The following is a 62,806-nucleotide window of genomic DNA, read 5'->3' on the forward strand; positions in this document are numbered from 1 at the left end:
ACCAGTTCAATTCATCTTCTTCGGGTCCCCTCTTGGGGTCTGGCCTGCCTTGCCATGGGCCAAGGTGCCAAGGGCCTAGGGTGCCTTGGAGCCACCCTGCAGCTGGGTCCTTGGGCAGTGGCGACATCTTGATCTGTGGGCCTTGAGCCTGAAATGAACCTTCGGCTTTACAACCCCCTGTTGAATTGGACCCCTTGGCTCCTCGATGCCTGGTCCAGCCGTACGGCCTCCCTGTCACGGTCTCTGTTGACTGTCCTCCTGCATGCACTTTTTTTGGGGGGGAGGGTTCCTCATCCTGGTCCCTTTCCCTGGAGCCCCTTGCAGAAGCAAGCTGGGCTACCCCAAACAGCTGGGATCTGGCTAGACCAGAACAGCAACTCCTCAGTTTTCCAGGCTTCTCTAACGGGCCTTGGCCCATCGGGGCTTGGGTCCTGGAGTGCCCACAAACAGCTCAGAGTTTCTGACTTCGCTGTCAGTGCTCTCTCGGGGAGCACCCACCTGCACCAGGGTGTGGAAGGTTGTCAAGCAGGGCCACTCCTCCTAAGGCAGGGTCAGCTTTGAGTAAAGGCTAGGGTGATTTTCCCAAAGAGGCAAGGCCCAGGCCTGGGTTCAGGGCCGCTGACTCTACTTTCCCCCTTTGGCCAAAAGGATTGCAAGAGGGTCCTGTGTGAGTGGCCTTTCCCAAATTCCCCAGCAATTTCCCCAGCAATTTCCCCCACATCACCTCCTGTTATCCTCACAACAACCCTGTGAGGTAGGTCTTAGCAGCTCTACTTTAAAGGGGAAACTGGGGCCCAGAGAGGTCAAGTAGGAGGCTTCTCCCAGGGTCACACAGCAAATGAACCGGACAGTGCTGGGCAGTACTGCCCTCAGGCCCAGCAGCAGGGAGCGAGCCCGCCCTCAGGCCCCCACAGCTTTGCACTCTCCTCCCACTGCCCCTTCCAAGCCACCACCTTTTCCTTTTTTCCAATTCCTCTTCTTCTACGCTTTCTCTCAGCTGTTTTCCTTCCCCTGCTGCTATGTATTTTTTATACTTGCGGATGAGTGGTCTACAGCTTCATTCGACAGTCCTGTTTCAGAACAGGCCGGGGACAAGGGAGCTGGCACGGGGATCCGAAAGGACCCTCTGGGACCCTAACTGGCTTTTCTGGCCCCCGCCCTTTGCCCTTTCAGGAAGAGCACCTGTGGTTCAAAGGTCAGCTTGACTACCTCCCTGTGTGCGAGAGAGAGAGAGAGAGAGAGAGAGAGAGAGAGAGAGAGAGAGAGCAGGGTGGGCTCAGCAGGGAGAACCCTGCTCAGAGATAAGGACCCTCTTCCTGTCCAGAGGATGGTTCTTTGAGGTGTGTGTGTGGGGGGGGGTCCAATCCCAGGAACTTCCCTGCTGTGTGTGTGGCAGGTGAGTGGGGTGAGGTAGCTTGTATGTCAATGCAAAATTAGCCAAAATTAAGAGTGAACCAGACAGCTCCCAGGATTGTTCAAAGGCTTGTGCTAGCTTCTTTTGAACTCTCCAGGGGCTAACCTTGAGCCATGCACAGCTGCAGTTATTTGGAGCAGAGGTGGTAAAGGTCAGGGCCTCTGTTTGCCCGCTGAGGGGCCCCAGCAATACTTTCAGTTGTCACATGTGTTGGGGAAATTTGCAGAAGTTAATTTTTCCAAGTTGGTGGAGGGCCACTCACTCTTTCCGTTGCAAATTCTGTCACACACGTCCTGTGGGAGGAGCTGCGGGGGGTTTTGGGTGTGGCTAGGGCAGGGGAGGGGGAGGGAGATAAAACTGGGTGGGTCCTTAATGGGTTGAGTGGGATTATTTATGTGCTTTGAAGTCACTCGTGGGTCTACTTAATTACAGCTATCTTAGCTCATAAATGGCTTCCAGGGAAATTTTTTGCCAAAGGAAAGATGGAATTATCTTTCTAATCACTCTGTAGGAAATATTACAATATCGTTGTCACATAAAGGTGATCAGCAGTCAAAAGATATGGGAGTAGGGAATATTTTCAAGGTGAAGCTGTGTCTGGCAGTTAATAAAAATGTCAGGATGTTCTTGACTTTGTGATATTTGTATTTGTTTCTAAAATTCGTAATTGCTTTACATAAACAAGAATCACTTAGCATTTTGAGTGTGCCAACCGGTTATCTGTTCAGCCTCCTGTTCCAACCACCTCTTCACTTATGACTCAATGTCCCCCAGTGTTTATTGGCCAACTATTCAGGAGGCCCCAAACTTCCTGCGTGGCTCTGTTCCCATGTCATGCCATCTGCTGCTCTCTGGAACGGAACAGCCCACTTAACGCATTTAAACTGGAACGTGACCGAAAAGCTTCCTTATCCTAAGCTTACTGATTCCTCCAGATCATCAGCCCTAAGTCACACGTAAGGAAATTGAGGCCAAGGCCAATGCTAAGGCTAAAGGGGGTCAAGACGGCCAGCTGCGGTGCTTTGTCCCAGGGCCATTCCAACTGGTGACAAAATAACTGTCTCTAACAGATTCCCAGCCAGCAGGGCTCCCTCCCCCACAGCAGGGACATCCTTCAGGAGCCAGAAATGCCTTGGTTTCTATGGTTTCATTCACAGGCCATCTTAGCTCTACGTAACCAGGGAAGCTGAAATGACTTGCCCAAGATCACTCAGCTAGTAAGTGACAGATCCAGGTTTCAAATCCAGATCTCTGGACTCAGCAGGGCCAGGGAGAATGAGGGCAAACAGATTGGCAGCCGATGAAGCTGAGCTGGCCCTCCTGGCAAATGGGACAGCAGGCCACAGCCTGAACAGGTTGTTTCCAGCCCCTTCTTTCCTCAGTGGCTCCCCAGCCATGTGGCTGGAACTTTCTGGTACCACATCCTGGCATTTGAGGGCCCCCCACCCTTTAACGGCACTTTCGGTGTCTCACTAGGTCTCTATAACAATCTAGGAGGGGGCAGAGCTGTGATTATTTTACAGATGACAAAGGAGCCTCCGAAAACTTTGGGAGCTCAATAACCTCCCCATCTGGATGTTCCCTAGTGTAATCAGCAGTAATGGGACACAAGCACAGGGGCCATTCACTTAATATCCTAGCAGATTCCGTAGGGAAATGCCCACCATCATCCTCCCTGAGGGAGGAGGGCTGAGACCCCAGGGCACCCTGGCAAAGGATGAACAAAGCATGAGCAAATGAAGGGCGGAGGGGGAGGCCACGCCCAAGAAGTGGGTCCCATGTGAAGTCTCCCTGTTGACAAGAATTACGCCAGAGGAGTCTTCTCCTGAGCTCCTCGTCTTGGTCCACTTGGTCCACCACACTCAGAATCCCTGAAATGGGAAGGGGTATTCATGACACAGATTTCTCAGTGTCTAGTTGTCACCAGGCTTGGTCCCCATGGCGTTCTCGCCCTCACCTCCCATTGGCATCCCTTCTTTGCATTGCCACTGTCCATCTGACCCTTCCTCTTCCTCACACGGGAAAGGAAGTCTCCCAAAGGTAAAGGTAAGTCTCAGGGTGGGTAAGAAGGAGATTTAGGCACCAGAAAGAGCTGTGGTCAGACTTCCAACTACACGTGAGAGCAACCTGTGAGGTCTCTTCCTGTTCCAGAACTAGGCTCTTGATTCAGGTCAAAAGAGCTTTTTAAAAATTTTCTCCTATATGCCCCTCCCCCCCTTCCCCTGACCCTACCCCTTCCAAAAATCAGTAGGGAGTCTTTCAGGGTTTGTTCAATGACTGGGTTTATGAGGCTGGGGAATGATGCCATAGGCTCATCTTTGCCGGGAGACCTCCCCAGCTCAGTCTCTTCCATCGCCCCCTTTCCCCCTCCACTTTTTTATTGAGTCCACCCCTCCTCAAGCTTTCCTGTCCTCCCTTCTCTTTCCTTCTTTCTGGGACCCTGCGCAGTTCTCTCCACGCCACACTCGCTCGACCTGAGGTTCTGGCCTCCAGCTGAAGGCCTGGCGGGGATACTTTCCCTCGCCCGGTGGGCACAGCGGGAGTCTCCTACCCCGGCCTTCTGCCCAGGGTCTGAAACAGTCTGGGGCCCCCAGACCCTTCCCTTCCTGCCTCAGAGGCCCCAGCACTAGGCATGTTCCTCAGTCTCGGGTGCTTTTCCCGCCCCTTCCCTCCAGTCTCGGGGGCCGCCGGGCAATAACCGAGACACTCGGCGCCCTAAGAAGGCGCTGGGCACAGTGGCAGTGTCCGATCACTCAAGCCTAACTGCCCCTGCGCCCCTGGCCGCCCGTTGCTAGCGGCGCCTGTTGCCACGGCAACCCGCCCACTACCGCCCCCACCCGCCCCCCCCACCTCCCAGCAGGCTCCGCGCACCAAGCAGGGCGCAGGACGCGGGCGGGCGTGGTGAGGCGGTCGCGTCGCTCCCAGTATGCTCCGCGCGGGGCGGGACCAGCGTGGTCAGCTTCCCAAGCCTCCTCGGTGGTCGGGTGCCTTGGCCACGCCAGCCCAGCGGGCAAAGTGGTGGCTAACACGGTGCTACGCTGGGGGGCCGGGAGTGAGGCAGGCGTCCAGAGAGGAAGCTTATCTGACTTAATTTTTATTTTTACAGTGACCTTCTTGTTAGCATCCTGATTTAAATTTGTTATGAAAGAATAATGTACAAGGGACGCCTGGGTGGCTCAGTAGGTTAAGCGTCTGCCTCCAGTTGCGGTCACGATCCTGGGATCCTGGGATCGAGTCCCTGCATTTGAACTCCTTGCTCAGAGGGGAGCCTGCTTCTCTTTCTGCCTGCCAGTCCCCCTGCTTGTGCTCTCTCTCTCAAACAAAATCTTTTTTTTTAAAGATTTTATTTATTTATTCATGAGAGACAGAGAGAGAGAGAGAGAGAGAGAGGCAGAGGGAGAAGCAGGCTCCCAAGGAGCACGGAGCCCGATGCGGGACTCGATCCCAGGACCCTGGGATCATGACCTGAGCCGAAGGCAGACGCTTAACCATCTGAGCCACCCAGGCGCCCTCTCTCAAACAAAATCTTAAAAAATTTTTTTTAAATCTTTTAAAAAAATATATGATTTTATTTGAGGGGGGGAGCCAACGAGCACGGGGGAGGGGGGCAGAGGGAGAGGGAGAAGCAGACTCCGCACTGAGCAGGGAGCCCCACTCGGGGCTAGATACCAGGAACCAAAGGTAGGCGCTTAACCTACGGAGCCACCCAGGCACCCCAACAGGTGTTTTTATTAAAGTACAGTGGGCGACAGGGTCCAAAGGCAGAAAGAGCTGTACTGGGATTGTGTTCTAAATTCTGTTTCTTTGGGGCACCTGGGCGGCTCGGTCGTTAGGCATCTGCCTTCAGCTCAGGTCATGATCCCAGGCTCCTGGGATCGAGCCCCGCGTCAGGCTCCAGCCCCGCGTCAGGCTCCCTGCTCCGCGGGGAGCCTGCTTCTCCCTCTGCCTGCTGCTCTGCCTGCTTGTGCTCGCTCTGTCAAATGAATAACAGAGAGAGACATAGCGAGAGAGAGAACACAAGCAGGGGGAGTGGGATTGGGAGAGGGAGAAGCAGGCTTCCCCGCGGAGCAGGGAGCCCGGTGTGAGGCTCTATCCCAGGACCCTGGGATCACGACCTGAGCGGAAGGCAGACGCTTAACAACTGAGCCACCCAGGCGCCCCATGAATAAATAAAATCTTTTAAAAAAATACTCTCTCTTTTTAAAAATATTTATTTCTTTGACAGAGAGCACAAGCAGAGTGAGAATCAGGCTCCCCGCTGAGTAAGGAGCTGGATGTGGGACTGGATCCCAGAACCCCAGAATCTGGACCCTAAGCCCAAGGCAGACGCCCAACCGACTGAGCCACTCAGGCGCCCCTGGGATTGTGTTCTAAAAAAAAGATTCACGGCAGCGGTACTTTCGATTTGGAAAGGGAAAAACACTTTATTGATATAAAAATCTGATAGAAACAGAAAGGGAAATCTGCACATAGATGAGGGTAATATCAGTAAATGAGAACGGGACAAAGTTACATCAAATCGTGTACCTAACAACATCCAACCTCATTAGCTGGGGAAGCCCCAGTGGAAACAGCTGGGCAGGAGGTCCAACCGAGAGACCTGGGCAGAGGGACCATCCCCATAAAGGCCCTACTTAGAGGGCAAATGACGGTGTTTGAAGTTAAACATTTGTTCCCCTACGTGTTTGGAGCGAACTGCATTTCTATGTTATCATGTTTTTACTTTTTCAAGGAGACTGGGCTATGGGAACCTGCCTCCCCTTCCGGGTTCCATTCCCAGGGGCCAGACCAGCTTGGAGCAGGAGGGGATATGAAGGAAGATTTATAGCTCTCGGTGTCCAGAACAGAAGGGTCAGTTCTGACCTGGAGGCCAGCTAATATATTTCAAATAACCAGGCTCCCGAGGTCATTCACGCAGCACAGGTCTCACAAACAACATTCCTTAGCCTGCCTGTGCCCATGCAGTTCCGGGTGGTCAGTTATGCAGGATACATCACAGTAACCTCCATCCATATAGTACAGATTTTGAGGAGCAATTGATTACTTTTGAGTTGGGGGGTGGATAGAAATAGAGGAAGTTTCCAAAAGTATTTTTTGTACTTAGATTTTATTTTTAAGCAATCTCTACACCAACAGTGGGGCTCGAACTCACAACCCCAAGATCAAGAGTCGTGTAATCTCGGACTGAGCTGGCCAGGTGTCCCCAGAAGGATTTTCATATCAGAGAGGATTAACAGGATCCTGGAGGTCTGGCTATTGTCGAGCTAAGGTTGCTTTTTGCCTCTAATGAAGCATTAACATTAAGGCAGCTGTGAATTCTTGGAGGAATGTCACACTCTGCCTGTCTCAGGTATCTATCAAAGGGCTGCAAGTTGTAAGGAAATTCAATTTTATCTACATTTCTTTTGCCTTGGTTCTCTCCAAAAACCACTCTGACTTTCCTTTTTCTTGAAAGCTACAGGTGGGAGAGTCTGCGTCATGTGAATGGAGGTCTCAGATCTTGGATTCCCCACGGAAGATTTACCGCAAGATTTACATGAGGATTGCGCTGGAATAAAGTCAGCCAGAAGGAAAGGAGCAAGCACAAAGCAGTTTATTAAGGACAGTACACTCTCAAGATGGACAGTGGGCGGGAAGTTGTTGACAATCATCTGAGGGATTCCTCTTACCAGTCGGAAGGGGGAGTTTTTGGCCCTAAAAGGTTCTTGCCCTAACAGTCATGGCCATCTTCCCCGATGGGGTGTGTGTGTGTGAACCGCAATGTAAATATAAAGAAGCTATAGCTTACCCTGGGGCAGAGGTTGAATCAGAGACTGCATATTCTGCACCTGTGGCTCTCGGTCCGTCAGTCCCCAGGTGTCGGAAGCCACGTCAGGATGTTGTGCTCTCAGGCTTCTTCCTTTTTTTTTTTTTTTTAAGATTTTATTTATTTGACAGAGATAGCAAGAGGAGGAACACAGGCAGGGGGAGTGGGAGAGGGAGAGGGAGAAGCAGGCTCCCCGCTGGGCTGGAACCCGACATGGGGCTCCATCCCAGGACCCTGGGATCATGACCTGAGCTGAAGGCAGATGCTTAAGGACTGAGCCACCCAGGCGCCCTGCCCTCAGGCTTCTAATGTGTCACTATTTATCACCGTCCTTGTCTCCAGTTCCTGTGTAACTACCTCCATCAAAAGCAGGAGATGGGGGCATGGGGGTGGCTCAGTCGGTTATGCATCTGCCTTTGGGCTCAGGTCACGATCCCGGGGTCCTGGGATTGAGCCCTGCATTGGGTTCCCTGCTCAGCGGGAAGTCTTACTTCTCCCTCCAGCTCATGCTCACTCTATCTCAAAACAAACAAACAAACAAAAAACAACAAACAAAAAACAAAGAAAAACAAAACAGGAGATGAAATTCCATGCAGAAGATATCCTCCCTGGAGCAGAAGGGAAATAACATTCTTATGGAGAAGTTCAGACCAAGAAAATTCTGTATTAGGCCTTGTTAAAATAGTTAGGAACTCTGTATAAATAGACCTTGTTAAAACAGTTATCTTCCTTAAGCCTCCCCACGTAGTTTACTTTCCCACAATTGTTTCACTGTGCTCAAACTAATATAAAAGCATGTAGATTTTGCCATTTCTTTGGGTCTGAAGGCTTCCATGTCACATGAAACTTGTATTAAATACATTTGTATGCTTTTCTCCTGTTGACCTTATGTCATTTACTTTTCTCCTGAAAAAACTCTAAGAGGGTAGAGGTAAAATTCTGCCTCTCCTACATGGTATTAAAAAAAAAACAACAAAAAACTCCAGAAACGTGAGGGTGGGGGAATGCCGATAGAGCATTTGACTGGATCTTGGGCTCACCCATGTTGGGTGTAGAGATTACTTGAAAATAAAATCTTAAAACACACACACACACAAACCCACAGGCCCCATTTAGAACGACTTCCCAAACTGGGGGCTTAACACATATTCTAATGGCAATGTCAACCCCCCCCCCCCAGAAATGTAGCCTTAAATTGGTCAGTTAGTAATCGAGTATAATCTTTCAATCATTATCAGTGACTTGGCCACCTGGGTCCTCTCTACCCTCCAAAGGAAGATGAGGTAATCTGCATAAGACAACTTGCTTTTCCCCCTAGAAAGCGGCCTCGTCTGGAACAAGACTTTTCTTTTGCTGAGAACTTTTCTTGCCCCTACTGTCCTTGTATAAAAACCTTCCATTTTGTACAACCCCTTGGAGCACCTGTCTACTTCCTCAGATGGGATGTTGCCCATTCATGAGTTGTTGAATAAAGCCAATTAGAGCTCCAAATTTCCTTGGTGGAATTTTCTTAGGTAACGGTGGTTTGGGTTCCCTTTCGGCACTTTGCCGAACAGCTGGTCTGAGCTGCTTCCTGCCGGAGTCCAGCTCCAGCAGGGGAAGGGTCCTTGAAGGAAAGGACGGCGTTGGCGAGCGAGGAGACACGGACACAGGATCAGGTTGTAAGCATCTCCTCCTGATAGCCTCGGAGGGACTTTATTTATTCATTAGAATATCTCCTTGGTTTTGCATTCTTTCATAACATGTGATTTTGTTTTTTACATTTGATCGCAACCATTTTGGATTTAAAAACAAAGGTGCTAAACAGAGCGGGACAGTGCGGGACAAAGCGTGACCTATCTGCTATTGTGTGCTAAAGCGAAAAAGTTATATTTTTACTCTTGCTCAAAGGTTTATCTAAAGTTTATTCTTTCTCCAAAGGCAGCTTACAATGTGTGCACCCTATCTTATCAAAGTACTTAGTCCATTTCTATGTTTTCGTCCCTTGTCCTTGCTCCATAGACACCACGGAGGATTACTCCTCTTAATCTTTACCCAGAGGCTGACAGATGCCCGCACCCTTTTCCCCTTTAATCTTACACCATTTGTTCATGTCCTCATTATCGACTCCATTATAAGGAATGGGAGGAGTAGGGGTAAGGAAGTTAATCCTACTCCAGGGCTTGCCTCGAGGGGCATACCAAAGGTGGCCTCCTATTTTGTATGCAACATAGGGAGGTCCCTGTACTGTGGGAATGACATGAGATTTCCCTTTCCTAGAATCCAGATGTTTCAGAGGTGCCTGAGGAATCTCATTAATAGGAATTTTTACTGGGCCTGGATCCAACAGCTCCCTTACACATTGGAGGACATTGGGTATTTTTACTTCTTGGTCCATCGTCAGCCTTTTTGGAGTCGGTTTCATTATGATTGCTTGCATAGGCATAACTAAATTTATAAATCATTTTATCATGAAACCCCAGAAAAAAATCCCATGATTATAAAGATTGCCGCAAATAAAATGAAAGGAAGTAGCAGGAGCCAGCTGTGGAGTCTCCTGATTTTCAGGATTGCCCCCCATACTTGGACTTTGTCAAACAGCCTGAGTAGCTTGGCTCGCCCCAGCTTCCCACACAGGTGTGGGCGCGCGATCTTTTGCGTAAGTGAAAAGTTTGTTTGCCACCCGCAACGGGCACAAAGCACTGTGTCACGCGGTCAATTGCAGAAAAGCTGTATCGCAAAGCGGCCTAGCAAGGAGACAGGAGGCTGGCTCAAAAAATCTGTTTCCCTCACCTGACCTTAGAACGTGATTTTAAAGGTTGGGATCACAGACATATTGATGAAAAGGGCGGGGAAATTTATGACTATGCGTGAGGAAGGATGGAGCATGCGCATTGAGCAAACCTACATCTGTTCACTCCGGAGTGGAGATTTAACATTGAAATTAGGCAAAATGAGGCCCCTGATGTTAGGTTGTCACCTTTCGACAAGGGAGGGGGCTATGTACATGCTTTGAGAGCCCGTATAAACTAGATGAATGCAGGGTTTCAGGGAGGAAAAATTCATCTTCTACCCTGAAGGTCTTCCAGCTGGGGGTAAGAATTCAATTTACATGAGATAGGTTAACAGGAGAAAAAAAACCAAACAGGTTTTATTGTAAGTTCATGGAGGTCCATTAATGAAACCGAGACCCAAGGAAATGACCAAGGCAGGAAAGTTTTATACATTTTAGACAAAGAGACAATACATTTGTGAAACAGGATAAAGAAAATAGGTGTTTGGAATCTTTAACGAGTAAAGAATTCTAAGCAGAATTTAGGGTGACAGATCAGTAACAAAGTAACAAGGTTTGTCCCTATCTCTGGTGATAAAGATGTCTTTTCTTTGTAAAGGGAGGGCACCTTTCACATGGAAGATTTATTTCCCGCTTTCAGCGGAACAGAGGAGAGTCTGAGAGTCCTTCTTGCATAGATTGTCTCTTAAGTAACTTTTATTGAAAATCAATAAGACAAAATGGCACAATTTGGAGCAGCCTGCCCTTGGCCCCTACAGTACCCCTTCTGAAACTTCCCTGGGAGTTTTGCGTATTAAAAGCTGAATTGGTAGATTGTTCCCTCTTACTGAATTGGTCTCAGTTCTGACAATAGGTCCGTTTCATTAACTTCACTTCAGGAGGCGGTGAAGCAGGTCTGTGGTTGAAGTTAGGCCTATTGTTTAAACAATCAGGGCATCAAGAAGAGGCCCATCAATGGAATAAAAGAAAAATGGTGGCTAATAACTGGATCAAATCATAATCCAGTTTGTGAGTTTTTAGGCCGGACACTCAAGATTTCCAGATGTCTGGCTCGAAGCATTTTCAGAGTGAGAGCAGGTCGCGACGATCTGACGGAGACTTTCCCGGTTTGTATGTGGAGTGTCTCTGTTGATCTTCTAAGAGCTCACAAAGCAATAGGCATGAGGACTGTCTATGCATGAGCCGTTGTGGTGATTTCCCTGAAGTTTACATCAGGTTGGTCATCTTTAGTTTGCAGGGCTTCTGGAAAAAGGGCAGTTTCACTTCTTAAATCAATCCAACTCAGAAGGTGGAAGAAAAACTTAAAAAATGTTAGTTTGGAGACTAACATTTGTGTAGCGTCTTTGGAGGAAACCAGGATCTAACTCAGTATATAATGAGCGGTATCAGAATTTAATATTTACATAGGTGTTTTACTGAAACAGATTTTCTCTCTATCACCCTCCTTTTTGCCAAAGATAAGACTAATTTGCTTGCAAGATAAGTCTAGTTTAAAAAGACCAATAACTTGGCTTGATTATTGACATAAATGCAGCAAGAATAGTAGTTGACCATATAGGATCTTTTAAATCTGCTTTACTGGAATTTTTCATAAGGAATCTCTAGATTGAACTTTTAATAGCCTCTCAAGGCCAGGAGCCAAGCCAAATACTTGCCATCATACTTCGCCTGCAGTACCTATAGATTTGGGTTAATTCCTCTCTTCTCGAGGTCCCCAACATATTCTGAGGTTCCTGCACCTGCCGGGAAGTGACCTTCTTTACTCCCTGGTGAGGCTGCTGGGAACTCTCTAAGAAGGTACCAGGCTGGTATTTCCAAGGGGCTTTATTGGCTCCGTAAAGTCAACCTTAGTTCCCTAAAGCTGTCTGGTCATATCTGAGACTATGCGTGTCTCTCTCAAACATGACATTCCAGCAAAGCCTTGGTAAAAAAAAACCCAGTGTTTCTTTCCAATGATGTCTTGTTATAAAGAAAACACATTCTTACTGCACTTATGCAAATAACTATAATTGCCATAAAAGAAAGAATACTCACTGAGAATTTCTGAGTTCTGGAGGGTTTCAGGTAGGGAGAAAAAGATAAATGTTTATATTTGTTTACAAAGGAATATTTTATCAAATTGCTGTAAGCCACAGCTTAAGAGAAAAAAGTTTTAAGTCAGGAAAAACAAAACTTAAAAAAAAAATCAGCAATGTTTTCAACAAAAATGTGATAAAATTGTAATTATCTTCCTCAGTTTATTCAGTCTTATATTAGTAATTCTTCTGCTTGAATCCAGTTTTCTGACTAGTCCCGAAAATTCTTCAGTTTAATGATCTTAAGGTTATAAGAAACCTGTACTCAGAGTTCTTCCCATGAGTCTCAACGGAAGCACATTTGCAGAAAGCTTTTAAAAAAGCATCGGAGTAAAACTATAATTGTCTGTAAATGATAAGACTTAATGGCCATGGTCAAAGATCTGATTAGAGTCCATTACAATGCAATTGATAAGAAAATCTGCTTATTTCTGTGACATACAACAGTTCAAGATAATAACATGTTAGGACATAACAGATCCCCAGGAGGGTTTTTTTTTTTTTAATATTTTATTTATTTATTTGACAGAGAGAGACACACAGCGAAGAGAGGGAACACAAGCAGGGGGAGTGGGAGAGGGAGAAGCAGGCTTCTCGTGAAGCAGGGAGCCCGATGTGGGGCTCGATCCCAGGACCCTGAGATCATGCCCTGAGCCGAAGGCAGGCGCCCAACGACTGAGCCACCCAGGCGCCCCTCCCCAGGAGTTTTATAAATTTTTAGAACACTTCTTTTAATAACATATCTATGCAACCATAATCTAAGAAGGTTTAGTTTCACTTATTTGACAATACTTCCCATGGAACTTAACAAGTAAGCCAAATTAGTTTCATTTTTACAAAATTCTTTTTTTTTTGTAAAGATTTTATTTTTAAGTAATCTCTACACGCAATGTGGGACTCGAATTTACAACTCCTAGATAAAGAGTTGCAGGCTCTACCGACTGAGCCAGGTAGGCGCCCCTTCACAAAATTCTTGAAATGTTCCCAGGGCCTTCTGGAACATTTCATTTAGACTGTGGTCAAAAGACTTTATTTTACAGTTTGACTTTGGGAAGTATGTCAAAAAATATCAATAGGTTTGAACATTTCATTGATCAAAATCAATATATCAAAAGGTTGAAACGTCATTGGATTACAGATCATTAGGAGACAATATTTATCTATTTAACCAAAGTGATAATAAATTAGATTTCAAAGGAAATTACAGATGATACCTAGTTGTGAGCAAAACTTAAACTCTTAATATTAAGACTCAGTTTTTTTGAATAATCAAAAATCTGATAAAGAGAAAACAGAATCTTTGTTTATAAAAAGGTATTTATAAAGGTGTTTATAAAGGTAATCTTTAATGTAATCTTCAACAGAAAACTGTTTACAAAAAGCAAACCAATAATCTAATAAAACATTTCCCTTTTAACAGAAAAACCAAATTCTAATTTTGCATCAGCAATACTTTTGATATTAAAATACACTTATTTTAACCTTAGCCACTATTGACCACACATAAAATTCCCTTCCAAAGGTGTTTTTTTTTTAAGATTTTATTTTATTTTATTTTTATTTTATTTTAAAGATTTTATTCATTTGACAGAGAGAGACAGAGCGAGAGAGGGAACACAAGCAGGGGGAGTGGGAGAGGGAGAAGCAGGCTTCCCGCCGAGCAGGGAGCCAGATGCGGGGCTCGATCCTAGGACCCTGGGATCACGACCCGAGCCGAAGGCAGACGCCCAATGACTGAGCCACCCAGGTGCCCCCCTCTTTTTTTAATAAACCTTTTACAACTCTTTTTTTTTCACATTCAGATTTTGTCCTGTTTTCCCTTTTTAAAAATAATTAGCCTCACTTTAGGAAAAAAAATTTTCTCTCAACAAAAATATTTTTTCATTTCTTAGATTTTTTTTAACCAAAAACACGTATCTTACTTTCCTTGCATACAATTATTTCCCTTATTTTTCCAGTAGTTTTAATGATATTTATTAGAATTCTTTACTCATGGAAACCTTGATTTCTAGTGAAACTTAATTAGTATGCAATTGTGAACTGTTACATTAGGATTCTTTTTTTCTTAAAGATTTTATTCATTTCACAGAGAGAGACACAGTGAGAGAGGGAACACAAGCAGGGGGAGTGGGAGAGGGAGAAGCAGGCTTCCCGCTGAGCAGGGAGCCCGATGCGGGGCTCGATCCCAGGACCCTGGGACCATGACTGGAGCCGAAGGCAGACACTTAACGACTGAGCCGCCCAGGCGCCCCTACATTAGAATTCTTTAGGCTGACAAATTTATGAATACATTTCACTATTCAGAAGCATGTGTTTGTTTTTTTTTTTCATAGTATAAGCTTCTAATAAAGCACGAAATAGGTTTTGTTAACAGACCCAAATTTATCTTTAAGTTTAAAGATAAATTTGTGGAGTTAAGACAAAAGTAGATAAACCTATCTTTTAGTGCTTAATGTTCATAATTTTATCTTATTTGGAAATGATCCCAGATATTAAATGAATTTAACTTAACTCATCATTTAACTTAGTACAACTTTGAAGTTTCAAGGTTACCAAAGATTTTGGAAGCTATTTAAAAGTTTACCTATAGGGGCGCCTGGGTGGCTCAGTCAGTTAAGCGTCTGCCTTCGGCTCAGGTCCTGAGGCCAGGGTCCTGGGATCAAGCCCCACATCGGGCTCCTGGCTCAGCAGGGAGTCTGCCCCTCCACCCCGCTTGTGCTCTCTCGCTCGCTCGCTCTCTCTCTCAAATAAAATCTTAAAAAAAAAAATGTTTCCCTATAACCCCCCCTTTCTTTTTTTTTTTTAAAGATTTTATTTATTTGAGAGGGAGAGAATGAGAGATAGAGAGCACGAGAGGGAAGAGGGTCAGAGGGAGAAGCAGACTCCCTGCTGAGCAGGGAGCCCGATGCGGGACTCGATCCCGGGACTCCAGGATCATGACCTGAGCTGAAGGCAGTCGCTCAACCAACTGAGCCACCCAGGTGCCCCCGCCTTTCTTTTTAAGTAGGCCCCACACCCAACATGGTGCTTGAACTCACAACTCTGAGATCAAGAGTTGCATATTCTACTGACTGAGCCAGCCAGGCGCCCCGCCCCTCTTTACATCTATTTAATTTACTTGTTCTTAACTTTTATGCTTAAATTACCCATAAAAACTTCAAGAGACATCAGACAAAGTCAGTCATACTTTCAAACTACTACTATTATTACTTTTGAAGATTTTACTTCTTTAAGTAATCTCCACACCCAATGTGGGTCTTGAATTCACAACCCTGAGATCAAGAGTTGCAAGCTGCACTGACTAAGCCAGTCAGGCACCCTCAAACTATTATGATTATTTCAATTTGTAACAGAGATCACATCAACTTATTTGACTTTAAGTAAATCCAGGCAGAATAAAAGTTTCAGTTTTAATGTTGATAACATTAAGCCGTTTCCTTTTAAATTAAACCAACAACCTTAAATTAGCTTTAGTACCAAATATTTTCCCAGATCACCTGAATCTGAAAAATATTTGGGTTAGTCTCTCACTTTCTGAGAATTTTAGAATGCCCAATCCTTACACAAGCATTTGCCTTCAAACCAAGTAAATAAAACTCTTTTACAAATTAATTTTAGCAATACCATCCAGAGGTAGAGAAAATAGATCAGATATATCTGTATATTTAGATCTAGATCTACATATCTGGGTATGACTCTCTCTCTCTCTCTCTCTAGAGAGAGAGTCATCTCCAGACAGATGCAAACAAAAATTGTTACCATTAGCAAATCTGTGCACCCCATGTGCAATAAACCAATGTCTGAGACACTGGTTTTGTTTTTTATTTTTTTTAATTTATTTATTTGAGAGAGAGAGAATGAGAGATAGAGAGCACGAGAGGGAAGAGGGTCAGAGGGAGAAGCAGACTCCCCGCCGAGCAGGGAGCCCGATGTGGGACTCATCCCGGGACTCCAGGATCATGACCTGAGCCGAAGACAGTCGCCCAACCAACTGAGCCACCCAGGCGTCCCTGGTTTTGTTTTTTAAAGACTTTTTTTTTTTTTTTACGAGATACAGAGAGAGAGAGAGAGAGAGAGAGAGAGAAGAGAGCGAGCGAGAGAGCGAGAGCATGAGCAGGGGGAGAAGCAGAGGGAGGGGGAGAAGCAGACTCCCCGCTGAGCGGAGAGCCGATGCGGGGCTTGATCCCAGGACCTCGGTATCATGACCTGAGCCGAAGGCAGATGCTTAACGACTGAGCCACCCAGGCACCCCTGAGATACTGGTTTTGAAGCAAAGCTTTAGTATCAGAAGAGCAGCCCAACAAGAGGGCAGGGGATCATTCCCAAAGCTGCTTTGCCCTGTTGAGCCCAGGGACAGCTTTTTACAAGAGAGGAGGATAAGGGGTTCCTTGAAACCTTGGGGAGGGGGGTCTTGAAACAATCTGGAGATGTACCTTCTTCTGGACTATGAGGTGCTATTGGGGACCTGGAACATTCAGATAAGGCAAGACAAATGTTACCATCTGGTCCCCATTAGGTTTCTACAAGCAGTGGGTAAACAGGGAGTAGGGGTAAAGAGGCAAAGTTAATGATCGATGGTGCATGAGGTTAAGAGGTGCGCAGAACATAATTAAGTAGCGCACAATACAGAACGTGGAGGTAAGTTAATCAAAATGCAACTAATACAATTATAGCTCTGCTTATGCTTTCAAAACAGGTCCAGGGACCATGGTCTGGCCTCAAAATCTTACAACTTTGGTTTTTATTAATATTCGTGAAGAGGACATTATAGGCCCAATTTCTAAATACCACCCCCCTCTCTCCTTTTCCTGATGAAAAACTTTTCCCTGCAGTTTGCATTTCAAAGAATGGCTCTTAGCTCCTAGAGAAGATGAGGGTAGAAAATTTGTATCAGAAAGGCATAGGGAATGTATCCAAGTTTTCCCCAAGGTGGATATTTGGAGCATACCTGCTGCCTGTTACCAGAATTGCTAGAGTCTGAGCACAAGAGCCCCTTAATAGCAGTTTGTATTTTAAAAAGTCCTCCCCCCATCGTTTTTTTTCCTTCAGTTTTAGATGCTGGTGTGTTGTATTTACATTTCAAAGACACGATAGGATTTATAACTTTTCGTCTTTCTTTCAGTTTAAAGTTCAATTAGCCAACATATGCTACATCCTTAATTTCAGATGTAGTGTACAATAAAGGATCTATAACTTTAAGGGACAGAGAAAGAATGCAAGGTTTTGGTTTTTTTTTTTTTCCCTTAGAGTTTCAGGGTATTTGCGATTTAACATTTACCCTTCTTTCTTCCTTAAGTACAGGACAATTCTGTTCCAATAATCCGATCTTTTGTAATATCTATAAACATTTTGAGAGGAATAGATGAGGTTTTAAGATTAGTAAAGGTAGGTGGGCTGTGACTTGTTTTTAATTCCCCCAAAGAACTGGGTTACAGCCTGAATATCAAAATATTTGGCCTGCCTTTTTAACTTTTTTTTTTTTTTAAGGTTTATTCCTTTTTTTTTTTTTTTTTGCCTTTTTAACTTTTTAAAGTAGGTTCCACAGCCAGCGCGGGACTCAAATTCACAAACCTGAGACCAAGAGTCCCATGCTCCACTGACTGAGCCAGCCAGGCGCCCCAACTTATTTTTTTTCTTAAATCAGGGAGATTTTTAACAAAAATGGAAATCAAAGGATTTCTGCCTTCCTAAAATCTATAAAGCAATTTAACAAAAGCCTTCTTTCTGAGTACACAATTTAACGTGGGCTTCTATCAGCCTCTGAATATTGACCTTTGGGAGATCATTTGTAGGAGGGCTTAGGAAAAATTCGGGTCCCGTTTCCTCTGTGAAGCAGGGGAGGCATTCTTCCAGGGGCCATGGGGTCTGCCTAATAACCGCAGTGTAATCAATCCTGGGCCAGAAAAGCTCCCTGTGGCAGCCAGTCAAGGTCTCTGTGAGTGCTGTTGTGAATAGTCATTAATTTTTAATTTATTTTTAAAATTCCTTTATTAAGTTTTTTTAGCCATTAATTAAAAAAAAAAAAATTCCCCTCTGGGGCGCCTGGCTGGTAGTGGGTGGAGAATGCAACTCTTGTCTTGGGGTTGTGAGTGTAAGCCCCACGTTGGCTGTAAAATGACTTAAAAAAAATAAAATCTTTAAAAATAAGTAAATAAAAATTCCTTTCTAAGTTTGGTAGGATCTTCTGAAAGTGGAGGAACAAGGGCTTCATCACTTAAAAGATCTGTGGCTGTTCAAGGGATAGGAATCCTTCTCAGTGTTCGCGTGTGTGTGTGTGGGGGGGGGGGCTGCTGTGTGTAGGATACATCTGTAAGGGTTATTGTACAGAAATGCCTGAAGCTGGCAGAGCCTGATTATAGCAAAGCAAGCTGTTCCATGTGTCCTAGGGGCTTCTGCTGAATTCACTTTCTGGCTGTCGGCATTTGCAAGAGTAATAGTATACTTAGAACCTAGAGATCAGGCTGGAGTGCTGTCTGCAAATCTTGTAGGGTAAGGGAAGTTGAAACAGGCAAATGGGGCTAGACTTTAAGAAGGGGAATTTTCAGTGGGTGTGGACACTGATTTGCCTTAAGTCTAATTTTTGTTCTTTTATCTTGTCAGGGGAGTCCCTAATGATGTAGAGAACAAAGGCAAAAGAAATGTGGAAAAAATTAAATTGCCCTACAACTTCCAGCCCCTTCACAAGTACTTAAGAGAGGCAGAGGGCCTTCCGCCAGGAACTCAACTGCCTCCATGTTAATACTTTGCTTAAAGCGAAAGTCAACCTTAGCTTGACATTAGCCCGACCTCCAGGGTCCTGTAAGTCTACTTTAACATATGAAAATGCCTTTGGAAACTTCCCCAAGATACATGCTAGCAACCATCCTCCAAGCATATGGCCCACTGATACACATGTGAAGGGTCTCATGACTAAGGGTTTACTAGACAGTAGTCAAAGACCTTATCTTAACAGCAGCTAGCCTCGCAAGGTCCTGGAAACCTTGCTTCCAAATTCCTTAACAGACTTACGCTCTCCCTAACCCCGTCCCAACTTGAAAGTATATAATCAGCCACCTGTCACAAGCCCGGTGCAGCTCCTTCTGCTCACGGGTCCTGACCCCATGCTTTAATAAAACCACCTTTTTTTGCACTGAAGACCTCTCAAGAATTCTTTCTTGACGGTTGGCTCTCAGACCCCGAACATCACATCACATCACATTACCCAAGGTTAGCTGTTATTCTAATTAGACAATTCAGAATTCTCTCTAAAGAATATCTAAGAATATCGATGTACTTATTTAAATACAGCCAATTGAAAGGATCTACCATCTGGCCATTGGTGGATAGGATCTTATTAATTTCAGTAGTGACTCAAACCAATAAGCTTTTTAATGGCTTAGCCAAAAACCTAAGTGGCATCTAGACAAGGCACAGATGATGCAGTCCCCACGATCCAAAAGTTTATTCCCCAAAAATAATCTAAGAAAGCAAAGACCTTAGTTACATAGGTGGTAAGGATGATGTGGTGAACACTGCGTCTCTGGTCTCCCCCAAATCTGAGATGCCTCCAGTCACAGACCTGCTAATCTGTGACACCAGGCAGGCACTAATTGGAATGGGACTTTTCCTGCACTGACCCTTGAGACCACAAATGCCCCCTACGGGCTGCGACTTCTTATGATAAACTCTCCTGAGAGGTGGCACGGCTGGGCAGAGTGTGCTTTTTGTAACTGTGTGTCGGGCAGTTTTTATACATTTTAGACAAAGAGACAATACATTCGTGAGGAATTTACAAGATAAGGAAAAAAATAGGTGCGGGGCTCGATCCCAGAACCCTGAGGGCATGACCTGAGCTGAAGGCAGTCACTTAACCACCTGAACCACCCAGGGCCCCTGGTATTCAGTACTTAGTAGGTAACACTAGTGTCTACCAAGAAATCTGTTAAGTGTCTTGTTCACCAAGAAGGTGACCCGGGGCTCCACGTGGGAAATTTCCTTTCTTTTTATTTTTTTTTCCCACGTGGGAAATTTCAGTGAAGGCTGTAGGGCTGTTAGGAGTCTCTGGGCCCCATGGATTCTGGATAGTTCTTGTGGGGGATATGGGGGGAGGGCAGGGGAGTGGGGGCATCTGGAAGGTTGGCTAGTAGTCACCTTCTCAATACTTATTCAGAGAGGGGCACTCCTTTTTCCAGTGTCCCTCTCGTTTGCAATAGGCACATTGGTGTGGTCCTACAGTGGGGTGGCCTCTGGATCTCGAATTTGAGGGCCTCGGGTATCTTACCTTGGGACGGGCACCAGGCTGGTATGGACATTGGTGAGGTTCTGACCACATCTGCCTCAGGGCATCCGCCAGCAAGGCCGCCTCCTGCCGCCTCCTGCGCTCTTCCTCCTTCCGCCGGACCTTGTCTCGGTTTCGGAAAACATCGACAGCAATCTCAACCAACTGATATGTAGGCATTTCTAAAGCCCCTCTCACTCTTTGCAATTTCTTTTGAATGTCAGGGGCAGCTTGCCTTATGAAGGTGTCATTTACCGTTTGTATATTCTCTGGAGCTTCCGGGTCTATACCAGCATACTGCCGATAAGCCTTAAACATTCTTTCCAAGTAGTCAAAGGGGTCCTCGTCAGGCTTCTGTCTAACCTGCAGAATTTTATTTAAGCTTCTTTGTTTTGGGACTCCATTCTTCAGCCCTTTAAGGATGCAGCTCCGGTAATGCTCAAGTTTGTCTCTATCCCCCACATCATTAGGGCTCCATCTAGGGTCGGTTGTGGGTATGGCCAAGTATCCGAAAGCTCTCACGGGAGAAAACGGAGCTTCCTCGTGCATCTTATCAGCTTCAGCGCGAGCCTGTTCTAAGATCATACTACGTTCCTCTGATGTGAGGAAGAAATTTAGGAGGGTCTGAATATCTGCCCAAGTTGGGTCGTAGGTAGCAAAAATCAAGGCAAAAAAATTCTCCATTTTGATAGGGTCATCTAGGTAAGGAGGCATGTTGGTTTTCCAATTCAACAGGTCGGAGGTGGAAAACAGGGGACGCACAAAGATGAAACCGTGTGGCTGCCCGTTCCCGTAAACTCTGATCAGCGGCTGACCCAAGGGGAATCTCCCTGCCTGAATTTGGGTGGCCCCCTGGTCCAACGGGGTAACCTGGCCGGTATGAGAGGGAGAGACCACCAGCGGTCCTGCGGCATCCGGAGGGGAAGGGGATGGAGTTGGGGCCCGAGATGCCGAATGCCTTGGGACAATGGCCCGGGGCCCTCCAAGCGGAGGTGACGGAGTGGCAGTATTTAACGGAATGGGTAATGAATCATCTGTCCTAGCATGAGAATCAGGTGAAATTACATTCTTCTGGGGACTCTGCTTTTGCGCCCAAATCACTGATTTTCTCTGAATTTCCTTATTCTGGTATAATAACATAAAAGATCGTACATATTGGATCTCCCACCATTTTTCTTCCCTTTTGCAAAATAAATCCAATTGCAAGATAGTATCATAATTTAACGAACCATTCTCAGGCCATCGTTCTCCCGAATCCAGGGAATATTGTGGCCAGGCAGTATTACAGAAAAATATCATCTTTTTCTTCGTCATAAACTCATTGGTGAGCACTGACCAGTTCCGAAGGATGCAGCCCAAGGGGGTATACTTTGGGACTGAATTTTTATTTCCCATTTTGTCTTCGTATTTGCAATACTAATTCTCAGCAGGTCACACAGAGCCACTCTCACACAGACAAGTTTTCCAAGAAATCCAAATAGCCAAGAGAACCTCTGTGAGCATAACTCCTGTTTTCCTTTCTACCAAAGGGAAAATTCCCTACCCAAGGCCTCTCGGCTGAGGTCGAACACAAAGAAAATTATCAGCAGTCAGTCATCTGTACCGAGATTACTCACCCAAGGGATGTCTTCCGAACCCCAAAAAAGTTTCTCTGCCCCAAAGTAAAACTAGAAAGCACCGAAGGTTGATTCTGCCATGCGGAGAGAGTTCGGAACCCAGTCCCCCACACGGGGCAAACCAGCCACCGGCAAAAGTACCCAGTTGGATTTAGAGTCCTCTTGCAGTCGCCATACTTGTTACCGAGCTGAAAAGTTTATTTGCTCGCGTGCCACGGAAAAGCCAAACACCATAGCACCAGGCGCTTGCAGAGAAGAAGGTTTGTTGCAAAGCGGCCAAGCAAGGAGACAGGAAGTCGGTGCAAAAACCGCTCTCCCCACCTAACTTAAGAACAGTTTCTATAATCACAGGGGTTGGCACTACATATTGATGAAAAGGGAGGGGAAATTTGTGACTATTCATGAGGAAGGATGGAGCACGGAGCATGCGCACTGAGCAAACGTAGAGGCCACATACCTCTCACGTTCACTTTGGGTGGAGCCTTGACGTTAAAATGAGGCCAAATGATAAATGAATAAAATCTTAAAAAATAAATAAATAAAATGAGGCCAAATGAGGCCCCTGACGATGGGTCGTCACCTATAGGACAAGGAGAGGGCTGTGCATATCTTCCAAGAGCCAGTGTTAACTGAATGGGGTCTTAGATTGGATGAGGACGGCAGGGCCTTGCTTGTTCATAGGCTGAGCCTTATCTGAAAAGAAACATGGGCTGACCAGAGAGAAGCAGGTCTCTGAAAAACAAACTGAAGTTTTCTGCTAGTCTCAGGGAAGCCTGGCTGGCTCAGTTGGTACAGCAGATGACCCTTGATCTTGGGCTTGTGAGTTCCAGCCCCACGTTGGATGTGGAGGTTACTAAAAATCAAATAAAACCGAAATTTGCCATTAATCTCAACCTCATAAACTCCTCAGGGGCACAGCTTCTAATCCACTAATTTTTTAATTTATTTTTAAGTAGGCTCCACACCCAGTTTGGAGCCCAACGTGGGGCTTGAACTCACAACCTTGAGATCAAGACCTGAGCTGGTATCAAGAGTCAGATGCTTAACCAACTGAGCCACCCAGGCGCCCCTTCCTATTCATATCTTTAGCCCATTTTTCTACGGAGTTGCACTTTTTTTCTTGTCGACTGTATAACCTAACGGAAGGAGAGTTCATCTGCCTCATGTGAACCAAAGCCAACAAGTGCCCCACTGAGTGTTTGCAAGAAAGAAATCAAAAAGCTATTTATTGGATTATTGCCAACCAGGAGAACGGGGAGCTAATGCTCTAAAGACCCAACTCCCTGAGGGCTTACAAGTAGGGTGTTCTCTCTTTTCTTTCCGTTTCCTTTTTTTTTTTTTTTAATTATGTGTTTTTAAGTAGGCAACATGCCCAACGTGGGGCTGGAACTCACCACCCTGAGATCAAGAGTCGCCTGCTCTACTCCTGGAGCCAGCCAGGTGCAGCCGAGCAGGGTTGTTGTTGTTTTTTAATAGAGATTTTATTTATTTATTTTTGTGTGTGTGTGAGAGAGAGAGAGAGAGAGAGAGCACAGCGGGGGCAGGGACAGAGGGAGAAGCAGGTTCTCCGCTGAGCAGGGAGCCCGATGTGGAACTCCATCCCAGGACCCTGGGACTGTGACCTGAGCTGCAGGCAGACCAGACTGAGCCACCCACGCGCCAGAACAGGGGTTTTAAAGGGTGAAAATTCACAGTAAGGGTCTTGGGGTCATTCAGTTAGGGATTAGGTCAGCTGTAATATTTCTTTCTGTAATTGTTTTGTCACTCCTGGCGTGACCCCGTCTGTCTGGTGTGATGGTGGTGAGGCAATCCTTCAGGTTCAAGGGCCTGGGACTGCACAGCCTTGTTGCCAGATTGCATCAGTCACCTTCTGAGTACAAAGGTAGAAGGTCTACATCCTGTGACTATTCCTAAGCTGCAAACAATGACTATTTTTTGCACACGCAGCGCCTTATGGTTGTCACCTCGGGCAGAATAGCATCCCACACACTTTCTCAGAAGCAACTTCATGTTATTTCCTGAGGCCACTTTAAAGGTTTCTTTAAATGGTAACTAAGGAAAAATAAATAAATAAAAAATAAACGGTAACTAAGGGCTACTTAACTCTGATCAGAGGCAGCTAGGAGCCATATATCTAATTGTGGGGCCTGCTGGGGGCTTGTATTCCTGGTTTCAACTGGCAGAAATTTTTATACTTTGTTTTTAAAGATTTTATTTTGGGGGGCACCTGGCTGGCTCAGTCGGTGGAGGGCATGACTCTTGATGTTGGGGTTGTGAGTTCGAGCCCTGCGTTGGGTATACAGATTACTTAAAAAATAAAATCTTTTATTTATTTATTTATTTAGGCTTTTATTTGTTAAGTAATCTCTACACCCAATTCGGATATATCTATATCTACAACACATCTTCTTTATCTATTCAATAGTCGATGGACACTTGGGCTCTTTCCAGAGTTTGGCTATTGTTGATAATGCTGCTATAAACATTGGGGTCTATGTACCCCTTTGAATGTGTATTTTTGTATCCTTTGGGTCAATACCCAGTAGTGCAATTGCCAGATCGTAGGGTAGCTCTATTTTTAACTTTCTGAGGAGCCTCCATACTGTTTTCCAGAGTGGCTGCACCAGTGTGCATTCCCACCAACAGTGCAAGAGGGTTCCCCTTACTCCTCATTCTTGTCAACATCTGTTGTTTCCCATGTTGTTAATTTTAGCCATTCTGACCAGTGTGAGGTGGTGTCTCTTTGTGGTTTTGATTTGCATTTCCCTGATGATGAGTGATGTTGAGCATTTTTTCATGTATTTGTTGGCCATTTGTATGTCTTCTTTGGAGAAATGTCTGTTCAAGTCTTCTGTCCATTTTTCTTGATTGAATTATTTGTTCTTTGGGTGTTGAGTTTGATAAGTTCTTTTTTTTTAAGATTTTATTTATTTATTTGACAGAGAGAGACACAGCGAGAGAGGGAACACAAGCAGGGGGAGAGGGAGAGGGAGAAGCAGGCTCCCCGTTGAGCAGGGCTCCATTCCAGGACCCTGGGATCATGACCTGAAGGCACACGCTTAACGACTGAGCCACCCAGCCGCCCCTGATAAGTTCTTTATATATTTTGGATACTAACCCTTTATCAGATATGCCATCTGCAAATATCTTCTCCTATTCTGTAGGTTGCCTTTTAGTTTTGTTGATTGTTTCGTTTGCTCTGCAGAAGCTTTTTATTTCGTTGAACTCCCAAAAGTTCATTTTTACTTTTGTTTCCCTTGCCTCCAGGGATGTGTCTAGTAAGAAGTTGCTGGGGCACCTGGATGGCTCAGTTTGTTAGGCATCCAACTTTTGATTTCAGCTCAGGTCTTGATCTCAGGGTTGTGAGTTCAAGCCCTGTGTTGGGCTCCATGCTGGGTGTGGAGCCAACTTAAAAAAAAAAATTTTTTTTTTTTTTTAAGTTACTACAGCCGAGTTCAAAGAGGTGGCTGCCTGTGTTCTCCTCTAGGATTTTGATGGTTTCCTGTTGAAGCACAGATTCTAAATTGTAGCATAAGTGACTAGCAATCTTTTTCCTTTATGATCTGGGCATTTTGTGTCTTACTTAAGAACTCTGCCCCTACCCCCAAGGTCATAGAAATATTCTGTAGTTTCTACTGAAAAAAGCATTTTTTAAAGATTTTATTTATTTGAGAGAGCAAGAGAGAGAGAGAGAGAGAGAGAGAGAGAGAGAGCACGAGTGGGGAGGAGAGGGAGACTTGATTCCAGGACCCTGGGATCATGACCTGAGCCAAGGCAGACACAACTGACTGAGCCACCCAGGCGCCCTCTACTGAAAGTTTTTCACATGTAGGTATTTAATCCACTTGGATTAATTTTTATGTATGACATGAGATAAGGGTCCAATTTGAATTGCCTGTGGGTAGACTGTTCTGGCATCATTATTTAATAGCCCATTCTTTCCCCACTACTCGATCATATATCAAGTTTAGACTCCACTGTTGTGTTGGTACGTCTCTCTGGTGTTAAATTAATTCCCTATAGTCTTCAATGATGCTGCTTTATAGAAAATCTTGGTACCTTTGTCAATGAGTCTTACCACTTCAGAAGTGTCTTGGCTACTCTGGACTCTGTTTCTTTCTGTAAATTTTAGAATTGGCTGGTCAAGTTCGAAGAAAATCCTGCTGGGGGTGCCTACCTGGCTCAATCAGTAGAGCATGTGACTCTTGATCTCAGGGTCCTGAGTGTAAGCCCCACATTGGGCATGGAGCCTACTTTAAAAATCCTGTTGGAGTTTTGACGGATTACATTTGAGTTACCGATCAACTTGGGAGAGAAATGACATCTTTAAGGTATTAGCGTCTTGTCATAAACATAGTGTATTTCTGAGGTCAACTTTAATGGCTTTCAAAACAGTATTATGACTTTCTCCATAAAAGTAATACATATCTTAGCTCAGACTCAGTCTTTTTAACGTTTGTGGGCCCTATGCCTGTGGTCTCAGGGAAGTTACACTTTAACTTTTACCAAGGTCAGAATAACTTGACCAAACTTCAAAGCATGGGCTCTGTTTCTGTCCTGGGCACACATTGTACATCTGCTTTATTGACAAATAACCCATAAAAACCCATTTTGGGGGCGCCTGGGTGGCTCAGTCAGTTGAGCATCTGACCCTTGATTTCAGCTCAGGTCATGAACTCGGGGGTTCTTGGGATCTAGTCCTACATCAGGCTCTGCACCCAGTGGGGAGTTTGCTTTGCTCCCTCTCTTTCTCTGTCTCTCTCTGCCCACCCTTACCCCCACTTGTGTCATCTCTCTCTAAAATAAATAAATACAGGGACGCCTGGGTGGCTCAGTCGTTAAGCGTCTCTCTGCCTTCAGCTCAGGTCATGATCCCAGGGTCATTGGATCGAGTCCCACACTGGGCTCCTTGCTCAGTGAGGAGCCTGCTTCTCCCTCTCCCTCTGCTGCTCCCCCTGCTTGTGCTCTCTCTCTCTGACAAATAAATAAATAAAAATCTTTAAAATAAATAAATAAATACATCTTAAAAAAAAACAACCACCAATAACCCATTTCAAACATAAGGAATAAGACCTCCCTAAGTTCCCATGAGACTGAAGTCATTCAGCCTTACACATAATAAAAGCTTAAGATAAGGTCCGTAACTTTCTGAAATGTCTTTTTTGTCTAATGGTTTGTAACTTTTTATGTAAAACAACAACAACAACAATATAACTCTACAAGCTGTCCTCTCTTGGGCCCAAATAAAACTCTTTCTTTCTTTTAGAGATTCTAAAAGGTTTGTTCGTTTTGCATCGACAATATATTTTATTTGTTTTTTAAAAGATTTTATTTATTTATTTGACAGAGAGAGACAGCGAGAGAGGGAACACAAGCAGGGGGAGTGGGAGAGGGAGAAACAAGCCTCCTGCTGAGAGGGAGCCCGATGTGGGGCTTGATCCCAGGACCCTGGGATCATGACTTGAGCCGAAGGAAGATGCCCAACAACTGAGCCACCCAGGTGCCTGACAATATATTTTATAAATATCTGCTTTTTGCATTTGTATTTTACATAGTAAAAGAAGTATCTCTCTCTCTCTTTTTAAGATTTTATTTATTTATTTGACACAGAGAGAGAAAGCGCACAAGCAGGGGGAGAAGCAAAGGGAGAGGGAGAAGCAGGCTCCCCGCTGAGCAGGGAGCCCGATGTGGGACTTGATCCCAGGATCCTGGGATCATGATCTAAGCTGAAGGCGGATGCTTAACCAACTGAGCCACCCAGGTGCCCCATAAAGGAAGTATCTTATTCATAATTTTATAAACATGTCAATATTGTTGCCACTGCTCAAAATGCATTTTATTTTATTTTTTAAAGGTTTTTATTTATTTAGGTAATCTCTACACGCCACACAGGGCTTGACCCTGAGATCAAGAGCTGCATGCTCTTCTGACTGAGCCAGCCAGGTGTCCCTCAAAATACATTTTAGAATAGTTCTGAATCTAATTACTTTCACAATGGGCATTGTGTTATTTATTTTTTTTTAAAGATTTTATTTATTTATTTGACAGCAAGAGAGGGAACACAAACAGGGGGAGTGGGAGAGGGAGAGCAGACTTCCCACCGAGCAGAGAGCCGATGCGGGGCTCAATCCCAGGACCCTGGGATCATGACCTGAGCCGAAGGCAGACGCTTAACCGACTGAGCCACCCAGGCGCCCCGGGCGTTGTGTTATTTTGAATATCCTCAGCTGTAGGAAATCTTCACCCTCTGACCACACACTTGAGTTTTGGGAAAAGCCACTGGATCTTAGACTTTGATTCTAAGGTCACATTCCTCTGTACCTGAAGTACATCCTTTAGAGGTTCTCCAGGCAGGGAAGCTTAAGTGTTTCTCTGAAAATGTTTACCTTTATTTTGCCCCATTCTTAAGAGATTCTGCTATTCCAGGTTGACAATTGCTTTCCTGCAGCATTTTAAGGATTTTATTTTATTTTTTTAAAGATTTTATTTATTGAATTGAGAAAGTGAGCGGGCAAGAGAGTACACGAGCAGGGGCAGAGGGAGAGGGGGAAGCAGACTCCCCAGCTGAGCAGGCTCAGGACCTGGGATCATGACCTGAGCCGAAGGCAGTTGCTTAACCAACTGAGCCACCCAGGCGCCCTATTGTCAGTGTTTTCTCCCTCCCTCTCTCTCAAAATCTTCTCTTTGTCTTTAGTATCCTACAGTTTCAGTGCAGTATGTCTAGGTGTGGATATATTCATTTTGATCCTGCTTGAGATTTGTTGTGAGTTATGGGTTGAATTGTGTCCCCCAAGATGATATGTTAAAGTCCCTCTGAATGTACTTTTTTTTAAAGGTTTTTTTTTTGATGTAGTGTTCCATGGTTCATTATTTGCGTATAACACCAGTGCTCCATTCAGTACATGCCCTCTTTAATACCCGTCACCAGGCTAACCCATCCCCCCCACCAACCTCCCCTCTAAAACCCTCAGTTTGTTTTTCAGAGTCCATCGTCTCTCATGGTTCATCTCCCCTTCTGATGTCCCCCACTTCATTCTTCCCCTCCTGCTATCTTCTTCTTCTTTTTTTTTTCTTAACATATATTGCATTATTTGTTGCAGAGGTACAGATCTGTGATTCAACAGTCTTGCACAATTCACGGGGCTCACCATAGCACATACCCTCCCCAATGTCTATCACCCAGCCACCCCATCCCTCCCACCCCCCACCACTCCAGCAACCCTCAGTTTGTTTCCTGAGATTAAGAACTCCTCATATCAGTGAGGTCATATGATACATGTCTTCCTCTGATTGATTGATTTCACTCAGCATAACATCCTCCAGTTCCATCCACGTCGTTGCAAATGGCAAGATCTCATTCCTTTTGATGGCTGCATAATATTCCATTATATATATCTACCACATCTTCTTTATCCATTCATCTGTTGATGGACACCTTGGCTCTTTCCACAGTTTGGCTATTGTGGACATTGCTGCTATAAACATTGGGGTGCACATACCCCTTTCGATCCCTACATTTGTATCTTTGTGGTAAATACCCATTAGTGCAATTGCTGGATTGTATGGTAGCTCTATTTTCAACTTTTTGAAGAACCTCCATACTGTTTTCCAGAGTGGCTGCACCAGCTTGCATTCCCATCAACAGTGTAGGAGGGTTCCCCTTTCTCCGCATCCCTGCCAACATCTGTCGTTTCCTGACTTGTTCATTTTAGCTGTTCTGACTGGTGTGAGGTGATATCTCATTGAGGTTTTGATTTGGATTTCCCTGATGCCGAGCGATGCTGAGCACTTTTTCATGTGTCTGTTGGCCATTTGGATGTCTTCTTTGGAAAAATGTCTGTTCATGTCGTCTGCCCATTTCTTGATTGGATCATTTGTTCTTTGGGTGTTGAGTTTGATAAGTTCTTTATAGATTTTGGATACTAGCCCTTTATCTGATATGTCATTTGCAAATATCTTCTCCCATTCTGTTGGTTGTCTTTTGGTTTTGTGGACTGTTTCTTTTGCTGTGCAAAAGCTTTTTATCTTGATGAGGTCCCAATAGTTCATTTTTGCCCTGGCTTCCCTTGCCTTTGGCGATGTTTCTAGGAAGAAGTTGCTGCGGCTGAGGTTGAAGAGGTTGCTGCCTGTGTTCTCCTTTAGGATTTGGATGGACTTCTGTCTCACATTTAAGTCTTTCAACCATTTTGAGTCTATTTTTGTGTGTGGTGTAAGGAAATGGTCCAGTTTCATTCTTCTGCATGTGGCTGTCCAATTTTCCCAACACCATTTTTTTTTTTAAAGATTTTATTTATTTATTTGAGCGAGAGAGAATGAGAGATAGAGAGCACGAGAGGGAAGAGGGTCAGAGGGAGAAGCAGACTCCCCGCTGAGCGGGGAGCCCGATGTGGGACTCGATCCCGGGACTCCAGGATCATGACCTGAGCCGAAGGCAGTCGCTTAACCAACTGAGCCACCCAGGCACCCTCCCAACACCATTTGTTGAAGAGACTTTTTTCCGTTGGACATTCTTTCCTGCTTTGTTGAAGATGAGTTGCCCATAGAGTTGAGGGTCCATTTCTGGGCTCTCGATTCTGTTCCATTGATCTGTGTGTCTGTTTTTGTGCCAGTACCATACTGTCTTGATGACGACAGCTTTGTAATAGAGCTGGAAGTCCGGAATTGTGATGCCGCCAGCTTTGCTTTTCTTCTTCAACATTCCTCTGGCTATTTGGGGTCTTTTCTGGTTCCATATAAATTTTAGGATTCTTTGTTCCATTTCTTTGAAAAAAGTGGATGGTATTTTGATGGGGATTGCATTGAATGTGTAGATTGCTCTAGGTAGCATTGACATCTTCACAATATTTGTTCTTTCAATCCATGAGCATGGAATGTTTTTCCATTTCTTTGTGTCTTCCTCAATTTCTGTCATGAGTATTTTATAGTTTTCTGAGTACAGATTCTTTGCCTCTTTGGTTAGATTTATTCCTAGGTAGCTTATGGTTTTGGGTGCAGTTGTAAATGGGATCGACTCCTTAATTTCTCTTTCTTCTGTCTTGTTGTTGGTATATAGGAATGCCATTGATTTCTGTGCATTGATTTTATATCCTGCCACTTTACTGAATTCCTGTATGAGTTCTAGCAGTTGTGGGGTGGAGTCTTTTGAGTTTTCCACGTAAAGTATCATATCATCTGCAAAGAGTGAGAGTTTGACTTCTTCTTTGCCGATTTGGATGCCTTTGATTTCTTTTTGTTGTCTGATTGCTGTGGCTAGGACTTCTAATACTATGTTGAATAGCAGTGGTGATAGTGGACATCCCTGCCGCGTCCCTGACCTTAGGGGGAAAGCTCTCAGTTTTTCCCCGTTGAGAATGATATTCGCTGTGGGTTTTTCATAGATGGCTTTTATGATATTGAAGAATGTACCCTCTATCCCTATACTCTGAAGAGTTTTGATCAAGAAAGGACGCTGTACTTTGTCAAATGCTTTTTCTGCATCTATTGAGAGGATCATATGGTTCTTGTTCTTTCTTTTGTTAATGTATTGTATCACGTTGATTGATTTGCGGATGTTGAACCAACTTTGCAGCCCAGGGATAAATCCCACTTGGTCATGGTGAATAATCTTTTTAATGTACTGTTGGATCCTATTGGCTAGTGTTTTGGTGAGAATTTTTGCATCCATGTTCATCAAGGATATTGGTCTGTAATTCTCCTTTTTGATGGGGTCTTTTTCTGATTTGGGGATCAAGGTAATGGTGGCCTCATAAAACGAGTTTGGAAGTTTTCCTTCCATTTCTATTTTTTGGAACAGTTTCAGGAGAATAGGTATTAATTCTTCTTTAAATGTTTGGTAGAATCCCCCTGGGAAGCCATCTGGCCCTGGGCTTTTGTTTGTTGGGAGATTTTTGATGACTGCTTCAATTTCCTTAGTGGTTATAGGTCTGTTCAGGTTTTCTATTTCTTCCTGGTTCAGTTTTGGTAGTTAATACATCTCTAGGAATGCATCCATTTCTTCCAGATTATCTAATTGTCTGGCATAGAGTTGCTCATAATATGTTCTTATAATTGTTTGTATATCTTTGATGTTGGTTGTGATCTCTCCTCTTTCATTCATGATTTTGTTGATTTGGGTCCTTTCTCTTTTCTTTTTGATAAGTCTGACCAGGGGTTTATCAATCTTGTTAATTCTTTCAAAGAACCAGTTCCTAGTTTCGTTGATGTGTTCTACTGTTCTTTTGGTTTCTAGTGCATTGATTTCTGCTCTGATCTTTATTATTTCTTTTCTCCTGCTGGGTTTAGGCTTTATTTGCTGTTCTTTCTCCAGCTCCTTTAGGTGTAGGGTTAGGCTGTGTATTTGAGACCTTTCTTGTTTCTTGAGAAAGGCTTGTATTGCTATATACTTTCCTCTCAGGACTGCCTTTGCTGTATCCCAAAGATTTTGAACAGTTGTGTTTTCGTTTTCATTGGTTTCCATGAATTTTTTTAATTTTTCTTTAATTTCCTGGTTGACTCATTCATTCTTTAGTAGGATGCTCTTTAGCCTCCATGTATTTGAGTTCTTTCCGACTTTCCTCTTGTGATTGAGTTCTAGTTTCAAAGCATTGTGGTCTGAAAATATGCAGGGAATAATCCCAATCTTTTGGTACTGGTTGAGACCTGATTTGTGACCTAGGGTGTGATCTATTCTGGTGAATGTTCCATGGGCACTAGAGAAGAATGTGTATTCTGTTGCTTTGGGATGGAATGTTCTGAATAGATCTGTGAAGTCCATTTGGTCCAGTGTGTCATTTAAAGATTTTTTATTTATTTATTTAATTGACAGAGAGAGGGAGAGACAGCGAGAGAGGGAACACAAGCAGAGGGAGTGGGAGAGGGAGCAGGAGGCTTCCCGCCGAGCAGGGAGCCCGATGTGGGGCTCGATCCCAGGACCCTGGGATCATGACCTGAGCCGAAGGCAGTTGCTTAACCAACTGAGCCACCCAGGCGCCCCTGGTCCAGTGTGTCATTTAAAGTCTTTATTTCCTTGTGGATCTTTTGCTTAGATGATCTGTCCATTTCAGTCAGGGGGTGTTAAAGTCCCCCACTATTATTGTATTGTAGTCAATGTGTTTCTTTGCTTTTGTTATTAACTGCCTTATATAATTGGCTGCTTCCATGTTAGGGGCATAGATATTTACAATTGTTAGATCTTCTTATTGGATAGACCCTTTAAGTAGGATATAGTGTTCTTCCTCATCTCTTATTACAGTCTTTGGTTTAAAATCTAATTTGTCTGATATAAGGATTGCCACCCCAGCTTTCTTTTGGTGTCCATTAGCATGGTAAATAGTTTTCCACCCCCTCACTTTCTTTCTTTCTTTTTTTTTAACTGAAATAAGTTTATTTGCAGGAGAAGAACATCTGAACATCAGGTACAGTGTGATCCACAATGATCCAACAACAGCCGTAACTCGTTCTGGGAGTGCTCTTATGCAGTTTGGAGGAAACGTCAGCTGAACACTTATCAAACTTCAAAAAGCCATCTAACCTGAGTATTACACAATACATAATGACCATGACACAGTAATAAAAATACAATAGCAAATACTCACTACTTTGTGAGCTACAGCAACAATATAAACAATTTAGGCCCTTTTTAAAAAAATGAAAAAAATAGATACAGCTTTATTTCAAGCATTTTCAGTTGAATAGAACTTTATATATTTTCACTCACAATAGACAGCAAAAGAATGCCTTCTGAAGTATCTGTAGAGAAAATATATTACTTGTTTAAATGTTTGCACTCAGAAGTGCACTTTGCCAGGTAGGAGTTCAGATAAGAGAATGAAACGGTGCTGGGCCAAAATCCTGGCTGCTGATCAAGACCTGTATAGTTTTCATATCTGTCTAAAAAAGTTTACATCGGAGAAAAAAGGAGAACGTAAAGAGAACCAACATTATTCTTTTTCAGTGAAGCAGTCTAATGGATTCCAAGTGTGTCGTCCCGAAGTTGAATCCCGTCCAGGCCGAGGAGCCGAGGGAGCTGGGAGGAAGGGGCTAACTGAACACTATAGAGATGGCCACTGATAACAGAGCTCCTAGAGGCCCAGGCCACACGGGGTGAAGGGCCGCCAGGACCACTGGTACAAAGGTAAAGTTCGCTCACCGAACTGCACACATAGAGCTCCTAGGAGGGTTAACAGTTCTTGACAGAGGTTCCTGGTTGTAGTTTACAATATCTGCCTTCACCACCCTCTGCGCTACTGTACTGAACAGACTCTACTCTGAGCAGAGTTGGTATGTCGATTATCTTCTTCCGGGTACTTCACTATTTCTGCCCTGACAATATGCTGTGACTGTTCTATTTCTGCTTTGTTTAATTTGATTCCAAGGATTTCAGCAGCAACTTTCTGGAAACACAGGAAGACAGAGTCTCCTGTCTTTGCTGAGACAAAGTGGCTACTAAAACCATTTTCCTGGCAAAACCTTAAGTGTTTTTCAGGTTTTACTGTTCGCATGTGTTCCAAATCAATTTTATTGCCCACCAAGGCAACGAATGGCTGAGTTTCTGACTCCTCGCTCACTTTCTTCACCACAGAATACCAGTCTTCTAAATTCTCAAAGCTTTGATAATTTGTAATATCATATACCAAGAGGATTCCCTGTGCTCCACAGATATATTTATCCAACGTCTTGCCTCCTATTGTCTGTCCTCCTATATCCTAAACTTGAAGAGTAACATTCAGGTTTCCTGGCAACGTCATCCTTCTCAAAAAGAAATCCAGCCCTATAGTTTGTTTGTACTGTTTCCCAAAAGTTTCTTGAGCAAAACATGTAGCTAAAAAGGTCTTCCTGGAGGTGCCGTCCCCCAGCACGACGATTTTCAGTTGCCGGTCCTGGCTCTCCTCCTCAGAGTCCGACATGGTGTCCCGGGAACCAGGCCCGCTCCCGCACCCCCACCCCGAGGTAGAGGGAGGAAGGGTAGGAGGGGGTCTCTGGGGGCGGGGGAGAGGAGGAAGGGCGGCAGTGGGGGCAGGACGCCCCGCCCAGGTGTCTCAGCAGCGGCTGGACGTATCTGGGGTGAATCACTCGCCGGCGCCATCTTGCCCACCTCCCCTCCCCTGCGCCCCGCCCCGCCCCCATCCCTTCACTTTCAATCTGGGGGTGTCTTTAGGTCTAAAATGAGTCTCTTGCAAACAGCATATTGATGGGTCTTGTTTTTTTATCCAATCTGATAGCCTGTGTCTTTTGATTGGGGTATTTAGCCCATTTACATTCAGGGTAACTATTGAAAGATATGAATTTAGTGCCATTGTATTGCCTGAACAGTGACTGTTACTGTATATTGTCTGTGTTCCTTTCTGGTCTATGCTGCTTTTAGGCTCTCTCTTTCCTTAGAGGACCCCTTTCAATATTTCTTGTAACGCTGGTTTTGTCTTTGCAAATTCCTTTAGTTTTTGTTTGTCCCGGAAGCTTTTTATCTCTCCTTCTATTTTCAATGACAGCCTAGCTAGATATAGTGTTCTTGGCTGCATATTTTTCTCATTTAGTGCTCTGAAGATATCATGCCAGTCCTTTCTGGCCTGCCAGGTCTCTGTGGATAGGTCTGTTGCCAGTCTAATGTTTCTACCATTATAGGTTACAGATCTCTTCTCCCGAGCTGCTTTCAAGATTTTCTCTTTGTCTCTGAGACTCATGAGTTTTACTATTAGATGTCGGGGTGTTGACCTATTTTTATTGATTTTGAGAGGGGTTCTCTATGCCTCCTGGATTTTGATGCCTGTTTCCTTCCCCAAATTAGGGAAGTTCTCTGCTATAATTTGCCCCAATATACCTTCGGCCCCTCTCTCTCTTTCTTCTTCTTCTGGGATCCCAATTATTCTAATGTTGTTTCGTCTTAGTGTATCGCTTATCTCTCGAATTCTGCCCTCGTGATCCAGTAGTTGTTTATCTCTCTTTTACTCAGCTTCTTTTTTTTAATTTTTTAAAAAGATTTTATTTATTTATTTGAGAGAGAGAGAATGAGAGATAGAAAGCACGAGAGGGAAGAGGGTCAGAGGGAGAAGCAGACTCCCCACCGAGCGGGGAGCCCGATGCGGGACTCGATCCCGGGACTCCAGGATCATGACCTGAGCCGAAGGCAGTCGCTTAACCAACTGAGCCACCCAGGCGCCCCTCAGCTTCTTTATTTTCCATCAGTTGGTCTTCTCTATTGCTAATTCTCCCTTCTGCCTCATTTATCCTAGCAGTTAGAGCCTCCATTTTTTATTGCACCTCATTAATAGCCCTTTTGATTTCGACTTGGTTAGGTTTTAGTTCTTTTATTTCTCCAGAAAGGGTTTCTTTAATAACTTCCAAGTTTTTTTCAAGCTTTTTTCAAGCTTTTCAACCCAGCTAGTATCTTTAAAATCATGATTCTGAACTCTAGATCTGACATCGTACTAATGTCTGTATTGAGTAGGTTCCTGGCAGTTGTACTGCCTCTTGTTCTTTTCGTTGAGGTGATTTTTTCTGTCTTGTCATTTTGTCCAGAGGGGAACAGATGAATGAGAGAACAAAATGTTAACCGGGTAACAACGTCCCCAGAAAATACACACTAAACCAATCAGAAAAGACCTGAAACCGGGGGAGAAGAAAGGGAAAGAAAGAAAAAGAAAGAAAGAACGAAAGAAAAAAGAAAAGAAAAAGATAAAAACAAACAAAAACAAAACAAAACAAAAAAACATAATATGATCAAACATGATCAGGCTGGTGCATAGATCAGTGCCACACACTAGATTCTGGGTGTATTTTGGTCTGTTAGAAGAAAGTGCCTCCCAAAATTTTAAAGAAAGAAAAACATATATGTACAAAAATAAGGGTTAATACAATGAAGGGTTGGAATATGACTTCCAGAAAGTGGTCGCTTTTCTGTTCAGAGAGTTGTTGCTATTCTTTTCTTTGATTTCCTGTTGAGTTCGTAGGTGTTCAGAATGGTTTGATCCCTATCCATCTGAATTCCTGGGACCAGATGAAATCTAGGTCTCCTACACCTCCGCCATCTTGCTCTGCCCCCTCTTTTTTTTTTTTTTAAGATTTTATTGTTCATTTGAGACACAGAGATACAGAGAGAGAGAGAGAGAGAGAGAGAGAGAGCACATGAGCAGGGGGAGAGGCAGAGGGAGAGGGAGAAGCAGGCTCCCCACTGAGTCAGGAGCCTGACATGGGGCTCGATCCCAGGACCCTGGGACCATGACCTGAGCCGAAGGCAGATGCTCAACCATCTGAGCCACACAGGCGCCCCTGAATGTACTTTTTAAAACTCCCAGTACCTCTGAATGTGATTTTATTTGGAAGTAGAATCATCACCGATGTGATTTATGTGGGAAACAAAAGCAGAAGAAAAATTATTAAATTTCCTAACTACCTACACCCCACTGATAAGTGCTTGAAACAGGCAGAGGGACATTCCTCTAGGGACTCAACGGACTCAATGCTAATACTTTGCTAAGGGCAAAAGGCAATGCTAGCCTGACCATCCTCCCCTCCCCCCCATCCTGTAAGTCTACTTTAATGTATAAGAATTCCTTTAGAAATTTTCTTTATCTCTAAACCCCCCACGATATATGTTGGCAATCACCTCCCAAGCTTATGGCCCACGGATATACATCCGGAGGGTCTCATGACTCAGGTTTTATTAGATGGTAATAAATGACCTTTTCCCAACAATAGCTAGCCCCCTCAAGGTCCTGGAAACCTTGCTTCCAAATTCCTTAGAGACTTAAGCTCCCCCTAACCCCATCCCAACTTGAAAGTCTATAATGGGCCACTCCTCATGACCCCAGTGCAGCTCTTTTTGCACCAAAGACATCTCAAGAATTCTTTCGTGGCCATTGGCTTTGAACCCTAAAGTCTTTTCTACAGCATATGGCACCCAACATGGTGCTTTGAGTCCAGAGTCTCACCTGGACTCTGAGCCTCGGTGCAAACATGGTGAGTACTTACTTCCTCTTCTCTTCCTTTATGTTCATTTCAGGGGCTTTTCAAGGAGTAGTCTTATTGGAACACTTTCATATTGATTGCTCAGGCTGTAATCCTCTAGCCCGTGGCTACTCTATGGGGAGGAGAAAGCCTGCCTTTTCGCTGGAAGTTAGTATCCTGGCCGGGATGGTAATAGGACCCAGAAACTTGATGCCCTCTCTCTATTCCTGTCCTTATACAAAGTCCTCTGTCTTGGGCACGGGACGGCCACCGAAGCCACGAGCACGGCTATGTGAGGTTTCCTCCTGATTGATCTAATATGATCCCCTTCACATCCTTGGTCTAGCCGCTTCTGGCCAAGGGACCTCCACTGGGAGCTTGCCAAAACCAGTACTCCATTGAATTAAAACTCAACCAGGGACTGTTTCCTAGGGAAATTGGCTATAAGGACTACATATGTTGGAATGTCGCTTAGATCATGATGGATTTTTTTTTTTTTAAGATTTTATTTATTTATTTGACACACAGAGAGACAGAGCACAGCAGGGGTAGCAGCAGGCAGAGGGAGAGGGAGAGGCAGGCTCCCCGTTGTACAGAGAGCCCAACATGGGGCTTGATCCCAGGACCCTGTGATCATGACCTGAGCCGAAGGCAGATGCTTAACCGGCTGAGCCACCCAGGTGCCCTGATTATGATGGATTTCTATCTTTACTGTTTTCTGTCAATATCCTCTACTAACTACTTAAAAGCTACAGAATTCAGTTAGTTCCCCTTGTAAAACTTTTCTAGTGTTCTCCACGGATTAAAAATGGTGGGTTCCTCAAGGCAAGGTAAAATAAGGTGTGGCCTTCACAGCATGACCTTCAAGGCATGGTATTTTGGTCCATATGCCAGGCATCCATCTGTAGCCTCGGATGCAATGGGGAAGCCGGGGGACCCTAGCATCCCTCCTACAGGGGCCTTTATCAGCAGCAGTGGTCATAGCGATTTTGTTTGGGGGACGCATTGGGTTGCTTTGACACCAGGAACCTCTGACATATCCTGTGCATGGGACACCACCTGGGAGTCGGGGTGGGTGGGGGATTTTCTAGGTAATGGACCTTCTCTTTTCTTCAGTTCCCAAGGACTGTCCCTTGGGGTGCCTTTTAACCCACTGGAAACAATTCAGATTGCAAACCTTAGGAAAGGACTGAGCTCCTGTAACACTGCATGGCCTCAGTGGGATCTATCGGTTAGTTCTCTTCTGCGGGAAATAGGGCAAATGGACCTAAGGTACCTTCATTGCTCTACACCAGGATCCTGACCTAAGGACCTCTTGCAGAATGTGTTTGCCTGAATGTGTGGGCTAGTAAACCACCACACCCCGCCCCGACGTACTGGATGATAATTATCTAAATAGGCCTCCACCAAGGGGCGCCTGGGTGGCTCAGTCGTTAAGTGTCTGCCTTCGGCTCAGGTCATGATCCCAGGGTCCTGGGATCGGGCCCCGCATGGGGTTCCCCGCTCAGCGGGAAGCCTGCTTCTCCCTCTCCCGCTCCCCCTGCTTGTGTTCCCTCTCTCGCTGTCTCGCTCTCTGTCAAATAAATAAATAAAATCTTTATAAAAAATAAATAAATAGGCCTCCACCAAATAAACCTTGGTTGCTTGAGGAAACACAGGCCCTCCCTAGCAAAGGGGACTCTGACTCTCTCACTGTTCCTCCTCCTAATAGATGTGGGGGTTTCTCCCTCACTCATTTCCCCAGTTAATGGCTATAATTGGAGCTAACTCTGGCTGGCCTACCTCAGGATGGGGACTTGAAGGAACATTCCCAAGCAGCTGCTGAAACTCCCTTTGTTTCGAGGAAATTCCCTGTCTTCTCCGGCCCGACATGGACTGCCTAAGCCCCTTGTTCGTGGGAGAACATGGCGTCGGCTCCTCTGTGGAAAATTGGCTTCTAGACCATCCTCGGTGCCTCAGGCACCATGGCTCCTTCTCCCCTCGCTGTCACGGAGCAAGAAGAGCACCCCGTGGACCTAACACCGCCCACTCCAGATTTCCCCGCCAGGGTCTCAGGTGAAAATTGACAATGGGGAGGATCAGGTGGAACATAATTCAGTATTTAAACTAAGTTAAGTTTGTTGGTTTAAGATAGACATGTCTTTATTTTTTTAAAGATTTTGTTTATATATTTGAGAGAGAGAGAGTGGCCGAGAGAGAGAGAGAGAGAGAGAGAGAGAGGAGGAGCAAGGGGAGGGGCAGAGGGGGAAGCAGACCCTTAACCGACTGAGCCACCCAGGCACCCCTGGGTACTAAGGTTTCTAAGAGTGAAAAAAATTCTACTGACTAATTAAGACTGATGGAAATAAGAAAAGCAGCTCCGTATGTGTAAGAAACATATAAGGAATGGAAATGTGTTTTTGTTGAAGCTAAAAGAAGGTAATTTTGTCATAAGTGAGACTGGTTGTTTGCAGAGAAATGGCCTGGGACAAGATCTGAATGCAAACGGGAGTTGTACAAGGTTCGTGATGGGAAAACTTTGGAAAGGAATTTTAGGGGTGATCAGAACGGATAAGATTGAAGTGAGTGGATTTTAAAGTACACTGGTATAATATTGAAAGTCTGCTTTCTCTCTGTTCAAAAAGACACGTTTTCTTGAATTGTTGGTGTGCTCTTGATAAGAAAATGTAGACAGTTGTTTTCTCTTTGCCTGCCCAGAAACACCAGTTTCTATGTTTTGCCTTTATCAGGTCTTCAACATCCCTCATCCTATTTATTAGGTATGTGCTTTAAAACATCTTAAGGTTTGGGAGGCCTGGGTTAAGCGTCTGCCTTCAGCTCAGTTCATGATCCCAGGGTCCGGGGATCGAGCCCCACATCAGGCTCCTTGCTCAGCGGGGAGCCTGCTTCTGCCTCTGCCTGCCACTCCCCCTGCTTGTGCTCTCTCTGACAAATAAATAAATAAAACCTTAAAAAAAAAAAAAGCTTTCTAAGGTTTTAACAGACTTCCCCAAGATTTAAATCATGAACAAAGTGTCGTTGACTAATTAGGCTTGTGTGTTTGGTATGTTATGTCCTGGTATAAGGTCATCATCACTCGATATTCTGGCTATTGAAGTGTTATGTGTCACAGAAATAACTGGTTTCCTTGTCAGTTGCATCATAATGAATTCGTCTATCAGATCATTAACAATGTCCATTTCTGAGTTTTTGTCATTTATAATTGTTCTTATTCTCTTGCAAAATGAGTTTCATCTTCAAGGAGGTTCATAAAAAGGACTTGTAGGACAAATACAGGTATTCAGTATCTTTAAGATCAAAACTGAAATGGGTAAGAATCTCCAGAACTAACTAAAAAGCTGTATTCAAACTGAACAAGAATAGTAACACGGGACTAAGTGAACTAAAAAGATGATTATAGTTTTGTGACTCTTGTTTGAAACATTGCTTGTTCTCTAATGTTTGCTCTTCCAGATTAAGGAAACTTTTTCTTAAGATATCTGTGATTTACAGGTGACGAAGTATTCATTTGTGAACAAATTGAAGCATTTAACTTTTCTCTCTCCCTGAACCCTGGGAAACTCGAAAGGTCTCAGTAAGTATTCTTTCTTCCATGGCAATCATAGTCATTTGCATAAGTTCTATAAGAATCTGTTCTCCTTGTTATAGGACACCATTGGAAACACTGGTTATTTTACCAAGGCTTTGACTGGAATGTCCTATTTGAGAGGGGCATGCATAGACTCACATCTGACCAAACAGCTATAAGGAACTTTAAGGTTGACTATATGAAACCTGGAGCTATAAAGCCCCTTGGAACTGTTGACCTGATACCTTGCTTACAGAGTTCCCAGCAGCCTCACCAGGTGAGTAAAGAATGTCACTTCCTGGCAGGTGCAGGAACCTCCAGATACTCTGGGGACCTCAGCAAGAGGAATTCACCCACATCTACAGGTATTGCAGGCATGTCTGATGGCAAGCCCTTGGCTTGGCTTCTGGCCTGGAGAGACTACTCCAAGTTCAACCTAGAGATTCCTTTAGAAAACGTTCCAGCAAGGCAGATTCTGAAAGATCTACACTATCAATCATTATTCTTGCTGAGCTTATGTAGATAATTAGGCCAGATTTGTTAAAACTGGACTTGTCTTTCAAATAAATTAGTCCTGATTTGGCTATCTCTGATTAAAAATGAGGGTTGTTTTAGAGAGAAAAATTATGTTTCAATAACACACCTTGTGGAAGTTAAATTCTAGATCCGATTGTCTTTAAAGTTTGTTGTTTACCTAAGCCAGACAACTTGAGACAAACTTGAAATTGCCATAATAGCTCATGTATAGACAATCTCCTTGCTTGTTAATTTTGTGAGGATAATAACAGGGCCCCATGGGCATATGATGATTTGAACAACTGGGAAATGGGATAGATTCCCCAACGATTGTATAAGTCCACTGGCACCTTGATCAATTCTATGTGGCTGGGATGAAGAAATTGTCAAAAATTGACAAAAAGCCAGAGCATACCCCACTCGGTAGGGGCTTGTGGAGATAATGGATGACCCCACTTTCCTTATGATGGGACTGGATGATGCACTTCGGTATGCCCTTATTTCTTGACAAGTCTTCTCCCACTTGCCAGTGATTCCTTGTAATTGGGATATTGTTAACGCTGGACCTCAAACAAAGAGGTCTTCTTGGTGGTATTATCCCTTAGTCACATTTATCCTAGAAGCCACCCCTATTGAGGTAGAATTGCAAACAAAGGCTTTAGCCAAGCATAAAACAGTCCTCCTGGTAAGAGCCTCAAAGTTCACTATGGGATAATCCGTGACTGTAATGACCTCACATCAGGTCCAGAGTGTCTTAGAGACCAAAAGCCACCAATAGATGATGGGAGGCTGACTTATTAAATACCAGCTTATGCTTAGAGATGTGCCTGAAATAATACTTGAAACCTGTCAGACTTTAAACCCAGCTACCCTTGTGCCTGGACCTGACCATCGTACTTCGATAGAGCATAATAACCCTTCCGAGGTTATTGATTGATTTTGTTTATGCTAGTCAACCAGATTTAAGAGATGCCCCTATTGAAAGTACAGATGACAGTTGGTTTACTGATGGCAATAGTTTCATGAAAAAAGGGAGTAAGAAAAGCTGGGTCTGCCATAGGGCTCACTTGTGCTTGGCAATTGCCAAAGCCTTAAAAAAATTAATATTTGTACTGACCCCAAATGTTTCCTTTCCTAGTCCTACGTGCTCATGGTGCAATTTGGAAGAAAAGGGGATTATTATTAAGCCATAACTCCCCAATCAAATATGGGCCTGAAATTATTACTCTGCTTTAGGCTACACACCTGCCTAAGGAGGTAGCTGTAATTCACCTCAAAGGACATCAGAGGATACGACCTTAGAGTCCAGGAAAACCCCCAAAGACCCCACAATTTGGTAGACTGTGCAGCCAAGCAGGCAGCACAAAGTGAACAAATATTAAATCTTTTACCGTCTTTTTTTTTTTTTTAAAGATTTTATTTATTTATTTGACAGAGAGAGACAGTGAGAGCGGGAACACAAGCAGGGGGAGTGGGAGAGGGAGAAGCAGGCTTCCCGCGGAGCAGGGAGCCCGATGCGGGGCTCTATCCCAGGACCCTGGGATCATGACCTGAGCCGAAGGCAGACGCTTAACGACTGAGCCACCCAGGCGCCCAAATCTTTTACCGTCTTAACTTCAACAAAGTCCATACATCCAGTCTATTCAGACCAAGAAACGCACAGGACTGGCTTGTTAATAATGAGGCAAAAATCTTTATACCCAAAAATAACCAATGGAAGGTAATACAGGATTTTCCCCAGGCTACTGATTTGGGTAAAAGGCCACAGAGGTGGCAAAACCTTTGCTAAGAGAAACTGCCCCTCGATTTGGACTCCCTTGGTCCCTACAAAGTGACAACGGACCATCTTTTATTACACAACCCTGAGATCAAGAGTTGCACGCTCCACCAACGGAGCCAGCCAGGCTCCCCTAGAAGTCCTGTTTTGTTCTTTTTCATGTCTGCCGTGTCATTTCAATAGTCTTTTTATTCCTTGCTCTTGTTTTAAACTTTATTTATCTATGGGGTGCCTGGGTGGTTCATTCAGTTAAACGTCCGACTCTTGATTTCAGCTCAGGTCATGATCTCAGGGTTGTGAGATGGAGCCCTGCGTGGGGGTCTGTGCTGGGCATGGAGCTTGCTTAAGAGTCTCTCTCCCTCTCCCTCTGCCCCCCACCACCCCTGCCGCACTTTGTCTCTCAAAAAAAAAAAAGTTATTTGTTTTTTAGAAGTCTTTTTTAAATTTTTTATTTAATTGACAGAGAGAGGGAACACAAGCAGGGGGAGTGGGAGAGGGAGAAGCAGGCCGCCCCTGCCTTGAGCAGGAAGCCCGTTGTGGGGCTCGATCCCAGGACCCTGGGATCATGACCTGAGCCGAAGGCAGATGCTTAACCGGCTGAGCCACCCAGGTGCCCCAGAAATGAGAATTTTTAAAGAGCCTCCTGGAAAGGAAAATACATAAGTTACTAACCAGCTCGGTGACTGAGGACAGGGGTGCCTTCCTTGTGACTGCCCTGCAGCCCAGAGAGTGTCGAGCATGCCAGAAGTATCAGTAAATATTTGGGGAATTGACTCAGCCCGAAACAGTGATCCTCTCTGTGGGAGAATTTCAGGCGCTTGTGGTCAGGCAAGTTAGAGGAAAAAGAGCCATTGCCACCTGCCCACATGCACAACAAATGCACACATACGTGCTCTTATACACTTAAGCACACATAGATGCTCCCAAGTATGTGCACACATGCACACTCTCACACGTTCTCGCGTATATACACACACATTTTACAAGGTACCCAGGATTTTTTTTTAAAGGTTGTATTTATTTCTTTGAGAGAGAGAGTGGAGAGAGAGTATGAGAGGGGGAGGGTCAGAGGGAGCAGCAGACTCCCCGCTGAGCAGGGAGCCCAACGTGGGGCTCCATCCTTAGACTCCAGGATCATGACCTGAGCCAAAGGCAGAGGCTTAACCAACTGAGCCACCCAGGTGCCCCCAGGTTTTGTTTTAATCAGGTTCAGTAAGACATGCAGACATGGAAATGACTGTCATTATTACTGGACCGAACTTGGGCACCAATGTCTGGGACACGGGTTCTGAAGCAAAGTAAAGCTTTACTATGAGAAAGGCAGCCCAGTGAGAAGGCCGGGCATCATTCCCAAAGCTGCCTTGCCCCGTTGAGCCCAGGGACAACTTACATGCATGAGAGGAGGGTGAGGGGCTTCTTGAAATCTTGAAGGAGGGAGGCTTGAAACAATATGGAGATACCCTTTCTTTAGGACAGTGAGGCACCATGAGGGATATGATCAGGTGATCAGGCACATCAGATAATTTCAAGATAAACATTAGTTTGTGGTCCCCATTAGGTTACCACAACTACTGGGTAAATAGGGAGTAGGGGTCAGAAGGCAAAATTAATGATTTATCCGTGGGTGAGATGAAGAGGTGCGTAATTAAGTAGAGAACAAAACAGACCACGGAGCTAAGTTAGTCATAATGCAACTAATGCAACTATAGTTCTGCTTATGCCTTCAAAACAGGTCCAGGGACCAAGCATCTGGTCTCATCATGAAGGAAAAATTTTCATGTGCAGTTCTCCAAAAGTGGGTGGCAGGGGTGGGATTCTCAAGAGCAATCTGACTGGTTGAAAGAAGATGAAAGCTTTTGTTCAAGAAAAGGAAGAAGGGAGGAGAGGGTATGGTACCCTCCCTGTGCCTGGGTGGCTAGGGAACCAGCCCTGGTGTGAAGTGGCTGTGAGAGGTAACTGTTAGCTGGGGAAGCTAAGGTGACCCATCTAACCCCAGGAGCTCAGGCTCACTCTGGAACCCCTCCCCCAGCCCCAGGCTGCCATTAGCCACTCTGGATAGAGTAAAGGGGAAACAAAATCCAGCCTGGGTGATGCCACTAGTTTTTCTTCTCTTCTTCAGGTGGGAGTGAGACAGGGAAACTGAAGGACTCCATCAAAATCTGCTATTTTCTGCTTCTATCCTCGCTGGGACCTGTATCCCCGACCCCACTTTACGCATGCCTCACAAATAGCAGACATCCTCCTTGTATGGGACAAGGAGTTAAGGTTCTCCAGGAGGCTATCCTTTGCGCATCCCAGACCACTTGAGCTGGACACCAATGCCAAGACCCTTCTGCTCCAAGGAATGACACCTGGGCCCTTGTCTTTGTCCTAAGTGGTTCCTGGATGCCCGAGAGGACGCATGCCCCAGATCACCATCCCCAATAACAACCCCAGCCTCTGAACACAGGAGAGACTCCTTCCTTTCTGAGTTTCCTGGACACTCACTCTGTTACCCACTCTCTTTATCTTCACTAAACACTGCTCTCATCTCCTGCTGGCTCACATTTGATTTCCAACCTGCATGAAGCCAAGGATCCTCACTGAGCAGGGAGCCCGATGTGGGACTCGATCCCAGGACTCTGGGATCATGACCTGAGCCGAAGGCAGACGCTGAATGACTGGGCCACCCAGGTGTCCCAGATGAGCTCCAATTTATGAGCCAGAGCTGTGCTGTGCTGCAGTCGATGCCTTGGGTTGGATCAAAAAAAGGCTCATACAGAGACTGAGGGAGGAAACCATCTGTCTTGCTCAGATGGTCTTGATGGTTAATGAGCTTTCTCGTGCTTGGTTACGTCCAGGGCCTTAAAAAGGCATTACTTTTGAGTAGTGAGTACTGCGTACTGGTCTGATCCAGTCATGTGGGGTTCCACTGATAATTTTGCCCTGAAGACACCTTGGCCAAAGACGGAGGGGTTGACTGCAGAGAAAAGCTAATATAACAGGCCTGATTGCTATTCTTTGAAAGACCTGCTTTCAAGGTTGGCCCTGCATAGGCGTGTATTTCGGGAGGCCTCCCATAATCATTTTCAGACCATCAGGAACAGCTCACTGTCCCTAAACTTTTGGCACAACCAATATGGTTTATTCTTTTCTCTTGGGAGTCTGGCATTTGGCCATGTGCCAGGTAGGGGTCATACCCCAAGAAAAGTCCTAAGCAGTGACTCTCTAAGGAGCTTCCCTAATTAGCAACACCTCACACATGTTGTCTCAGCTCGTTGTTGGGGCTAATTAAGCACGCCCTGTGCGACTTCAATGGGAGAGGATTCTAGAGGCTGGTACCGGTTCACCTGGGCTTTGCCTCATGGGGATCTGCAACACAGAGGCTGAAAATGGTCCTGCTTGCAGGCACATCTCATCCAAAGCCCAGGAGTTTGCTTTCTTCAGACTGAACGCTGTCATGGGGTTGGAAGTTTAGAGGTAGAAGGGAGGACAGGAAGTGGGAGGAGGTGCCTCTCAGGTGGAGGGTGTCACATGCAAAGGTAGAGAGATTGACGCATGTCCCTCTTTGGGGAGTTAAATTTAGTGCCATAACAAATATCACTCTATCAGGCCCATATAGCAAATCCATATCTGCTTGATGGAACATTACACAGCTGTTCAAATTACAGGTAGATGGACTTTGTAGCAAATATGAAAATGAGCGCAGCTAACATCTAACAGGCACAGGGCTCAGTGATTTTATACAGATATTTTGAAAATTATGTCTTAGACCCAAGTCCGAGTGGAATGATCACATTTGACAGCAAAGGACACCAGGATTCAAAGAAGTTCATGACATGCCCCAGGTCACGTAGTTAATGAGCGACAGAGTCAGGCTTTTTTAAAGATTTATTTTATTTTATTTTACTTGAGAGAGAGAATGAGAGAGAGAGAAAGCACATGAGAGGGGGGAGGGTCAGAGGGAGAAGCAGACTCCCTGCCGAGCAGGGAGCCCAATGCGGGACTCGATCCAGGGACTCCAGGATCATGACCTGAGCCGAAGGCAGTCGCTTAACCAACTGAGCCACCCAGGCGCCCACAGAATCAGGATTTAAACTCAGGTTTTTTGGACTGTGCCCTCCATGCTCCCAGCACAAGTGTGTGTGTGTGTGTGTGTGTGTGTGTGTGTGTGTGTTTACATGTACACACGCACCCACGCACCACGCCCCCCCACCTACAAATACACCCCCCAACACCACCGTGTACCCTCTCAGCACTCCCACCTCCCCCCACACCACACCCTCCACACACGTGAAGCCCAAAGAAGCCTAGGTGTGCATGGATCAAACTCGACAGTGACTTCCAGGACAGAGGCAGAGTTGTGCTTTCCTGACAGTGAGTCTCCTAATTTTAGGGGCCCTTGCAATCTGGGTAGGCTGAGGATTCCTCCAGATCATCAAGCATCTTAAGCCCCTTATAGACTTTCAGGTTCATCTTCTGCTCGACAGTTCTTCCCTCAATTAATCTCTCTGCTCACATATTATACTGAGAGCAGGAAGAAGAAACCAGGCCACACATCTTGAACACTTTGCTTGGAAATCTTAAGTTCATGGTTTACAAACTCTGCCTTCCACACACCTGCAGACCATGATTTAGTTAAGTTTATGCCACTATACCACTGGACCCCCCTGGAACTCCTTGCTGACTGCTAGAATTCGTTTCCTTAGAAGGGACAGAAACTCAGTGCCAACTGGTCTAAGCAAAAGGAGGGGAGAGGTACAGCTGGTCCACAGAGGAACTGGGATCAGAAGCTGCTTTTCTCCCCCACTTTCCTTTTCTGTGACTAAGCTGCTTTCTCTCAGGCCAGCCTGCCTAGCGAGCTTGCAATTGTGACCAACCCACCAGCGGCCCCAGCTCATGGATGTAGGAAAGACTTGAGGGTTCGAAGCTGAAGGCCAAGAAAGAATTCCTGAGACATCTTGGGTGCAAAAAAGTGGTTTTACTAAAGTACGGAATAAAAAAAAGACTTCTAAAAAACAAGTAGCTTTTTTTTTTTTTGAGGGACAGAGTGCGGCAGGGGTGGAGGGGGGCAGAGGGAGAGGGAGAGAGACTCTTAAGCAAGCTCCATGCCCAGCACAGACCCCCACGCAGGGCTCCATCTCACAACCCTGAGATCATGACCTGAGCTGAAATCAAGAGTCGGACGTTTAACTGAATGAACCACCCAGGCACCCCATAGATAAATAAATTTTAAAACAAGAGCAAGGAATAAAAAGACTATTGAAATGACACGGCAGACATGAAAAAGAACAAAACAGGACTTCTAGGGGAGCCTGGCTGGCTCCGTTGGTGGAGTGTGCCCCCCTCTCATGCTCTCTCTGTCTCATTCTCTCTCTCAAATAAATAAATAAAATCCTTAAAAAAAAAAAAAAAAAGACTGTACTACTTGAAAAGCCCCTGAAATGAAAATAAAGGAAGAGAAGAGGAAGTAAGTACTCACCATGTTGGCACCGAGGCTCAGAGTCAGATGAGACTCTGGACTCAAAGCCCCATGTTGGGTGCCATATGCTGTAGGAAAGATGTTAGGGTTCAAAGCCCACAGCCAAGAAAGAATTCTTGAGATGTCTTTGGTGCAAAAAGAGCTGCACTGGGGGCATGAGGAATGGTCCATTATAGACTTTCAATTTGGAAGGGGGTTAGGGATAGCATGTTTCTAAGGAATTTGGAAGCAAAGGTTTCCAGGACCTTGAGGGGGCTAGCTATTTTGGGAAAATGTCATTTATTGCCATCTTATAAAACCTTAATCACGGGACCCTTCCGATGTATATCGGTAGGCCGTATGCTTGGGCGGTGATTCCCAACACATGTCTTGGGGGGGTTTAGAGATAAAGGAAAAATTTTTAAAAAGATTTTGTTTATTTATTTGAGAGAGAGAGACACAGCGAGAGAGGGAACACAAGCAGGGGGAGTGGGAGAGGGAGGAGCAGACTCCCCATGAAGGAGGGAGCCCGACGCGGGGCTCGATCCCAGGACCCCGGGACCATGACTTGATCCGAAGGCAGACGCTTAACAGACTGAGCCACCCAGGCGCTCCAGAGATTAAGGAAAATTTTAAAGGAATTTTTATATGTTAAAGTAGACTTACAGGATCCCAGGGAAGGTGGGGGGGGGCGGTCAGGCTAGGATTGCCTTTTGCCCTTAGCAAGATATTAACATTGAGGCAGTTGAGTTCCTAGAGGAATGTCACTCTGCCTGTTTCAAACACTTGTCAGCGGGCTCTAAGTAAATTTAATAATTTTTCTTCTGCCTTTGTTTCCCGCATTATTGATGATGCCCACGTTTCCCTCCTCTCTCCTGAATTCCAACTTCAAGTATCCCAGGGAAGCCTTCTGATCCACCTGCTTGGGTCCCGGTCAGAGGGCTGGGTTACTCTCAAAGACTGGGCTAGAGGGGCCCCTGGGTGGCTCAGTCGTTAAGCGTCAGCCTTCCGCTCAGGTCATGATCCCTGGGTTCGAACCGCACATCGGGCTCCCTGCTCGGTGGGAAGCCTGCCTCTCCCTCTCCCTCTCCCCCGCTTGTGTTCCCTCTCTCGCGCTCTCTCACGGTCAAATAAATAAATAAAATATTTTTAAAAATATTTTATTTATTTAAGAGACAGAATGAGAGAGAGAGAAAGTACATGGGGGGGAGGGTCAGAAGGAGAAGCAGACTCCCTGCCGAGCAGGGAGCCCGATGCGGGACTCAGTCCCAGGACCTCGGTCGGGATCATGACCTGAGCCGAAGGCAGACGCTTAACGACTGAGCCACCCAGGCGCCCCTCTGTTAGCCATTTGTATGTCTTCTTCGGAGAAGTGTCTGTTCATGTCTTCTGCCCATTTTTTGACTGGATTATTTGTTTTTTGGGGTGTTGAGTTTGAGAAGTTCTTTATAGATCTTGGATACAGCCCTTTATCTGTAATGTCATTTGCAAATATCTTCTCCCATCCCGTGGGTTGTCTCTTAGTTTTGTTGACTGTTTCCTTTGCTATGCAGAAGCTTTTTATCTTGGGTGCCTGGGTGGCTCAGTTGGTTAAGCGACTGCATTCGGCTCAGGTCATGACCCTGGAGTCCCACGATCGAGTCCCGCATCAGGCTCCCTGCTCGGTGGAGAGCCTGCTTCTCCCTCTCCCTCTGCCTGCCTCTCTGCCTACTTGTGCTCTCTCTATCTCTGTCAAATAAATAAATAAAATCTTAAAAAAAAAAAGAAGAAGAAGCTTTTTATCTTGATGAAGTCCCAAAAGTTCATTTTTGCTTTTGTTTCTCTTGCCTTTGGAGACATGTCTTGAAAGAAGTTGCTGTGGCCGGTGTCAAAGAGGTTACTGCCTATGTTCTCCTCTAGGATTTTGATGGATTCCTGTCTCACATGGAGGTCTTTCATCCATTTTGAGTTTATCTTTGTGTGTGGTGTAAGAGAATGGTTGAGTTTCATTCTTCTGTATGTATCCGTCCAATTTTCCCAGCACCATTTATTGAAGAGAGTGTCTTGTTTCCCTTGGATGTTTTTTCCTAATTTGTCGAAGATTATTTGACCATAATGAGTTGAGAGTCCATTTCTGGAATCCATTAACGTTAGTGCTTTACTAGAGGTAAAAAGCAACCTTAGCTCGACAATAGCCAGACCGTCAGAATCCTGTATGTCTACTCTAACATATGAAAATCCTTTTGGAGGGGTGCCTGGGTGGCTCAGTTGTTAAAGCGTCTCAGTTGTTAAAGCGTCTGCCTTTGACTCAGGTCATGATCCCAGGGTCCTGGGATTGAGCCCCGCATCGGGCTCCCTGCTCAGAGGGAAGTCTGCTTCTCCCTCTCCCATTCCCCCTGCCTGTGTTCCTTCTCTCACTGTCTCTCTCTCTGTCAAATAAATAAATAAAATCTTAAAAAAAAAAAGTGCGAGCCAAAAGAGCATAAACATTATAAACGTGGGGGCGCCAGGGTGGCTCAGTTGTTAAGCATCTGCCTTCGGCTCAGGTCATGGTCCCAGGGTCCTGGGATCGAGCTCCACATGGGTTCCCTGCTCAGCAGGGAGACTGCTTCTCCCTCTCCCACTCCCCCTGCTTGTGTTTCTGCTCTTGCTCTCTCTCTCTCTCTCTCTGTCAAATAAATAAATAAATTAAAAGTACACTGGGGAATGCCGGGGTGGTTCAGTCGGTTAAGCATCTGCCTTGGGTTCAGGTCATGACTCCAGGGTCCTGGGATCGAGCCCCGCATCGGGCTCCCTGCTCAGCAGGGAGTCTGCTTCTCCCTCTGCCCCTCCCCTGACTCCTGTGCTCTCTCTGTCTCTCTCTCAAATAGATAAATAAAATCTTTAAAAGGGCTTTTGACAAACACAGGCTTTTGATATTTTTAAAATCATAGAACCAAAATGGACAAGAATTTCCAGAACTAACTAAAAAAGCTGGAGTCAAACTGAACAAGATTTAATTACAGGACTAAATGAACTGAGGAAGATGATGATAGTTTTTGTGACTCTTGTCTGAAACGTTGCTGGTTCTCTGTTTCACTCTTCTAGATTAAGGAAACTTTAAGATATCCATGATATACAGAAATATGATAAAATATTCCTTTGTGAACACCTTGAAGCATTTAACTTTTCTCTACCCGAACCCTCTGAAATCCAGAAACTCTCAGGGATTGGGTGGTTCAGTCAGTTGAATGTGTTGGGCCCTTGGTTTAGGCTCAGGTCATAAGATCCAAGCACAGTGTGGAGTCTGATATTCTCTCTCTCTCTTCCTCTGCCTCTGCCGCTCGGGTGCGTGCTCTCTCTCCCTCTAAAATAAATAAGTCTTTTTTTTTTAAGATTTTAAAAATTTATTTCTATGTGAGCGAGAGAGAGAGAGAGCACAAACAGAGGGAGCGGCAGGCAGAGGCAGAGCGAGAAGCAGGTTCCCCGCTGAGCAGGGAGTCCGATGTGGGACTCGATCCCAGGACCCTGGGGTCATGAGCTGAGCCGAGGACAGACGCTTAACCGACTGAGCCACCCAGCCGTCCCTAAAATAAAAAAATCTTAAAAAAAAAAGTGCTTTTATTAAGGCTCAGGGACGTAGGGAGAAAGAATTGCACTGGCTTGGAAGATGCAACCGATTATGTATTTTGGAATTGGGGGGTGAGTAGAGACAAAGGGAGTCCCTAAAGAGATTTAAAGAAGACTAACAGGACCCTGGAATTCTAGCTATTGTTGAGCTAAGGTTGCTTTTTGCCTCTAGCAAAGCCTTAACACTAAGGCAGTTGTGAATTCTTGGAGGAATGTCACACTCTGCCTGTCTCAGGTATCTATCACAGGGCTGCAAGGTGTAAGGAAATTCAACTTTATCTACGTTTGTTTTGCCTTTGTTCTACTCTGGTATCTCCCACCAGAGACTGTCCTCTGCTGTGTGGCCTTGGACGGGTGGCAAGACCTCTCTGAACCCTACTTAGCTTTCCTCTCTGAGAAGGAGGATAATGTTACTTCTACTCTGTGGGATGGGGGAGTAAGTACTGAACTGGATGTTCACAGTTCCTGCCTTGAAAGCCTGTATTTGAAGTCCTAAGGCCCTAAAGACCCTGAGGAGCTGGCCACCATGTGAGAGTTTAGAGGTGGAAATTGCTGAGCCTCGCCTCTTTGCCTCCCTTCCCCCTGCTCACCCTGGTCCGGCCACAAAACTCCCTTTCACTCATCGGGAGCACCTGGCCATGCCACCAAAACCCCTCAGCCGCCCTGGGAGGTGGCAGGGCAGGGAGGCCATCCCCATTCCTGGCCCCAAGGCCCGGCCGTGGCCCCGCACAGCTCTCCCCACAACCCCAGCTATTTCTTTTCGCCCAGCCTGGCCTTGGGGTTCTGGCTGGGGAAGGGAGAGAGAGGGCACAGCGGCTGTGGTTCTTGCCCTGAAGGGGCAAAACTTCTTGCTCCACAGGGCAGCTCCCGAGCAAGGAGTTCTTCCAGATTAATAAGCTGTGGCAAGTGCCTGCCCTCAAGGATGGTGACTTCATCTTGACTGAAAGGTGCTCCCCTTCCCTCCGTTCCCCTAAGCCCCCAGCCCCCCGGCCTCTGGCTGTCCCACTGTGTGCGCTCTTAGACCCCATGTGGCAGGTGAGGGCAGACGGGAGGCGTGTGGTGAGAGCGGACTTGGTGCTGGTGACAGGGGTTGGGGGTGACCGGGATGCCTGGAAGCTGATGCAACATAGCTCTGTACCTCTCTTGTCTTCAGCCTCCTCTTCTGGACCCCAGGGCCTCCTCACCCCCAGACTGAGGGGCATAGAAGAGGACATGGGGGCATTTGTCCAGGTGGACAGAGAACAGGGTCAACACATGGAAGCTGAAGGGTCCTCTCCTGACTCCTCAGGCCACTCTCTAGAGTCGGCCAGGGCCTGAGGGGACAACTCATGGTGAGGGCCGGCCACCAGGCAGGTAGAGGACAAAAGGTCAGGCAGCTCAGGCGTGATGGCCGGGGGACCTGTCAGAGGGGACCCACGACAGACGTGAGGACGTGCTTCCCCTCCTGGTCCCCAACCCATACACTTGGACATGCAGGGGATTTGGTGCAAGATTCCAGAGGCCCAGAGAGCCTTTTCTGAGCTGTGTGGCCTCGGACAAGTCACTAAATTCTTCTGAACCTTAGCTTCCTCACATGCAAATGGGATAACAAATCTCCACCGCACAGGGCGCTGCTGTAGTACCACGGAGATGAGCCTCTTAAAGGGCAAAGCGCACGGTCTGGCCAAGCGTCCATGCTTGAGACAGCAAAGGAAGGAGACTCGGGAGGGTACCATCAGGGGAGAGGGAGGAGGCACTGCCCAGGGGAGCTGCGGAGTTGAGGCCATCAAGTACAGAGAAGCCCCAGGGCCCCACTGAGGGATGGGAGCTGCTGAGGAAAAAGGCCACGAACCAGGATCCTCACAGCCACGGCTCCCGCCCTTACCTCTAGCTCGGCCATCCTGATCTACCTGAGCTCTAAGTACCAGACGGCGGACCACTGGTACCCATCTGACCTTTGGGCCCGTGCTCGGGTCCACGAGTACCTGGGCTGGCATGCTGACTCCATCCGTGGCGTCTTTGGCGTGCCCTTGTGGACCAAGGTGAGGAGAGCCATCTGCGGGTTGTGGACTGTCCGGGACCTGGGGGGAGGCAGGGAGCACAGGCTGAGCCCACCCTCTGCCCGTCAGGTGTTGGCACCACTCATCGGGGTCCACGTGCCTGAGGAGAAGGTGGAGCGGAACAGGACCACCATGGCCCGGATGCTGCAGCAGCTGGAGGACAAGTTCCTGGAGGACCGGGCCTTCCTCACAGGCCAGCAGGTGTCGCTGGCCGACCTCATGGCGCTGGAGGAGCTGCTGCAGGTGTGAGCTTGGCGGGTGGAGCAGCACCTGTGGGCGGCATCCCTCCTCTCGCCACCCTCACTAGACGGAAACACTGAGGCAGGCCTAGAGCCAGCTAGGAATTTGCCCAGAATCACAGAGCAAGTTTCTGTCCGAACTGGTGCTCTTGCCCTGAACTTCTGCTTCCCTCCTGGGTGTGGTGTTTCATGCTGGTGCTCTCGGGTCCCAAGGCTGGCCACGAGTCCCTGGGCCTCACGTGGGAGTTGGGTAGGGGACCTGACACCTGTGCTGGTGGTTCTGGTATTGGGGTCTCAGTATCACTGTCACTTTCCCATCCTTGCCCCTGCAGCCTGTGGCTGTCGGCTATGACCTGTTTGAGGGACGGCCGAGACTGGCAGCATGGCGTGAGCGAGTGGAGGCTTTCCTGGGTTCTGATCTGTTCCAGGAGACCCACGGTCCCATCCTGAACATCCTGGAGCAGATGGTCAACAAACAAATCCCGAAGCCTCCCCCAGAAGTCCATCCTTTTATGCTGCTTCGTATTTCCAACATTCCCTGAGGAGTCTGGAAGGGGGGCTGATGGTTGGCAGCCAGAAGATTAGCAATAAAGATCCGTTCTTCGTTTCTGACTTGTCCTTCTTCATCCTTTCTTGCCTCGGTCTCTTGTTTCTGACTCCTGGAGGAGCTCTGCACGGGGAGGACATCGGATGTCCTTGGCAGTGCTGCTTCTCAGGGGGAGCCGATCTAATCAAGAGAAGACTAAAACGCAGCATATATAAAGAGATCTGCAAATTCAATAGCCTGAAGAAAAACAAATCAACTTCAAATCAGCAAATGTCATTGGTCTTGTAAATATAAAGAAGACTTGTGGTGCCTGGGTGGCTCAGGTGGTTAAGCATCCAACTCTTTTTTTGTTTAAGATTTTATTTATTTATTTGACAGAGAGAGACACCTCGAGAGAGGGAACACAAGCAGGGGGAGTGGGAGAGGGAGAAGCAGGCTTCCCGCGGAGCAGGGAGCCCAACGCAGGGCTCGATCCCAGGACCCCGGGACCATGACCTGAGCCGAAGGCAGTCACTTAATGACTGAGCCACCCAGGCGCCCCACGCATCTGACTCATGATTTCGGCCCAGATCATGATTTCAGGGTCTGAGATGGAGTCCTGTGTCCAACTCACACTCAGCATGGAGTCTGCTTGTCCCTCTCCCTCTGTGCCTCCCCCAACTTGCACTCTCTCTCTCTCTAAATAAATAAATAAAATCCTAAAAAAAAATCATGAAGACTCAGACTCTTGAGTAAGAAACCAAGAATGATTGGTTTTATCACACTGTCGTATTATATGTATGTAATAAAAGTATGTCCCGGGAACCCTCACCATAGTTAATCAAAACAACCTCACAGAGAACAAGTCAATATATAACATTGTTACTGGGGCAACAAGATGTTAAGAAATCCATTAGGACGGCAAACTACTAAAGGATATGGATGATGTTGGAAGGGCTGTGGTAATGGTTTTTGAAGTCTGGAAAACATACAAGACTTAACAAGCACCCCCGTCTTCCAGTGCGGTTTCAGCGTAAGAACAATCGGTGGGGTTATAGGGTTGTGGCATAAGCCACCACGTCTATCAGCTGGATTTGTCTGTGTGACAGAGCCCACAGCAGTTACTTTAACGGAGAGAATTTCATATAAAGAAATGGTGGGGCGCCTGGGTGGCTCAGTTGGTTTAGCATCCCACTCTTGATCTCGGCTCAGGCCTTGATCTCGGGGGTCATGAGTTCACACCCTGCATTGGGCCCCATCATCATCATCATCATCATCTCATCATCCAAACGTTCAGAATTGGTCACTGGGCGTTATAGAACTCCATAGGCAGAGGACACCCGGATTATCACAGAGACAGCCATTCACCCTAGGACTTGGGGGGTGGGGGTGGACCAAGGGAGGAAATTGGAATTCTCCAAATGTAGGTGCTGGAGGGGACGCCCTGTGGAAGTCAGATTTCTGAGGGGGGTACTGCTGCCTCCAAAACCCCGAGGAGAGTCCCATGGGGCTGAGATCAGACCTTGGAGAAGGAGCACTGGTTGGAGGGTACTCCCATCTCGGTGAATGAAAACACGGGTCCTAGGAGTGTTGGAAAATTGCAAATGGAGTTCAACTGCACTTATGCGAGAATTCCTGACACCTGAGCAAAGACCCCTAGGCGTGGGGATGTTGGCGGCGTCAGGAACCTTCCGACGTCCTCCAGCCTCCTACTCAGCTCATGGTATTCGACGTTTTTTAGGGCAAGGCTTAACCCTGTCTCTAATACCCCTCGGTGTACGGCACGATCTAAATTGGAGAAGCCAGTACCCAGTTGCATCCCTGTAGCCATTTCTGTCTGGGAATCAAATGTCTCTATCTCTTTGAACAGGAGGGCCAGAATAGAAAAATAACGCTGAGGACAATGGGTTTCCCCACAGGAGATTTCATGCCTAACCAAAATAGCACTCTTGTGGGGAGGTAAAACATGTCAGCTGTGCACCTGTCCCAGGCTACCTAACAAAACGAGGTGTGTCTGAGTGAGGCAGTTCAACCACACGGAAGAAAAGACGTTGGTCCAGGACTCTACTGACATCTGGAATCCTGGGTAGGAAGCAATGGGTTCACCCCCAGGTGTAGCACCTCCCCCCCCCCCCCCCCCCGCCAACTGACTGTGATGACATCCCTGACAATGATGGAAGGGGGCTTGAAACAAAGCCCTGGGCTAGGTGGGAGGCTTCTGTCTTCAAGTCCGGGAGGTGGACTCGCTTTAGCTGATGGTCTGACATTTCTTCTGTGTTCCCTGGAACTGCCTCCTGATCTTGGGGCTCGTTGCAGGATTTCAGTTTTGATGTGTCAGGTTCCTACATCCTCATTCTGGAGTGTCCTTCCAGGCAGTGAAAGAGTCAGCCTCCAGCTGCCCTCCCGGTGAATCCCCAGCTGCGGGAACAAGGCGCCCCCCAAAATTTATTTATTAAAGTTGGTGGGGTTTTTGTTTTGTTCGGTTTTTTTAGTGGACACACAATGTTATACCAGTCTCAGGGATACGGTGTAGGGATTTGACAACTCTATACATCATGCTATGTTCACAAATGTAGCCACCATCTGTCATCACCCAATGCCATTACGGTATCATGGACTGTTTTCCATATACTGTGCCTTTCATCCCCGGGACTTTCTCATTCCGGAACTGGAAGCCTGTACCTCCCACTCCCCTTCGCCCATTTTGCCCATCCCCCACCCCCTTTCCCTCTGGCTGCCAGCAGTTTGTCCTCCGCATTTAAAGGTCTGATTCTGTGATCACATACCCTTTTTCGCTAGATATCACCACATTGCTGTCTGTGGAGATTGTCCTTAACACTTGTGGATTGCTTTTGTTAGTGTGCTTGGGGTGCCATACCACAGACAGGGGTGGGGTAGCGGGGAGTTTAAACAACAAACTCATTTTCTCGCAGTTCTGGAGTCTGGAAGTCCAAGATTGAGGTGTTGGCAAGGTTGGTTTCTCCTGAGGCCTCTCTCCTGGGCTCGCAGATGGCCACCTTCTCCCTGTGTCCTCACATGGTTTTTTCCCCGGCACATGTGAGACACCTCTGTGTCTCTCTGTGGGTCCTAATCTCTCTTCTAAGGACGCCAGTCAGATTGGATTAGGGCCCACGGGGGCGGGGGGGGGAGGGTTAGGACTTCGACATAGGGGTGTGGGGGGAAGGACGCACTTGAGCTCATAACATGACATGCACGTGTATGCTCTGTGCTGAGAAGCTTGACTGTGGCGGGCTGATGGGGACAGAGCGGATTCTCATGCTGGTTTCCCTGGGGATTTACATTTTTAGAATAAAACTGGGTACTTTTTTTTTTTTTTAGGATTTTATTTATTTATTTGACAGGGAGAGAGACAGCCAGAGAGGGAACACAGGCAGGGGGAGTGGGAGAGGGAGAAGCAGGCTTCCCGCGGAGCAGGGAGCCCGATGCGGGGCCCGATCCCAGGACCCTGGGATCATGACCTGAGCCGAAGGCAGACGCCTAACGGCTGAGCCACCCAGGCGCCCCAAAACTGGGTACTTTTCAAGTGTTAGGAGCCTTTTGCATTTCTTCTCCTGTGACCTTTTCGTGTCATTTTGAAGGGCCCTCATAAGGGCCAAATACCATAAGGATGGTATTTGGGATCTGGATGGATAAGTCGGCCCTAATTGAGGCTTACACTGGTCCAGCAACAAAGGCCCCCTGGCCTCACCCAGCTGTCGCTGGCTTCCCCGAGATGTGAGTTCTGGGGGCCGAAAACATTAATTCGAAAACATATATGCAACCCTATGTTTATTGCAGCATTGTTTACAACAGCCAATTATGGAAGCAGCCCAAGCGTCCATCAGTAGATGAATGGGTAAAGCATATATATATATATGCATATATGCATAATGGAATATTATTCAGCCATAAAAAGAATGAAATCTTGCCATTTGCAATGACATGGTTGGAGCTAGAGAGTATTATGCTAAGTGAAATAAGTCAGTCAGAGAAAGACAAATACCATATGATTTCATTCGTATGTGGAATTTAAGAAACAAAACAAATGAACAAAGAAAAAAAAAACCTAGACTGTTAACTCTAGAGAACAAACTGGTGGTCACCAGAGGGGAGGTGGGTAGGGGGATGGGTGAAGTAGGGGCTGGGGATGAAGAGTACACTGACCATGATGAGCACAAGGATAGAATCACTATATTGTACATCTGAGACTAATATAATACTATACGTTAACTACACCGGAATTAAAATTAAAAAATAATCTGTCTGAAGGAGATTTTTAAAAACTATCAGAGGGGCGCCTGGGTGGCTCAGTTGGTTAAGCATCCAACTCTTGATTTCGGCTTAGCTGGTGCTCTCAGGGTGGTGAGATCTGAGCCCCGCAGTCTGGCTCCACGCTCAGTGGGGAGTCTGCTCGAGATTCTCTTCCCCTGCCCTTCTCCCAGCTCGTGCATGCGCGCTCTCTCTCAAATAAATAAATAAATCTAAAATAAGATAAAATGAAATAAAATAAAATAAAACAAAACACATGCACACATCCCCGCCTACCGGAAGGGGTAGAGTCAGGGATTTTTAAAGGCCAGCAAGGGGCGCCTGCGTGGCTCAGTCGGTTAAGCATCTGCCTTTGGCTCAGGTCATGATCCCAGGGTCCTGGGATTAAATGCCCCATTGGGCTCCTTGCTCAATGGGGAGTCTGCTTCTCCCTCTGCCTGCAGCATCCCCTGCTTGTGCGCATGTTCTCTCTCTCCCTCTCACAAATAAATAAATAAAATCTAAAAACAAATAAAATAAAGGCCAGCGAAAGAGGGTCTGGGTAAAGGGGAGAAGAGTCATGTGACACAGGATCAGCCCCAGGAAGTTGCTGAGACCGGGAGGGTCGATTTCATTTTGTTGTGCTCAAAGAGGAAGTCAGTGGTCCTGGGTTCTGCTGGCTTCTTTAGGAAACCTTGAGCTCCTGCAAAACAACTAAAGTAAATTTTGGTTATCATGTGTCAGGCATGAATATTATCTTACAGAAACAAGGTGACAGAGAATAAGCAGATTTGGGGGAAAGAGTTGAGCTGCACTACCTGCCCTGTTAACTCTTTGGTGACCGGCTTCACTAGCATCCTACCGGGGTCTAGGGAGGAAAGAACGTGGGGTCTAGGGAGGAAAGAACATGGCGTCTTTAGTCATCACAAAGCCTACACCCTGTTTTTTTTTTAAGATTTTATTTATTTATTTGACACAGAGAGAGAGAGAGAGAGCGAGAGCGAGAGTCGGGCACAAGCAGGAGCAGGGGGAGAAGCAGGCAGAGGGAGAGGGAGAAGCAGACTCCCTGCTGAGCAGGGAGCCCCATGTAGGGCTTCGATCCCAGGACCCTGGGACCATGACCTGAGCCGAAGGCGGACGCTTAACCCACTGAACCACCCAGGCGCCCCTCCACCCTGTTTTATAATCAAGAGCTTCTCATCACCAACGAAGTGCCTGAACACAAAACTTAGGAACTTGAACTAATGTAACAGAAACAGCACAGGTCAAAACACACAACACTCTCAAGTTTCTCAAAGTTCCATTTGCCAACACTTGTTTTTTGTTGAGTCATTTGTTTTCTTGGGAGAGGGCCAAGGTCCCCAGTCTCTCAGGACACTCTGCAGGAGGCCATGTGGCTTATGTGGCTGCAGTTCTTGGATGTGACGGTAGATGTCACTGCCAACCAAGAAATGGGGTCCTTACCCTTGGCCTCTGAGCCCATCTCTCCCTGGGCCTTGGCGCCCGGGCTCTACTCATCCTTGTGCCATTCCCAGCTGGAGCCCTGAGCATCTCCCACGTCGCATCTGTTCCTGCTCTGGGGGTCCCTGGTGGTTGGTTGTCTTCCCTCTTAGATCCTGTTCCGGTGACCTCCCTTCCAGAGATTCCTCATACTTGCTCGCTTTCCTGGGCCTTTTCCATCTTCCCCCAGAGGGTTGGGGGCGGAGGCAGCCTGTGCCCTCTAGATCCCCACCAGCTACTTTTTTGGTTCACAATCGGATGGTTTTACTTTCCAAAGATACTGCAATAAAATATAAGAAGTAAACGAACAGTAAACAGGCCCTCTGAGTTCAGTGTAGGGGACAGCTGTGTCCTGGAGGGTGGCCACCACTGAACTAGCCACGCTGGGCACCATCGAAGGAGGGGGGCAGCAGGATCCTCAGGTCGCCTGCCAGGAGGAGAGACAGAAGAGACTCCTGGAAGTGACCCTGAATCCCGAACTGGTCTTGGCAGAAGGAAGGGCCTGAGCTAATGCTGGAAGCAAGAAGGTTGAGCGTGTTCGGGACTCTCCAGCAGCTGGACATAGCGAAGGGCATGCTGACAGGCCAAGGTCTTCGTGGCAAGAGGAACACGGGCTCTTGAGCCATGCTGAGGGCGGGCCATTAGTTACTAGGAACTATTGTTGCTCGGGCATGTGACCGGCCAGGGGCATGGACTGACGGCTGGAGTGGGGTGGGGGGAGCGGGGTGGAGGGCAGCGTGAAGGGGCCTCTACCAGTGGCAGAGACTTCTTCTGCCAGAGGCCTGCCGGCTTCTGAGGGAGGTGGGAATGGCCGGGTACCAGGGTCCTCAAGGTCACTGCCCCCACCCTGCCTGTCAATACCAGATGGTGGCCCACTGGGGCCATCCTGCCTGTAGGCCCATGTCCGCGTGAATGAGTGCCCGAGCTGACACGGTGTCGGTGCCCGGGGTGCCTCGCACACGCCTGTGTGGACCCCAGCAAGATGGGTGAGAAGGGAGTATGACAAGTGTGGGCAGGGCCAAGGGTACCAGGGCTGGAGAGTGGGGGCTGCGGACTGAGCCCACCCTCCACCCACCCGGCAGATGCGGGCTCTGCTCACCTGTATGCAGGTACCCAGGAAGAAGCTGGGCAGGAACATGGACAGACAAGTTCCTGAAGGCAGGGCTTTGACCTCCAGTCCCCAAGGGATGCTAGAGGACCTTATGGTGCTGAAGGAGCTCCTGGTGCAGGCCTGGGCTCAGTAGGGCACGCTCCCTCCACTGACCCTGCCTGGTGGGGGGGTGCCAGGCGTGCCATCTGTCTGACAGATGGAGAACCACCCTCGCCCCACCTTTTGCCTGCCCCTGGAAAGGGGTGGTGGGAATCCCTCCCTGGCTTCCCTCAGGTCCTGTGGCGGCCTTGGGTCTCAGGTGGAGTCAATGGCCTGGCTCTCCTTGCCTCCTGTGCCGGTGTCCCCAGAATCAAAGCCTCAGCACTGGCCCGTCCGTGATCGCTACGGCTGTG

General features: G+C 46.3%; 2 protein-coding genes and 1 pseudogene across 2 annotated transcripts; 1 reads left to right on the forward strand and 2 right to left on the reverse strand.

Annotated features, from left to right (window-relative positions):
- Positions 1-8,874: 8,874 nt before the first annotated feature.
- Positions 8,875-22,288, reverse strand: LOC114202347 (uncharacterized). Its single transcript, XM_028095512.2, has one exon. The coding sequence runs from the start codon at positions 21,718-21,720 to the stop codon at positions 20,203-20,205; it is 1,518 nt and encodes a 505-aa protein (XP_027951313.1). The 5' UTR covers positions 21,721-22,288; the 3' UTR covers positions 8,875-20,202.
- An 11,858-nt stretch (positions 22,289-34,146) lies between these two features.
- Positions 34,147-34,825, reverse strand: LOC114202350 (ras-related protein Rab-28 pseudogene; annotated as a pseudogene).
- A 5,001-nt stretch (positions 34,826-39,826) lies between these two features.
- Positions 39,827-55,636, forward strand: LOC114203946 (glutathione S-transferase theta-2B-like). The gene is made up of 5 exons (XM_088019402.1): positions 39,827-39,917; positions 53,611-53,698; positions 54,622-54,772; positions 54,860-55,033; positions 55,362-55,636. Exons 1-5 carry the CDS (start codon positions 39,827-39,829, stop codon positions 55,569-55,571), a joined length of 714 nt encoding a protein of 237 aa, XP_087875528.1. The 3' UTR covers positions 55,572-55,636.
- The last annotated feature ends 7,170 nt before the right edge of the window (positions 55,637-62,806 follow it).

The sequence above is a fragment of the Eumetopias jubatus genome, unplaced genomic scaffold, assembly GCF_037043125.1.
Source record: "Eumetopias jubatus isolate StellerSeaLion01/CBP00866 unplaced genomic scaffold, mEumJub1_p1.0 scaffold_16, whole genome shotgun sequence".
Taxonomy (NCBI): domain Eukaryota; kingdom Metazoa; phylum Chordata; class Mammalia; order Carnivora; family Otariidae; genus Eumetopias; species Eumetopias jubatus.

What these genes read in the sequence shown, in the direction of transcription:
- LOC114202347 (XM_028095512.2), bottom strand. Translation starts at nt 21,720, where the DNA reads ATGGGAAATAAAAATTCAGTCCCAAAGTATACCCCCTTGGGCTGCATC.
- LOC114203946 (XM_088019402.1), top strand. Translation starts at nt 39,827, where the DNA reads ATGGCTCCTTCTCCCCTCGCTGTCACGGAGCAAGAAGAGCACCCCGTG. An exon ending in GACTTCATCTTGACTGAAAG is followed by an intron (nt 53,699 to 54,621) that starts GTGCTCCCCTTC and finishes CCTTACCTCTAG; the next exon opens with CTCGGCCATCCTGATCTACC. An exon ending in GCGTGCCCTTGTGGACCAAG is followed by an intron (nt 54,773 to 54,859) that starts GTGAGGAGAGCC and finishes TCTGCCCGTCAG; the next exon opens with GTGTTGGCACCACTCATCGG.